This window comes from Xenopus laevis, chromosome 9_10S, assembly GCF_017654675.1.
Source record: "Xenopus laevis strain J_2021 chromosome 9_10S, Xenopus_laevis_v10.1, whole genome shotgun sequence".
NCBI classification, from domain to species: domain Eukaryota; kingdom Metazoa; phylum Chordata; class Amphibia; order Anura; family Pipidae; genus Xenopus; species Xenopus laevis.
Window position 1 is genome coordinate 96,035,380 of NC_054388.1, and position 72,089 is coordinate 96,107,468.

At 40.1% G+C, this 72,089-nt stretch overlaps 1 protein-coding gene across 1 annotated transcript; it reads right to left on the reverse strand.

Annotated features, from left to right (window-relative positions):
* Positions 1–22,984: 22,984 nt before the first annotated feature.
* On the reverse strand, positions 22,985–39,829 carry nptx2.S (neuronal pentraxin 2 S homeolog). Its single transcript, XM_018239169.2, has 5 exons — positions 39,185–39,829; positions 35,863–36,079; positions 31,679–31,923; positions 27,988–28,167; positions 22,985–23,679 (listed from the first exon to the last, which is right to left on the reverse strand). Exons 1-5 carry the CDS (start codon positions 39,620–39,622, stop codon positions 23,452–23,454), a joined length of 1,308 nt encoding a protein of 435 aa, XP_018094658.1. The 5' UTR covers positions 39,623–39,829; the 3' UTR covers positions 22,985–23,451.
* Positions 39,830–72,089: the final 32,260 nt, after the last annotated feature.

Consider the following 72,089-nt stretch of genomic DNA (forward strand, 5'->3'; position numbering starts at 1 on the left):
TTCGCCGGCGAACAGTTCCCGACATCTCTAAAGGGCTGTGGTTGCCTTGGGCTGGTACAGAAGCACAAAACATAATGTACAACATTTCTAGCTACTTCTTTAGTTTAACTTTCCTTGTCCTTTAAGGTGATGTAGCAAAAAAATTGCTAAAGCTCCAGAGATATTAAATACAATTACACGCATTCAACCCCCATTACAGTTCTTTGGGATAATGTCAAAAACGGCAAACATTTAAAATATTGATAATTCAGAGTGGTACTTGCTTCCATGAAAGTTTGTTTGCAACTTACAGCAATAACTAATGTGCCTGACAGTATAATGACTTACAGGCAAGTACACACAATTACTCAAGGGAACCCTGTGCCAGGAGGTAATGCCACAGCTCCTTATCTGGTTGGGTCTGAATCTGTTGGGTTGAAGGCCTCTTGGACTTATGTCTGTCCCTTGTAAAGCCTTACATGAATTTGGACAAAGAAGGCTGCAATTGTTCAGATGGAGGTATGAGACCTATTATTCTTGGGGCGTGCGGAGAAGGGGGAAAACCAGGCTGAGCAGGGCAGTGGGCTCTGGGCTCCTCCTTGAGGGATTCGACTTAAAAAAAATAATTGCATGTGATGTGAATTTGGATGAATTGGTGATGGGGACTCCTGAATGTTAATAAAACTGTGACCTCTGGTCCCTCTTAATCGGTGTGCAGTTTGGTTATTTGTGTGTTTCAGTAGGATCTATTGGTGAGTAGTGATTGGGGAATAAATTAGGCTGACGCGAATTTCGTGGCGAATTTCCACGTTTCAGTGACGGCAAATAAATTCACAAAACCTTGCAAAAATTTTGGACGCACGTCTGAAAAGTCGCTCGGTGCGCATCAACACTATTCGGACTCCCATTAACTTTAACGCCGGCGTCAAAATTGATCCAAGCGCCAAATTTGACACGGGTGTCAATTTTCGAGTTGCCTGAATTATTCGCCACTTCGCAAATTTTTCGGCGAAGCAAAGCGGGAGAAATTTGCCCATCACTATTGCTGAGGTTATGCAAGTTTGTATTGATAGAACTTTTAGGTCTCATGTGTCATTGTTCAGTCCATTGAGCAAACAAGCAAATCAGTGCTATTTGACTTCCAACCCCAATCTTTATGTCCAAGCATGGGCAATATTATTTTTTTCTTCCTATTATGGATCACAAAACCGATTCTTTTCCAGCTAAAGAAGAAACTATCTGTTCAGAACTGGTTTGCAAACGCAGCTCACACCTCCCACTACTTGCCTTTCACACAATCTTTTTTTGTTCCTTTTTCACAGATGCTTCTTTGTATATATATTAGCCCTTCAATGCTCCTGGATTGCATTGCAGCTATCTGTTATCTGGAGGATCTAGATTTCCCTGATATCAGGAATTAGTGATCCTGGAGACTGGTTTGCCAGGTTAAAAGTATCTGCCTTAACTGACCAAAAAACAAAAGTATAAAGCATAATTATCAGACTTTATTTGTTTAATCCACCATTATAGGCCAAATATTTTTTGTTGGTCCCTCCTATAATACATACAATTTTGATTAATAGTCATTTATCTTTAGTTTCTTAAATATCTAGGACAGTAAATACTTTTTTTACCCCTACACTTATGCTAAGTGACCATTCGAATGGGCTTCAAAGTGTATCTAAGCATTCTCCACGATCCCAATACTATCAGACACAATAAGTCAACCAGCCACTACTCTGGTGCCCCCAAACAACCAATAAAAAGTATGAAAGCCTCATGAGAAACAAGGGGTAATGTATTCACATCACCTTGGCAGAGGGGGCTTTTAAGATGTAACAGCTGATTTGCAGGTTTAAAAGAGGAGTTGGAGGAGTTGTAGAAGAATTGTAGGTTGGATTTGGCTAATTAAGGAGTAGCTGGTAGTGGTGGGCGAATTTGCACCGTTTCGCTTTGCGGAAAAAAACGGTTTTGTGGTACTATGAGTTTTTTTGGCGAGACAAATTTTTGTAGCAAACTACATTAGAGTCTATGGGTGTTTTTTTCTGTGCTTGTTGCGTCTTTTTGTTTTGTCACCTGTCAGATGGTTTTGTTGCGAGAAGTGAAATGAGCCACATGGAGAATTTTTGAGGAAGTTTCGGGAATATTTTAGCTAGGGGCGAAACCAAGAAGTTCAATGCGAATCTATACATTGTGAAATTTTTCGCTCATTACTACCCACCATCCAGACGGCCCAGGTAACGTAGCAGTATGGGGCCCAATGTTTACTGATGGTAGCCCTGTAGGCAGAAAATGACTTGTCATTACTCTGGCAACCTTTGTCACCACTGTCGGACTGGGACACCAGGGGCCCACCAAAAACCCTTAGACCAGGGGCCCACGCAAATACCTTTAGACCAGGGGCCCACTCTAAGTATTATTTTCTTCCTCTCCTCACTCAACCTCTATTCTCCTATTCTCTTTTGTTTATATACTATAACCTATTATTCCATCTATTTAGCCTCTTTATTCTCATAGAAATAGGGAATGGCCATGAAATGTTTAGAAGCAGGAGGGCCCACTGACACCTGGGCCCACCAGGAGTTTTCCAGGTATCCAGTGGACCAGTCCGACACTGTTTCTCACAAGGTCTAGTAACTAATAGCAACCAATCATATGTATGTTTTCAAACAGGCCACCCGTACATGCTACTTGTTAACAAGTTGTTATGGGTTACTAGAACTGCTGCAAACTTTCAGATTTTTATTACATTATCCAACAAATGAGCAGTGAGATACATTTTTATTTTTCCTGCTGGTGTATAAAATGGCACACATAATACTAAAAAAGATTACTGCGCAGGGAATAAAATACAAGTCATTATTTGTGTGCCATAGCTGCTAGCTTTGCAGCAGGGCCAACAAGCACCTCGCTACTAGGGATGGGCGAATTTGTCCCGAAAGATTTGCGAATTTTCCAGCTAAAGTTGTGAAACGGCTAAAAATCCGCGAAACTCATAGAAGTCAAAGGGCGACAATTGTTATACAGGTGCCTATTCTGGCCAAATGCATTAAAGTTAATGGACATTCAAATAATTTTGACGCCCGACAATGTTTATGCGAGCGACTATTCTGATGCAATGTGGCGGCAGTTTCGCTAATTTATTCACTAGCGGCGAAACTCGTAAATTTGCTGCAAATTTGCACCTGCCGAATTTATGTACCCATCACTACTCGCTACACCACTGGCATTAGACTAGATTTCTATTCTCACATTTATTTTCACTCATTGTCCCACAATAAAGTCTAAATACGTAAATCCTTCATTCTGTGCTTTGTAACGTAATATACAGCAATAATACTTACTTTTCATACATCACATGACGTGTGGTTATAGTTCCGTGCTCAGACAATGTACTGAGCAAAAAGCTTTACACCATTGAATATTAATTCAATCTCCAGACTGCACCTGGGAATCATTAGGGGGAAGATTGTGTATCTAGTAATTAAAGTTTTTCTGCTCCAGTTGTTATGCGTTGATAACAGATGGAAAACTTATCTGCCATTCGGCTGACCTTCAAGCAAATGGCGCCTTTCAGCTACCTGCCTTGCCTGGCCCAACGAGATCAAAACGTTCATGTCTCATTGATCATGTTGTGAAAGAAATAGACTTCAATAGATATGAGCTGTGTAGCTCCCTGACTGCCAACTAGTGAAAATAACACATTCGGCAGATGGTTGGTTCTTTGTGGACAACTTTTTTTTTAAATATGATAAATCAGATTTTTCTTTTGGTCTTGCAAAAGAAATATTACTGTTTTGTGTTGGTAATTTGAGAAAATAGATATTATTTGGTAATAACAGGAAGCCTTATTTCATTCTATGCTGTATTGGAGAACCACTGACCCTGATATCAAGGGCCCACCAGTTGCAGCCCTAAAACCTTTTCTGCTTTATTATCAAAGCTTATTTATCCTAAATTACTTGTTGAGTATTTTATAAACAGAGCCTCGCAGGGGCAGACTGGACTGATTGGACACCCATGGACCCCACTGACCCAGGCCTGTTCCCTGCTAAATACTGGGTGCTCCCCCACTACCCATTGCAACAAGGAGAAGGTAAAATGTGAATGCAGGAGGGGGGGCAGGTTGGCATTGGGTTTGATTTTTGTTGAAGCAAGCATCTAGGTTGGGTGGCTCATGATTTGGATGAGCTTGCTACTGGAGTGGGGAGCTTGTGACTGGGGTGGGGGGCTCTGAGGTGGCAGCCCCAGTGAGCTCCACACACCCCATTCTGACACTGAGCAATAATATGAAAGTTGACAGCTCTGCATAGTGACATCATCATTCCAGTGCGTGATGACATCACTCCATAATTTGGTGCCTAATTTGAATTAAAATAACACCAAAGACATGGGTACAATGCCGAATATAGGTCCTTTGAATATAGGTCTTTATAGGTAACATTCCTGGGTGCTCCTAATTTGTTATTTTGAACTGACTCTTCCATTCCTAACTTCCTGCCTTGAGTTCCCAGGTCTAGCCTTGCCTAGATGGGGTTACATTGGCTACTCACTTTCACTCACTGAACTTTCTTAACCCTTCAGGTACTGCGAATTGGACTTTCTGTAAACAGCTTCCTCCTTGGTCCTCATGCTCTGATTACACCTGCCCATGGTCTTACCAAACCCACTTTCCCACATCTGCCATGTAACCCCTGCTATGCTTTTTATCTTAGATTAGGTATATGACACCCGAGAAACATTCAGTTCCCAGAATTATACTCCCAAACCAGAGAATAATTGGGCAACAAATGGCATGCAAATGTCAGTTTTAGACAATATATTTGCAACAATGCAAGGGTGAAATCATGGATGGTACTAGGGGTGGACAGACCAGGCATGCGCCTTAGATGAAGTGAGGGGCACAATCCATGGATAAAATAAAGGAGGGGGCTGTGCAGCAAGGGCTGGGGATGAGGATCTAGTGGCATAAGGAAGGCGACGACTAACCAATACTACTCGGTTTTACAATACATTTATTTATATCTATAGGGACCCAAAGGGTTAATTCCCTACAGAGAGCCACATGGCTGAGCTATGGGGTTTCCGAGGGGCTGGGGCCAGAGCAATGCACCACTTTATTATAAAAGGGAGAGCCATGTGCTCAGACAGCTATTACAGATTTCTGCTGTCTTACTGCTGGATGTTACTTCTTGGAGGAGAGAGTGAATTCAGCAGCCAAGCTGTAGAGGCAGGAAACCTCTGAGGCTGGGGTAGGCAAACTGGGAGCTCGATCAGGAGGGTCTGAAGCTCCTGTGTTCCAAAACTGAATGTGGAAATTGCTTGCGCTATAGACAGTGCTGGGAGCTACAATTCAGCTATGGATTCATCAAAGCTGCATTTCTTGGATAAAGATTTTCATCACTGTGGATGCCTGTTTCCACTTTGTGTGAGCCTGCCAGCTCAGTGTGTGAGCCCTTGGGTGAGTCTGCCTGGGGAGAATAGAGGAAAGGGAAAGGATCCAGTTTGGTTTCTATTGTGTCACAGGTTGTTTGTGTGCCTGCCACGTGGGAGCCAGTACCCTGTCCATCGTGAAAGGTACTTGGGAAAATAGCGCTACCTGGACCATCATTTGTGCTCTTGTTGGGAAAAGGGACAGAGACTCTTTGTCACCAAAGGAGTAGTGCGGGACTTTGCCTGGTAGTGAATTACCAGGGTATGCATTTAAAAACATGGGTCATGTTTTAAAATGCATATGTGTACTTCACAGTTTATTTCCCCTTTAATCTGCACTTTTTGTTTAGCAAGTGTGTGTGTTGGATGTTTTCCTAATGGGGCCACCCACACGTGTATTCCTGGATCCGATTAGGTGGAGGCACTGCCAGAGAAGAGTTTCCCAGTACCCTTTCACCTAGCAAAGGGGACTCAGGACCTGTAATTGGTAAGAAATGGTGTGATGTATAACCTTTGGCACAGGGGGTGGCCAAAAAAGGGTTTCATATATGAAAATAGTTAGTGATTTTGCAGCATGTTCCTGTAGAGCAGAGGTCCCCAACCTTTTTTTACCCGTGAGCCACATTCAAATGTAAAAAGAGTTGGAGAGCAACACAAGCATAAAATAGTCCCTTGGGGTGCCAAATAAGGGCTGGGGTGGCTATTTGGTTGCCCCTATGTGGACTAGCAGCCTACAAGAGGCTCTATTTGGTACTATACTTAGTTTTTATGCAATTAAAACTTGCTTCCAAGCTTGGAATTCAAAAATAAGCATCTGCTTTGAGGACACAGAGAGCAACATCCAAGGGGTTGGAGAGCAACATGTTGCTCGCGAGCTACTGGTTGGGGATCACTGCTGTAGAGAGATGGATGCACTGAGCACCTAAATGTTGCTGATTCTCAGAAGCAAATATTTACCCAGATTGCACTGATACCAGGAAACTTTATAAAACATGCTTGTAAATTATACTGCCTGATAATTCATCTAACGCTCTTCATTTCCAGTTAATTCTTTTTAAATGTGACCAAACCCTCCCCAGTTCCAATTATTTTTTTTAAATTACCTTCTCAATGCTTGCAAAGGGATTAATTGAATTTGCTGTATCTAATTGTAGGCCGTTTAGTCTTTGTTGTATTCCAATTGAGTTGTAATAAGGCGGGACGTGTAATCATTTCGCTATCATCAGTTCCGTGCGGATGAGGCTGCTAATTTATATCTGCAGGTGGTGCTCCATTAGCAGAGATTAACGAGATAAAGTTGTACTTTATTAATCTACCTGTGAATTTAATTGAATTTGATTTTTTAGTAAGTGATGATTCAAACAATTAAAGGCTCGCTGTTAACGTTTGCGTGTGTGTTAGTAATAGATGTCTGTGGTTATGATCCTATCTAATTGTGTTTCTGCTTTCAGTAAGACAGATGGATTATCTCACAGCCTAAAGAATTGATGCAATAAACAGGTTAGTGTGCAATAGCTGGGATATCACTCAAGTTGCAGGGGAAACAACAACAAAACCTAAAAGGAAAGCTACCAAGGCCAATAAATATTGCCAATAGATTAGCCACAACAGTGCAAGATACAATGTAATTTTTATTCTTTAGAATGCTTTTCCATACCAGAGTAAACAGCTCTAGAAGTTGTCTCTGTTTGATTAGGATAGCAGCTGCCATATTAGCTTGTTGTGACATCACTTCCTGTCTGAGTCTCTCCCTGCTCGCTCATAGCTCTAAACTCAGATTACAGCAGGGAGGGGAGGAGGGAGGGGAAGAGGAGAAAACTGAGCATGCTCAAGCCCTAGCCCTGGAGGTTTATTCTGAAAACAGGAAGTCTGATACAGAAGCCCATGTATACACAATAGAAGGAAAGAAATGTGGTGTTTCTTTTGACAGTATTTACTAATGTATTCATAAAGACCTTTCTGATAAAGCTTACTTATTTTTAACCTTTCCTTCTCCTTTAAAACAGAGGACAATTCAAGGGAAGCCTTATGTACAGTCGATGCTGCTAGCAATGAACTAGACTATGTCTAGGACAAATGGGAATAGTGATGAGCGTATTTTTTTTTCCACGTTTGATTTTGCTATAAATTTCCAAGTTCACCACCAGCAAAAAGTTTTGCGAGACGACACCAAAAATTCACCACCCGGTCAGTTTTGGGCACAACAAAAAAAGTTGGTTGGTAGACAAAAAAGTGGTGCATCATTCATATTCTCCTCCCCTCTCCTTCCACATTGAGCAATGGGATTTGAGCACCCAGACATTATGTGTTGGTGGTCGGAATTATTAGTTGTGTTTGTAAGATAGTGATATATAAACTATAGGCTTTACTTTTTGGTTAAACAGCAACAGAGTTTCTAAGGGGGTTATTTATCAAAGTCCTAATTTATCTCAATATTTTCTGCTACAAACTCCAATCAAATAAGCTCTGGGTTTTTACTCTTATTTATTATTACATTTTCCCGAAAATTTTCTATCGAGAAAAATTTAGATTTTCCCGTTTTTTTCTGTTTTTTTATCTGATTTTCATGATTTTTTCGGATTTTTCACCCAAAAATTTAGAATTTTGCCCATATACTTCGGGGCATTGCACGAAACCCAGCGCACATCAAAAAATCATGGGAAATTCTCCCATTGACTTATATGCAACCTCGACAGGTCTGAGATGCCGGATTTTCTGATGAATATTTTGTGATTTTTGCATAAGGAATTTAGTAAATAACCCCCTAACTCTAGTAGTAGTTACATTACCAGCTGACCAGAGGTAATACTTGTTTTTAAGAAACTGGAAAAATGCAAGCTTTTTTTTCTATTGAAAAAGCAGTTGCAGCCTAGTGGATAGGAGGTCCTCTAACAATGTAAGGCACGTACTGTATGTAGCAGTATACTGAGCAAAAAATGCATGTGATTTTGCCTTTCCGTTGGCTTCAAAGCAATTTGGCACATTTTAAAAACAGTTTGAGAGTCTTGACACATAGCAAAACATAGCAGATCTTGAAAGTAAGGAATAAAATTGTACTGGCCAAAAAGCAGAAAAAAATGCCACAAAAACTCCCATATACTCTAATATGTTTTGCTACAAAAAAGTTGCTCATAGACTTTAGTGTGTTTTGAGAATTTTCCCATAGTTATGCGATTTTTTTCAGCGAAACGAGACAGAATCGCTCATCAGTAATGTGAAGCAAAGACGATAAGCACTTATAATGAAAGGGGACAAAATTACCACCTTAAGAAGGGAAAGCAAATATGTAACAAAATATCCTATGTGTAAGGAGGTGAAATATGTTTTGTCTTTCATTAATAAACTTCTGTGCTCCCGCTTTGTTATGTTATGTTATTTGTTGCTACCAGTAAATTTAATTTCTAGGAACTGCAGGATTCAGTAGTAAATCAAGACGTGAATGGCTGGCCAAAAGAAACTCCGTGCTTGCTGGAACATGTTGTGCCCGTGATTATAAAAATAATTATTATAGGCTTCCTACACCCACCTAGTTAAATGCACTGCCAGTAATTTGTAGCGATTGCAATATTTCATACCCCCAATAACCTTTTCAGTAAGGACATGCAGAGTTCAGACCCAAAGCTGTAATTAATATCACACACACGTAGCGGGCTTGAATTAAAATGTGCTTAGAGATCCTTCCCATCTCAGTGGCCTTTGATTGAGATCTACAATAATGAGCGTGGCCCTGCTTTGTGCTGAATCAACGGTTCTGTCTCTGGTTGTTTATCAAATGCTATGCTGGCCAAATGAGCAGAAAACTGTGTCCAGAATAAAATCCACAAACATCATTAATTCAATGCAATATCTATATATATATATATATATATATATATATATATATACACACATATACAGTTTATATCATACTCAAATTGAAACGGATTTGCAGATCTGAGAGGAATGCTCTTTATAATTTGGCTAAAGAACAAATACTAATACTGCAGCGTGTTGCAGTGAGCAGTACTGTAATGGGCCATTAAATAAATGGGAAATAAATATACAGAAGCAGTGAGTTCTCAGCACCAAAATACAGTGTAGTAATTATTTTCAGGGGTCACTCATTATCCTGGGGTAAAGCACTAAGGGGCACAAGAGTGTGCACCTTATAACTCACTCAGGTTCCAGGATCGGACTGTGCCAATGGGGCACCAGGAGAAAACACAGTGGGCCCCGGCCCTCATGGGCTTTGAGTGTCTTCTCAGACAAGGTAATTATGTGCTACAGTATAATGTAAGTATATATAGATACAGACAGTGAGAGAGAGGCTCAGTTAGTGGTGGGTTGTGTTTGCTGGCATACTGTGGGTCATCGATACAGGAGATCATGTGTAAGGGTTGACCTTGTTAAAATGGACTATATTGGAAAATGGGTATCCTGATCCTATACCTGTATGTATCAAATAAAACTATCAACTTCAAATTCACAGACCTGTCTGAGTGCAGAAACGTGCACATTAAATACATAAATATTTATAATATGGCTGCGGAATCCACAACTAAAGTGATAACAGTGACATGATATGATGACAGGTTTACTGACATTCCATGACATATATTTTACAGAGACAGATACATTAGATAAATAGACAGACAGACAGATAATAGATAGATGGCAGATAGATACATACATAGTAGATTTAAATTTTCCCAAAACCTAGACAGATGATACAGCTAGAGAGACAGATTGAGATATATAGATATAGATAGATACAGAAATATAATGATAGATGATAGATAGATAGATAGATAGATAGATAGATAGATAGATAGATAGATAGATAATAGATAGATAGATAGATAGATAGATAGATAGATAGATAGATAGATAGATAGATAGATAGATAATAGATAGATAGATAGATAGATAGATAGATAGATAGATAGATAGATAGATAGATAGATAGATAGATAGATAGATAGATAGATAGATAGATGGATAGATAGATAGATAGATAGATAGATAGATAGATAGATAGATAGATGATAGATAGATAGATAGATAGATAGATAGATAGATAATAGATAGATAGATAGATAGATAGATAGATAGATAGATGATAGATAGATAGATGGATAGATGGATAGATAGATAGATAGATAGATAGATAGATAGATAGATAGATAGATAGATAGATAGATAGATAATAGATAGACAATTCATGATGGGCCTTCACATTTATACTGTATGTTAATATTTTGTAGAGACACAACAAGGGCTTTGTACTCGGGCTGATGTCAAGGCGACTTCTGTGTGTCCCATAAACCTGTTCCCTTTACCTGCCAATGTCACGTCTTGTTCAATCGAAATACACTCAATTGAAATTTCTGAGGACATGCACTTCACCTGCTTTATGTAACATCATTAATAAACAAGCCGCTGTCACTGGAGGAGGGGGGACGTGTATCTGTAACCCAAGCAATATGTCTATGGGAGCAAAGCACTGCATTATCACCCTGGTTAGCACGAGATATTCCACGCCGAGAAGATAAATAGCGTGAGGACTCTTGATTGATCAATTTGTTTCCAGAGCACAGCAAACATGATATATTTACATTGATTTTTCTATTGCTATTTCAGTAAATCAGAACAACAGCTTGATTTGCCAAAGCTGCAGTTATTTACTGAATTTTGTCAGCCTTCCGAGGCAAACTCATTAAGCTTCTCGGCTTCTGCAGAGCAGAACACAAGCTGTTAAGTCACCACAAAACTTCCAAGGCCACGCACTTTGGTTTTTAACTTAATATATTTTTTTTCTATTGTAAATCCTCTGGAAGCACAATTTTTAATTGTCTTTTATATGTTAATTAGGGATTCCACTTAGTTGATATATTGGATTTACACCAAAAATCCAAACAGTTGTCTTAGTTTAGATAAGTGATGGGCATGAATTTCCGTGTTTCACCGCCGGCGAATAAATCCGCAAAGCTCCCGTGAAAATTCATCAGTGAAAATTCGCCGGCATCAAGTTACAATTTTATGGTGAAAATGTTTGAATTTCACAATTTATTTGTGAAACCGTTCGAATTTCCTTCATTTCGTTCATTTCAATTTTCGTGAACTTTCCGATTTCACGATTTTTCGGAATTTTCGCAGTTTCACGAATTTTGCAAATTTTTTTTGGCAAAACGAAACGGGAGAAATTCGGCCATTACTATTTGCCACACTGTGGGGCTGCTCCCCTAGTGTTGCCCAAAACAGTGGCTGCCACCTCAGCCCCCCACCTCCCCAGTCGCTAGGTTCTCTGTACTGAAAGCTCAGCTTTACCCCCTTCACTAGGTGTGCACTTGCTCCTCTGCTTGTGCCTTATACCTTATTCCTTCTCTTTTTGGTCCCAATCAGGGGTGGTGAGAAGAGCGTAGTGCAGACGGTTCCTGGCTGGGGGGCAGGCCTGGGTTGGTGGGCCCACAGGTTCCAGAAGCCTACCATAGCCACCCACATTGCACAGCACATTGAGCATTTACATGGAGACACTGGAAATGGGAAGAATCTGTTTAAGAGCTAATAGATCAGACAGATGGGAAATTGGGTAATTCCCAAAAAAAATGGGAGAGTTGACAGCTCTGGATATTCTTAGAATGGGCAACATGGTTGCACAAGGGTTCGTACTATTGCCTTGAAGTGATGGGGTTCTGAGTTTGAGTCAAGTCTGGAAAGAGTTCTTATGTTCTTTCCGTGTTTGCATGGATTTCCTCCCACAATCCAGAAACACAGGGGCAGGTTAACCAGTCCTGATTCCATTGATCACAGTGTGAATGTGACCTTACATTGTAAGCTCCACTGGGGCAGCAAAGTGCTTTGTAAATGTGTCATGAAAAAGCAATGTTTTCCTAACCTTTTCATTAGCTATGGGGGGCCCTGACTAGTGATGGGTGGATCTGTCCCGAAAAATTTGCATGGAAGTCAATGGGCATCAAAATACAATTTTTATACTCGCAAATAATTTTGACACAAGACAATTTTTGTTGCAGCAAATTTTTCAAACATTTGCGGCCGGCGAAACACAGAAATTCACTGTGACTCTAAGCCTGGTGAATAAATTCGCCCATCACTAGCCCTGGCCAAAGGTTGGACCTCAGTGAGGCAAGGACTGAAAAGGTCAGACAACCACTGAGACTAAAAGAATAGCATCATCCCAACATTTTAATTTGTTATTAGTGCTCGGTGGTTCTGTATCCAGTTTTGACAAAACAATTGATTAGATGGCTGATATTGCCTGACCACTCTTGGCCAAGTCAGCTGCTTATCGTCACATACTTGGGGCCAAAAAATTGGCTTCTGTATTGTTTTGGCTGGCTGCAAAATCATTCCAGTTAAAGTCCAGATCTGCTCCGTTAATGAAGTCCTTTTCGCATAAATCTATGCACTCGCCCTAGGTGATCGAATCAATCATTTCAGCCCAATTTGACCAACCAACTAGGTGAGCAAATTGGGTAAGAATATGCTTATCAGTCCATCATCTTGCATTTCTAGGTTTCCTTAACTCATTCTGCTAATTAATCCTCAAAAAGGCTTTAAATAAGGGCCAAATAAGGGCTGTGATTGGCTTTTTGGTAGCCCCTATGTGGACTGGCAGGATACAAGAGGGTCTGTTTGGCTGTACACCTAGTATTTATGAAACCAAAACTTGCCGCCATGCCTGGAATTGAAAAAATTGGCAACAAGTCCAAAAATGAGGTACCGGCAAGAATTAAGCAAAACGTAGTTGAAGATCAGACGAAAGGGTCAAAACAGACGGCAGGAATCGAAGTCAAAAAACAGTATAAACACTTCGGCAGGATCAGTAAACAGAAGCCAGCTTGGGCACTATTACAATGGAGATAGGGCCTTTTAAAGAGGAATTGGCGGCAAAAATTAAAATCTGGCACTGAAAAATGGCGTCATGACGCACTGCATCAATCGTTGGCGAATCGGGCTGGTTGTATAATTTTGATCAGGTGCATTTAAAGGTACCCGAACATCAGCCACTGTTTAGTGCTGAATCAGATACAGGTAGAATTCTATTGTTTCTACCTGTATATGTGACAACTCAGCTCTACACGTGTGTACTGAAACAAAAATTTTTTGTAGCGTGTATGGCCACCTTAACTGCTCATTTGGAATTGCTTTTATTTCACACTCTTTTCATTTATATTCCGCACATTATCTTGTACCTTATCTGGTTGTCCCCTGCATGTCCCCTTGTAGAGGACTTTGTTAACACCTCACACAGAGATGGACATTCATTTTTGTTGGTCATTTGATCTATGAGCTAAATGTTGTATACTGTATATATCAGAGAACACCACAGCCTCATTATATTCAACTGGGAAAAACTAAAATGTTCTGAAAGCTTGCTATGATTAGTTTAGTTAGCCAATAAATTTATAACCTTTATACCCCTTTTTTTTAATTTTTTTGCCCTGTGACTGGCTAACCCCCCTTAAGGTAAGGTCACACCTAGAGATTCGGGGAGATTTAGTCGCCCGTTGACTAATCACCTCTTATTTGGGGCGACTAATCTCCCCAAACTGCTTCCCCCTGTCTTTCGCCTGCTAGAATGCAAAAACGCCTGCAGCACGGCACTCGTGGCGCTTCATTTTCCGAAGTTGCCTCATGAGGAAACTCGGGCGACTTCGGAAAATGAAGCACCAGGAGTGCCATGCCCCAGGCGTTATTTCATTCTAGCAGGCGGAAGACAGGGGGAAGCAGGTCGGGAAGATTAGTCGCTCCAGAGAAGAGGCGATTAATCAATGGACGACTAAATCTCTCCAAAATCTCCAGGTGTGAGACTACCCTTATTGTTTATAATGAAGCAGTCTTTATAAAGCTTCATCATTGGCTTGTGAGAAATCCAGAAAACATTCCCCTGATAATATATCAGCTCCTGGCTTTATAGTGAATTGTTGCCACTCTAGGCTACACTGAAGCTCTTAAATGCTCCAATTCAGGCAGTATAATATTCTTGCCCTGAACATGACATGTTTTCCCAGTTTCTTCAGTCAGCATGAGACAAATAAGAGCAGTTAATGGTTCAGGCTTCCAGGCACTGCCATGTGTAGCGCAAAAAGTCTGACAAAGCCTTTGAATGGTGAAAGGAGAAAAATGCCTTTGATTCTCTTTAACAATTAGTGGAAAAAAGTGTGTGCTTGTGTTTATGTGCGTATAATAGACACCTAAACACACTACATTCTTCTTGTTTGAAATTTGTACATGCCAAAAGGGAAGCTTGCACAGATATGTGTATTAAAGGCATTGAGATGTTACAGTGAAAGGGAAGGAAACTAAAATGCATTAGAGACCTTGTTCCAGGTCTTGATGAGGTCTTTGTCTGTTGTATCAGTACCTTCATAGAAAACAAAACTTACTCTAGAGCGGGGATCCCCAACCTTTTTAACCTGTGAGTCATATTCAAATGTAAAAAGAGATGGGGAGGAACACAAGCATTGAAAACGTTCCAGGGGGTGCCAAATAAGGGCTGTGATTGGCTTTTTGGTAGCCTCTATATGGACAGGCAGCATACAAGAGGCTCTGTTTGGCTGTATATCTGGTATTAATGCAACCAAAACTTGTCGCCTTGCCTGGAATTGAAAAATAAGCACCTGCTTTAAGGCCACTGGGAGCAACATCCAAGGGGTTTGTGAGCCACATGTTCACTGCGCTAGAGTAATGTTTCCCAAACTGCAGGGATGGTCCCCCTAGGGTGGCCCAGAGCAAATTCAAATGGAGCTGAGTCTGAAAGACAGTTGTGGTGGGAGTTGAGAGAGTTGCCTATTTCAGAGTTTGCTCATTACATAGTAACAAGTTTGAATGTAAAAAGACACATGTCCATCAAGTTCAACCACTTTAGTCTATATATAACCTGGCTGACTGCTAGTTAAGGGAGGCAACAAAAGACTGTGAGAGTGCAGGAAGCTTATACAAGGTCAACGAAAGACAAAATGTTGTATCCCAATGGGGGGGAATTAAAGAAAAAGAAAGTCTGAAACTCAAACCCCTGCTCTAGAGGGGGCATTCTTTTTTCAGTTGCGGTACATGGTAGGGTTGAACCTGATGGATTATTGTGTTTTTTCAACCCTTACTAACAATGTATATACAATGCACTGCACGTGCTTAAATATTAGGTTCAAACATGTATTTTTCTATATACAACAACTTTCTTTTTTTTTATTCCAGGAAATAACTTCTGGGAAAACGTACGGCCGGAGGGTTCTCATGCTGGGGGATAAATATTTAAAATGCTGTGTATGTAGGCAAGAGGCAACAAAAGACTGCGAGAGTGCAGGGAGCTTATACAAAAGAAATCAAGCATTCTCCACTTTCCACTGAGATTTTATAGGCCAAAGCATCGTGTAAGACAAGTAACAAACACTTGGGTGTAATTAGCAGCACGATTAAAACACAATCCTCTGATACTGCATTTTAATTAGACATCTGAAAGAGTAATACCAGTTGAACAGTCTGACCTGATTCTACAAACGAGGTATTCTAGTCAACATGATATTCCCGTTGATGATAAAAGAAATACTTTCGGAAAAATGAAATATTTGCTTCCCAGCTGGGCTTGAACGTGGGTTCCATAAAAATCTATAGCTGCGAGCTTAAGAAGCCATAAGACACAAAGTAAGAGTAACGAGTCCATTGCAAAGATCACAGGGCATTACAAAATACATCAGTAAAACACGTCAGAACAACAACTCAACAATTGGTAACAAAAATGTTAAGAAATAAAAGATATCATCGGCCATTCATAACATCTCCCTGTAGAAGGGCCATGGTCTTTAAATTAAATCCAACATGCAACAAAAATAATAAATATTTTTATTAAAAAAAACAAAACAGGAATTTCCTGTGGAAACGGACCTAGGAGTGTTTCTGGGGTTGTATTGTGCAGCTGGGAGGTTACTCTAGAGCAGAGATCTTCAGGTGGTTCATGCCTTGAGTCGCATCATTTATTCTGAGCACCCCTTAGCTCATAGCAAGTCTACAGATATAGAAAAGCATTATTCTACCAGCCATTCTCCCATCTTTCCAAGTATATCTAGGACAGCAAATAAGCCTTATCAAGATGAGAGATGAGTATCTACCTCACTAGTGGCCCAGCCACCATCTCACTAGTGGTCCAACCTTATAGTTTAGAAACCACTGCTCTAGAACATCTGTGGGCTACACATAAATACCCTTAACATTGGTACTGTGTATCCCCAGACCTGAAGTCTTATTTTATTACATGAGATACAGATCAAGGAGCTTGCCACCAAAACATCTCAATGAGCAAGAGTTCCTTTAGGCTCATCATTTATTCTGGGCTCCCCTTAACTCATAGCAAGGCTACAGATATATGAAAGCACTATAAGCCATTCTCCTACCTTTCTGAAAATATCTAGGAGAGCAAATTAGCCTTAACTCCAAATAACACTCTTCTTATCCTTAAAAATAAGGTGAGGAATATCTAAGATATCAAGTACACTATTGGGGGAATGTAATATGTTTCATTAGCAAAAAGAAAATATTCACAAACACCTTTGGGAACGTCACTGACCAAGATTTTCATTGTTTGCGCCGTTTATGACCAATTTGAGAGCTCGATGGCTTCCTCGCAAAGTTTGCAAACAAATGGCTTTAGCGAATATGTGCAGTTTATGTAATACAATTTCGCAATTGCAAAGGCTTTTTGCAAAAAAATATTTAACGAAACTCCACAGTTGTTAACCCTAACCCTGTAATATTCGCCTGCGAATGATTTTACATTGCGTGCAGCTCTTAAGATTCGCAAAAACACCATTTTAAACAATGCTTTCAATTTTAATTACATTCCCCCTAATGTCTCACCCTAACTTTCACCCAGCCACCACTCTAGGCCTCACTAGCTGTCCACCCTTCCAGTTTAGAAACCAATGCTCTAGAGGGGAAACACATATATACCCTTAACATTGGTAATATATATCCCAAAATCCAGGGCCGGAACTAGGGGGAGGCAGAGTAGGCATGTGCCTAGGGAGCAAAAGCTGGGGGGGTAAACCAATCACGTACCTCTTGTGTCGCCTACCCCATGTCCGGTCCCCTTTTTCCCTGTCTGTGCTGTTTCCCCGTCTATTTACGTTTCCGCGCATGCACGTGTTGTTTCATGCATGCACACAAGAGCGGCATTTCACACATGCGCGTGAACAGCCAGCACCACCAGCCAGGTTGCTTAGGCGCCTGGCCGGCCTGGCACTGCTAAAACCTAAAGTCTTCTTTTGTTATATGAGATAAGGTGGCCATACACTATAAGACCCGTTCATTTGGCGAGGTCACTAAAGGAGTAGATCTTTGTCTGATATGCCCACCAAAGGGAGGGCAATATCAGGCTAATCCAATCGCTTGGCCCTAGGGCCAATGGGCGCCGGCAACTATGACCGCATTAACTAGCTCTTCGATCATGGGGAAAATCAAACCTGCCGATTGATATCAGTTGGGGAGGCCCGGTTGAAAGCTCTATGGCAACCCCTATACACTCTAAAGGACCCGAATGGGCAGTTTAATTCTGCCTGTGTATGGTCACCTATAGAGTGCAAGGGGTTGCCACCAAAACACCTCAGCAGAGTTCCTTCAACAGCATCCTTACAAGCTCAAACTTTGTTCTGCTTTAGAAGTATCCAGCAGCTGCACAATACAGTCCCTGGCATATTCTAGGTATGCTTTAACAGGAGATGGTCTGGGCCATTATAAGTTTACTCTAAAAAAAATCTGTAACCATTATATTAAGCAGCACATTCCAAGACAATGCCTGAAGATTTTAAACATGCTTTACATACCTAAGATCTGACTTACAAGCTATAAGGTGAAGTATCTGCAATTATTATTATTTTTTTATGGGTAACACAAAAGATTGCTGTAAAATGTTAATTAACTGAAAAATACCACTTTTATTGTTGACGAACACCATAAATATCATCAATAAAACAAAGTACCATATTTATCTGAATAAAAGCCTACCATTGCCCATAGTCTTTCTGATACAGAAACAAATATTCTTTTTACCTGAATATTAAGATTAAAGTACAGGACACTCCATTAAAAAAAAAAAAAAACATATCACCGAAGCGATCGTCATATATTTATGTAAAGGTAAGCCTTTTCTTTATAATTATATTTGTACCGTGTTATCGAGGGTGAATATCTATAACTAAAATGTGTTCTTTTAATATAAGTGTATATATATATATATATATTAGCTTAATGTCTCTTGTGGTATAAAAATGCTCATAAATAGATCTGTGAATCGTATAAAATAAAAAATATTGCATTGTACCTCATTGTTAGGCATTTCAGACCATCTTCTGCTTTGCTATATTTAGAGTAGTTCCTCTAAACCAATGTAAACATGGTACAAATTAATTGTATATCATTTGCAGGCTATTATCTGTCGCACATGGGGCTTGAAGCTAGACAATGAATTAAAAATAGAAGACATTCTGATATAAACAAAGAGAACAATTGGACTGTTTCATTTATGAAATATCAGAATTTTCTGTTTGTTGGGCTGCAAGTGAATTTCATAATTCTTCATCTACAGGAGTAGTAGTGTTGTATTTAAGGGTCCTAACTAGGGACAACTGTCAAGGGGATCATGGGAGTCCCATAGAGCAGCAGTTGGACTGTAGGTAGTCAGAGTGGGGAATAGTCAGTATTATAGGGCATTATAGGGATATAGTCCTTCAGTTGTTGGTGATGTTAAGCCCTTAGCACCTCCAGCTGACGGACCATAAATTGAATAATCTCATTTTTAGATATTTTTTTATGCAAACAATATTTTCCCCAGACCTTGCCACTAATAAAGGAGCCCTGACAGGGATTGTTAACCATTAAATACATCTGTATAATAACCCACGGTGTGCTCAGTCTCCAGTGAATGTCCTTCATGCAGCCCTCAAAGGAATGCCCCCCCCATCTACTTAACAACCACATAGACTTCTGTGATTGACATAATTTTGACAAATCCATTTGTTTGGACGTATAATATAGGTGGCCATAGACGTAGAGATCCACTCGTTTGACGATGTCGCCAAACGAGCGGATCTCTCCTCGATATGCCCACATTGAAGTGGGCGATATCGGGCTGATCCAATCGTGGGCCCCAGGGACCAATGATCGGATCATAATGCATCCGAAATGGCGGTCGGATCGCGGGACTGCATAAACGCACAGATGCGGCCGCGATCCGACGGGATTTTTTGACCTGCTATCAGATATCGATCGGATGGCCCCACACATGGATTGTCTGCAGCTTTTATCAGCCCGTGTGTGGGGGCCTTATGAATAATCGGCCCCTTACACTAGAAAAGTTAAATAGCACTAAATTACATTTTTAAAATATTTCAGCAGTCAGTCCATTGCCACGTGCATAAGAGAAGGACATTCTTATAGGTTTTCTATCTACATAAAGATGTGTCAGCACTAAGCATCATTTTGCTAAGAAGTGTTAAGCTGGCCATAGACGCACAGATCCTATCGTACGAATCGAGGATTCGTGCGATTTTCGGATCGTGTGTGGAGAATGCCGACATCTTTCGTCCGACGGAGATCGGTCGTTTGGTCGATCAGACAGGTTTGATTTTGACCCGACCGATCCCGCTGGAGCCCATTGTGCATCGTAATTGGATCGTTCGGCCGTACGTTCAGATTACCCCCGATATAGCCATGCTCATTAATGGCATATTGGGGAAAGATCTGCTCGTTTGGCAAAGTCGCCAAACGAGCAGATATTTGCGTCTATGGCCACCTTAAATCAAGACCAGACTATAATGTAAATTAATGTCAGCATGCTCCAAGCACAGAAGTTCTATGACATTATGACATTTCCACCTGAATAAACAATAACCCTATTTCACTGGATGTCCTCCTGGTCAAAGCCAGGTATATTTGTTGCACAGTTCAGCCAGACTATAGTTGTAGCAGATCCTATAGATGGTATGTTATGGTGTTGCTCTAAATATTTTCCATGTATTGGCTCAATTATCCATTATTCCCTATATCTGGAGGCTTATAATAAAATGGGGAGGTAGGATAAAGAAGTTAGTGGAGCCCTTAGGCATGTGGGGGTGTTGGGCATGACAAGTTTCATGCAGAGCCTCAATGGGCTTTTTTTGGAGAGCCCTGTATTAGGACATTCATGTAGCCTTTAAATGGCTGTTGGCAAAATATATAATCCCCAACCAAAGATACAGACTAACTCCAGTTGAGGGTAACAGCATTTTTTTTTTAATGCCTCTTGCTAGCGCTAGGCCATCCGCACCAGAAAGGAGTTCCCTATTTGAGCGGGCATGTTGGGGCACATGCATAATGAGAAAATGGCGCAACTTGCACATTATGTGCGTGACATCAGAAGCGAGTTATGGGCATGTGCTCTGACAACATAACAGCTCAAACTGGGGCCTCCCTCCCGGTGCAAGCGGCCTAGCGCTCGCAGGGGGGAAATTTTTATAAAAAAAACTACTGTTAGGGCAGAGACACACGCTCAGATTCAGAGAGATTAGTTGCCCATCGACAAATCTCCTCTTCTTCGGGGCGACTAATCTCCAAGAACTGCCTAACGCCGGCTACAATGGAAATTGCCGGCGGGATGGCAATCGGTGTGATTCGTTTTCAGAAGTCGCCCGAAGTTGCCCCACGAGGAAACTTCAGCCGACTTTGGAAAACAAATTGCTCCTAGTGCCATCCTGCTGGCGATTTACATTCTAGCCGGCGGGAGGCAGTTCTGGGAGATTAATCGCCCCAAAGAAAAGAAGATTTGTCGCTGGGCAACTAATCTCCCCAAATGTGAGCATGTGTCTCTGCCCTTAACCCCAACTGGAGTGCTAGCTCTATTAGCCCACACCTTTGGTTGGGGATAATATATTTTGGCAACAGATGCCCTTCCTTTAAACTATTTATGCAGGAAGTATAATTGCTTTGAAGAAATACAAATATTTTAATGGGATAATTCATATGTATAATAGCTCTGCTCCGTATGTAATTGGATTTAGAGCTTTCATACTGGATAGCACTGACAATGATCCAGATGCATCAACTTTATGGTATTGAAATCTGTCTTTATCCCCCTCCCCCAACTAACTGCATGCAGAATCACTGGAAACAGCTAGAAAATAGTGTTTGATGTTAACCCCATGAATGAATGTTTTTGCTAGAATTAATTTTAAAGCATTTAGCTAAAAATGAAACCACATTTGTGATCCTATAGCCACTGCAGGAAATGTTACAAAACTCAGTCTACATTAATAAATAGTTATAGCCCACAATTGGGGTGCAATTACAAGTATACATATGAAGCTTGCCCTTAATGTTTAGAATTATGCTGGCAAAGTGTTAATAAAAATTCATATAAAATTCACTTCCTTCTCAGATAAGGTTAGCCTCCTTTTCACATAAAAAAGAATATATATATATATATATATATATATATATATATATATATATATATATATATATTCGTCTTCATGGAAAGTGCAGTTTTAATCGGAAAACTGGATTCATTTTCCATTTTGTATAAAGGCCATTCCTGTGATGGGAGAAACAAATCTACTGTGTGTGTATTTTAGGGGCTCGCTAAGTGACATGCCTAATTATAGATATTAATAGCAGACCTGTGTGTTTTTTTTAATATTGATTTGCAGAGGGATGCGTCAAATTTTTTTGCCTTGTTTCACCATGGAAATGAAGCCCATAGACTCCATGAATAAAGTGCTGCCTAGTGCTGTATTCATGAAGAGCAGGTGGGGTGAGGTATGTAGGTGTCCCCCTACTTGAACCCTTGAGGAGTGGTGGCAGTTGTTGTAATAAGGACAGGGCTGGCCATCGTCCTCAGAGCTGTGCTTTGCAACCTGTTCCGGATTATTTTTTTATCCACCATGAGGTGCAAATCACTGCCAGATCTGGGGAAGAGGTGTTCTTTGCATACCCACTAAGGAGCATGCCCTTGCCAGGGTCTTTGCAAATGACCCCTGTACTGTTTTAGCTATTACTGGTAAGTAGCTCAGACATTTTTCAATCTTTGAAATCTTCTCAAATCATGCCCAATTAACACTTAAGTCCCACATCAGTTTTTTGACCTAGGCCCTCTAATGATATCACAGAGGGGTGGAATCAGTGAGGCGTTGGCCTCATTATATCATCAGCAAAGAGCTCTGCTTAGAGTTTGACCCACCACTAACCCAATTTGACCAATACCCCAGGGTCCCCACAGGTTTCAGGACAACCCATGCATCAGAATTAGCAAAGTACAATGCAGGAAATAGTCTGATGCCTTTGATAATTCTGCGTTCATTCGAGTCAGATAGGTCTCTTCCTCGAGCATAATGTAGGACTAGCTTCGTAGTTTGAAGAACTAGCAAACTCCAAAAATGGCATTACATAAATTCAAATCAGCTAGGTGACAGACATCAGAATAGGCTGGTTTATAAAGTATAACCATTTGGAAGCTGCTGTTGCCTTTTAGAACTTTCAGTTAGTTCCTTGAGCTGCCAGTGGGATGCTGGTACTTGTACTTAACAACATACTGAGGGCCATGGCTTGCTTTACGATATACCAACAGAAAAGGCCTGACTTTATTCAATTTTAACCAATGAACACACATTTTCATCATTGTGGGCAAAAGGCTATGATTAATACATAACCCCAGAAATAAATTTTCTACAACAAATAGCAGTTGTGCCGCTGAATATTTGCCAGGCAATGATAAATCTGTGTATAGCCGTAATGCTTATTTTCCTCATTGAAGATCTGATTGCCAGAATGCAACCTGCAGATCATTTTATGTTATTATATGGCAAACGGGAACTTGTTCGCCCAGCCCCTAAAGACTTTTAGTAGTATAATTCACTATGGCAATACACTTAGAAAACAACGCACACACCAACCATGCCTGTTTCTTAGAGGGTTTTTTTTGTTTGAGCAAATAAGTGCATTGTAGGACCAAAAACCTCAACAGAGATTGTCTCAGTAAAGTAGGGCACTTTGGGGGAGGGGGGTCTCTAGTTTTAGCTATGATTCAGACAGGCGCTCTTCGCATGGCTCCAAGGGTAATTTAGTGGCTCCTCCAAAGACATCAATATTTTTATCAACCCATGGTATGATGTTGCCAGGCATATTGTAAGTGCAGTTTGAAATATTCCCAATTTCTTCAGCTTTCAGAACACGGTCCCAGATATTAAATTGACTCATTTCTCCAACAAAAGCTTGGGTTGCATCAAATCGACCCCCAACTGTGTCCTGTAGAAGCAACAACAAATAGAACAAAATGAATATCAGAACATAAGGTCAGAAAGACAAAACTGTACACAACAGCTTTTTACTTTGTGCCAAAGAACAACACCTGAATCCCTCTTATGCATTATGCCATGTAGACTGTACTTTCCTGAATAACATGTTTTTATTAGCATAAACAACCTTGGCCAGGGCATTCTGTAAATGTTCATTTTACTTGAAATAGGACCATATAAAGGCATATTATTTGATACTATAAGATAAGAAATGGTCAAGGTTGTTAAAACCTTTAAAACAATATTGTTTGCGATGCATTATTGAGATGATTCCGATTTAGTGACCAAGGCTTCATGGGGAAAGCACTTACTGTATTCAGCATGGATTTAAACAAGGCATCTAATATATTTTTAAGCTGCATATGAATTAGTGACGCACCAGAGCCATTATTTGTTTCATTTTGGTAAATGCCAAATCCTGCAGAAAATATTTGGCTGAATAAAGGACCAACCCCAACCCCTAATCTACATATTCAGATTTAAGCTATAGCAAACAATTGTATTATCTGTGAACAAAAAACTGTCACACTGGGCTTTCAAGTAGCAAGGTTTTCTGCCAAATCCAAATGCTAAAAAGATTCCTTATTCAATAATGGACTTGGTTCATACCTAATAGAATACAGTCCAGTGTGGCCATTAGTGATGGGCAAATTTCTCCAGTTTCACTGGAAAATTTGCGGATTTCCTGCAAAATTCACCAAATGACGAAAGATTTGCAAAACTCGAATTTTGACGCCAGCGTCACGCGAGTGACTTTTTCGACATGTGTCCACATTTTTTTGACGCCACTGAATTTCTGCGGGAGTTTCGCAAATGTATTTGCCGGCGGCGAAACTCAAACATTTGCCACAAATTCTCATCTGGCGAATGTATTTGCCCATCACTAGCGCCCATGTATTCTGGCTAGAATCACCTAACTCCAAATTTGTGACTATAGGAAATTCCCTTGCATTGTCTTAAAGAGATACAACAGTATGAAGGAACACACGCCAAATGATACCTTGGTTATTAATACACCAGGAATGCTAACAAGCTATGGGAGCTAGGGGTATATGAGGACACTTAGCATGGTTTTAAAAGAAAATAGAAAAAGAAGATCCATGGGTTGCCTGCAGATACCCCCTAAACAAATCACTGAATGAAATTTTTAAATGTTTCTATATAATGTCTAGTCTTAGGGTTCTAAAAAAGAAGTAAAAATGTACACTTTGCACTTGTCTATTAACTCTTAGCATCCGAACAAACAGGCTATTATAATGAAAGGTGCAAAGGTTGCTACAGGTTTTGAGACTACAAGCGCAGAAGAAAGAGTATGCCCACCACAGAGCACCATGAAGTACAAATGATATCAGCAGAAAACATAAAACAAATAGGGCATTATAATAAAAGAAGTAAAGCTTGCTACAGGTCTGTAACCCATAATAACCAATCAGCTTGAAGCAGTATGAAGTCAATTTAAAGGAGAAGCAAAAGGTCCAATCAATGGAGGTGCCAAATGTTAGGGCACCCCTAGGGATTGTTATCACTTAGCCGATACCCTGGGTCAGTGCTCCTGTTAGCAGAAAACAGCCCCAGCCCAGGGTAATTGCAAGCGAGAGATCCTCTTCCTTCTTTCTCCTTTCTTTAGAATGCTAGGGCTATTGCATGTGCAGTAGAGTGAAAAAGCCACCTTTTTTGTTAAAGTGCTTTTCACACCCATGTGCACCCATGCAAAGGAAGAAGAGGATTGCTCACTCACAAGTACCCCAGGGTGCGGGCAGTGTTCTGCTAACAGGAGTACAGACCTAGGATATAAGGTAAGTGAAAGTGATTAAACTAACATTAATTGGACCTTTACCTTTTAATTGACCTCATAATGCTACAAGCTGATTAAGCTGGTTTATTATGGGTTACAGACCTGTAGCAAGTGTTGCACCTTTTATTATAATACATTATTCGTTTCATGTTTGCTACTGATATCATTTGTACTTCATGGTGCTCACTGGGAAGTAAGGTATTGGTCTTTCTTCTATGCTTGTAGTGTGATAAAGCTAACAAGTCAAGCCAAATCCTCTCTGATTAAATGTAAAATTATGCATTTAAAAAGAGATAATCCTGTAGCATTTTCTCTCTCTCTCTCTGTATCTCAACAAATGTTACAAGGGATTTTTTTTTCATGTCACATGTTGTCAACGAGACAACCCATATGGCACAGTTTAAAATGCCCAGTAGATTTAAGGAGATCCGAGCCTTCTATAAGCCTTTAACTATTAAAGGGGAATTGCACTGGAAAATTATTTTTGCACACTTAAATGAATTATCATAGTCACCAACTGTACAGTGCACATTTTTAGTGCTGTTCTCTGTAAATGGATTTGCTATTGAAAGCAACCTTTGTACTGTTCTGCACTGTTGGCTCTCACTCCTGAAATATTGTAGGAAGTCAGTTCTCCTCCGTGTCTACTTAGGCTTTTGCTATATTGTTACAGGAGTCAGAGGAGAAAAAGGGGAATTGTGGGGCTAGGGTTGGACTGGTGCATCCGGGGCCCACCCAAAGCGTGACTGCCAGGGCCCTCCATGAAAACTAAACGGTCCTTCCTACTGGCGCCAAACCCCCCATCACTCTCAGATCCTGGCACCGGGTTTTTTCCTGTTGTCCCTTCGGCCCAGTCTGACACAATGTGGGATACACGTATGAAGAAGTAGGATGTTACCAGCCCTGTCTTTCTGCATGCAACCATAACCAATGGATGAGGAGTCCCCTTAAAGTTACATCATTGACATTGTCCTAGCAGAGAGGGTGGTTATATACCTGTAGTTCTTGGTGTGTTTAGTCCTTAGAGAAATGGTAAGATGGCTTCAACTTATAAGATGGGTAATTAGATTTAACTGAAAGTCAATCCATATGGTTTAGATAGGAAAGTTATATATTACTCATTAAGAGGTTGGTTCTATGGTTCTAGGAATGAATCTAAAATTATTTAAAGGAAAACTCTAAGCTGAACAATTTAGGTCTCTATGAAAAAATATTGCAGAAAACAGCTTTTACCTGTACGTAAAACCCTGTTTCATGTAACTATTTTCATAATAATATCCTTTTTTTTAGTAATATGTGCCATTAGAAAATTGCCATTTTAAGAACTAAGGGCCGCCACTGGGATCATACGATATACGGTTAATGGACAAAGTTTGTTGCTTCTATACTTTTTTCTGTTACAGTTAGAGCTGCAATATTTCTGACCAGGTGATCTCTGAGGCAGCACACAGACCATCATGGGGGCTCAAGGGAAAAGATGTAAAAATGCAATATTTACTGATATATATTCCAGTTTGGTAAAATTCTTTAATAGGCCACTTAATATAATATAAACTATCAATTGCTTAAGTATTCATCTTGGGGGTATAGTTTTCCTTTAAGGAAGGTTCCTCTTTATGCAACTTTACAACATCAGCAGCGTTTAAAGCCTTCTAACAATGACAATGTTGCTATTATGCATGGGGTTTCTCTAGGATGGCACAACATTATCATGACATTGAGTGAATGATGAGCCATTGCAGGTAAAGACTATAGCATCACATTGTGCCCTCTTATAAAGATATAAGAACATTAGAACATTACGTTTCCTATTTAGACTCCATATCATTTAAGTTAAAATGTGCCTTTAAAGTACAGGAAGGAATAACAGAGATAAATATGTACAAAAACATGTTTGTTCTTTGGGGAGAAATACTTTTTTTTTTTAATTTACGGGAATCCTTTGTAAACAAAGTTAATTATAGTTAGAGAATTAATTACACAGGGAGCAAATGATATAAATGCTTTGAACATAGATACCCAAACACAAGCTCTATTGAGTGCATTTTGTTGTGCAATTTTGCTGAGTTTTAATACAAAAAAAACCCCTAAAGCTGTCTGAAAAGGAGATTAAGAAGAATTAGATGAGAAATAAACAGTACACTTTGTCCTACAGCTAGAGGGTATTCCCTATAGGTCAAAATATGATTTTCACTGGTAGGTTCATTCATCTCAAAGCAGTAGTTGGTCCAGATCAATAGTTTACTTGAAACAAAAGGCACATTGCTCCCCAGGGTGTCTAATGGAGGGATAGCAAAGTCATATACTGTATATATATATATATATATATATATATATATATATATATATATATATATATATATATATATATATATATATATATATATATATATATATAGAAGGGATGATGATGTGCCTTTACTGGCAGCAGAAATGTAATGGGCAATTATATGGCTCACTCACCTGCTCCTGGCCCAGAATGAGAATTCCACCTGGTTTAATTGGGTGCCAAGGGGCAAGATTCTCCCCGGAGCCAAGTTTTTCACCATCAAGAAATGCTTCCCAGATTCCATCCCTTGTTGTCCATGTGATACCAATATGATGCCACTTTCCATCGCCAATTGTAAATGGAAGCTGAGCCACCTGTATCCGAGTTAATCACAATCATGCACTTAATGGTGGTGGTGCTTTGGTTTTTGCATTTCTCTATCTACTCACCCAACATATGCATTCAAGGGACATTGTCCTGCCTAATAAAAACAATATAATGGCTTATCTGCTTGTGTATGGTGCTCTCGGGACTGACATATGCCCAAAAACCATGGGTTGCAAAACAGTGTTACAGGTATGGGATCTGTTATACAGAATGCTCAGGACCCGGAGGTTTCTGGATAAGGGATCTTTCCATAATTTGGATCTCCACACCTTAAGTCTACATAAAAATCATTAAAACATTAATTAAACCCAACAGGATTGTTTTGCCTCCAATAAGGATTAATTATATCTTAGTTGGGATCAAGTACAAGGTACTGTTTTATTATTAGAGAGAAAAAAGGAAATCATTGTTTTAAATTTGAATTATTTAAGTAAAGTAAAATAATTCGGAGCTTTCTGGGTAAATGATTTCCAAATAACAGATTCTATAACTATACAGGTATGGGACCTGTTATCCAGAATGCTCGGGACCTGGGGTTTTCCGGCTTTCTGGATATCGGGTTTCCGGATAAGGGATCCTATACCTGTACTAGATAATGATAACGTTATTGAAACCAATCAAGGTGATCTTGTTGATATTCCATTAACTGATCTGTCTAGGTTGCAAATATTACCCTACCAGCCCTGATCTAGGCAGCTTAGATGATATGAATGCGTCTGTGCGAGAGCAGCTGGGCCCATTGTTATGGCAGCAGCCCTTATTGCGCTGTAGATTTCTGTTGTGTTCTAAGTGGCATGAAATGCTCCTGACGCTGGGAATTTACAGCAGTCTGTGAAATCTTTATGTATGTGCTCTGGCAAGCATTGAATTTCAATATTTCTATTTCTGAATAGTATCTCTCCTAGCAACATTATTATTACTACACACCCTGGGACTATATGTTTACAGGTCTAGTAAGCAGTGGTGCAAACACTACATAGCAATCAAATAATACAGTTCACTCTATTTATCCTATAAACAAAGCTGGGGGAGTATTCATTTACAGTTATATACACAAAGAGCGATGCTTGTCCTGTTCTGTACCTCATGGGCTTGGTGCAAACAACTCGGATTATAGCTTGTCTGAGGGCAATATACCACAATGTTATTTAACAGTCATTTTTGGGGCATTCCTAATCTACAGAATGATGTATGTGTTAATAAGTGACAACTGCCAAACTGCCTGTCTGGCCAAAACCTTACAGGGAATACTAGTTAGCTGTGTCTTATTACAATATGCCTGATCTAAAGAAGTCACTGAGGTTTCATTATTAAAATAGATGTAAAAAAGGCAAAGCAGCTAATCTCAGGCACCAGTTTAAATTGCACTTAACTGATTGTTGCACGTATGAGAGCAATCCGTTTCTTGCTGGGTCATACAGGGTTGGTCTGGGCCAGCGGGACACTGGGTAAACCAGATGGACTCACAGATCCGCACCCTCTATGGCCCACGCTGATCCTAATCTCCTGATGCACGGGGGCCAGGAGGGAGCTTGCAACTAAGGCGGAGAGACTGCAGCAGAGGCGTGGGGCCTCTATATATATATATATTCATATAAATAAACTGCACTTATATCTGTATTTAAATTAACCCCATCTAATAGCCAAAGACCACAGTTATTTTTATCAGTGCTGCCTAGGCCACAGACTCTTTCCAAAAGGATTCCCTTAGGGCTATTCCACACGGGGAGATCGGCAGGCGTTTGCGGTCGCGGCGACAAAGCGCAGCGCCAGTCGCCGCGACCGGCGCAGGCGACAGTTTTGTATGGGCGCCTATGTAAAAACGCCTGTGCTAACCACACGAGGCGATGCGCTTTTCAACAGTCGCCTGAAAATGCCTCGCCAGGCTTTTTCAGGCGACTTTTGAAAAGCGCATCGCCTGGTGTGGTTAGCACAGGCGTTTTTACATAGGCGCCCATACAAAACTGTCGCCTGCGCCGGTCGCGGCGACTGGCGCGGCGCTTTGTCGCCGCGACCGCAAACGCCTGCCGATCTCCCCGTGTGGACTAGCCCTTAAAGAAGACATTTTGTGTAAAAAAAACTGTACTTTAGGACAGGAACCAATCAGCAGCTGACAGGACCTGATAGGGAACTGAAGCCTGTCTGTGTTTGTGTGACTGCAGGGCTGTGATTGGCTGTCCCACTCCTACTGTGCTTCTGGCAGGGACCGTTAGGACACGCCCATCCCTCATTTTAAACACAGACAGGGACCAGAGAACATCTATAGGGAGCTCCAATAAAGGGGCTATTTTTAAAGATTAATATACATTTTTAGCACACCATATCCTATATAATAAAGTTCAAGTGTCTCTGCGTCCAGTCCCTGTGTCCGTGGGATTGCGCTACTGCGCATGTGCATGTTCTAGCGCCCGTTAATTTAACGGGCTTAATGTCTAGTATTACTTATAATTGCCTACAAAATTAGGGTTTTTTTCATTTATCCTATATGTCTCTTTTAAAACAAGGGTGCCCAAAAGGTAGGATCAGGATCTGCCAGTAGACCTTTAGTTGGGGATCAGTAGATCTCAAGACACTGTCAACAAACAGCTTGTCTATATCACACGCTCCTGTTTCATTCTTTTCATTCAGATATTTATTACGTTAATAATAATTTCTTACGTTTATTGTTAAGGTTACATAAGAAATAGATGTTAAATATAGCAATATACAATCTCTCATAAATCAATATAATATTTTAAGTATTATTTTCCTAGGAACAGATTGCTAACGTTTTTATGGATGTAGATCATTTTGGGAAAATATTAGTAAAGTGTGGGCACTCCTGCCTAAAGAGAACACCAGGGAGCCGAGGTTGCACCCTTTAATGAGAAACTGGAGACCCCCAACTTGATGGAACAGCCTTTTATCAACACAGACTGCTGTCATTTCCATTATCTGTCAGATGTCCAGCAAGTTTTATGTGACAAGTGCATTTGAAGTCTAGGGGGCTGCTCACACCTTTGACTCTTGATTTTTTTTTTCATAACAAAACAGCCCCCCCCCTCCAATTCTCTGTGGGGTCCAGGGAAAAGGCCAGGAGCAAGGTACAGTATATACTGTACACACCTACACAGAGAACAGACCTTTCTGATTTTTAACTAAAGCCTGCCTTTTAAGGGGATGTTCAACTTCAAATTACATTTTAAAATGGTGCAGAAAGTAATATACTAAGACATTTTGCAGTAGGTCTTCTTTTTTTATTATTTGTAATGTTTGATTTTTTTTTAACTTTATAATCAGCAGCTCTCCAGTTTGCAATTTCAGCAGTTATCTGGTTGCTAGGGTATTATTTGTGCAATTTCAGCAATCTGGTTGCTAGGGTCTTATTTGTCCTAGCAACCAGGCAGTGGATTGAATGAGAGACTGAATTATGAATGAAATGTGAACTAACCCTTTAAGAATAAACGCCCATGCAGTATTTAGGAGGAAAAAAGCTTTTTTTAAAAAGCACACAAGTACCTTGTCGTTAATTAGCAGCTCAATAGGATGGTTACCCCATTCAATTAATACAATTTCATTGGCTTGGCCCGACACAGCGTAGGAGAATGGCGTTCCAATTCCGGGCGATGCGCTGGACTTCAGCCACATGCAGATAGTGAAAGAATAGAGCTCAGGCAGAGTCTTCTTGATCCTGCCATACAAGTAATTGGTGCGGAGTGGGAGGGAGACTTTGAAATCATCTGGTGACTTGAATGTGCTGCTTCCTAAATGCAGGGGTGGAGATAAAATGAGATATATTAACATTTCAGCCTTCTGAGGCCTATCTAAAGATTGACTAATATAAACACTTATAATATATATATATATATATATATATATATATATATATATATATATATATATATATATATATATATATATATATATATATATATATATATATATACCTACATACATACAGATATGGGATCTGTTATCCAGTATCAAGAAAGCTCAGAATTACTGAAAGGCCATCTCCCATACACTTCTTTTGACCCAAATAATATCCAGATTTTAAAAAATTATTTCCTTTTTCTCTGTAATAATAAAACAGTAGCTTGTACTTGATCCCAACTAAGATATAATTAATCCTTATTAAAAACAAAAACAGCCTCTTGAGTTTAATTAATGTTTAACTGATTTTCTAGTAGACTCTAGGTACAGTATAAAGATCCAAATTAAGGAAATATCCGTTATCCATAAAATCCCGTGTCCCAAGCATTCTGCATAACAGGTCCCATGCCTTTACTATATTTAGCAACCAAGGTACATTGTAGTAGCAGGGAATCACAAAATACACCTTGATTACACCATAAGATTACTTACCCTTTTACATATTTTCCACTTAAGCACACAATAGAGTAATGCTACCAGCTTACATGTCTAATAAATGCATGTTGCTGGGCTGCACTGATCTGGAACCAATGAAATTAAAGGCAATCAGTGCAACCATGTCATGCTGGATTTTCATTAAGTGTTCACATCAGTAGCAGCAATCTTAAAGCACCAAACATCCTCTCTCAACACTTGGCTTGACTATCACATAGGCATCTGTGTCTCATTATAAACACTAGGGGTGCTCTTGCTACAGAGTAAGCCTATGTCAGCTACCATTTATATGTAAGTAGATAGATACATATACTGTAGAGTTTGAATCTGCTATGTGCAAAACAGACTATCACCTTATAGTTTATTTTTTTGAAAGGGTAATGCATAGACAACAATACATGCTTATTTAATCAAGGGGGTATATATGATATTTAAAATGCTTCAGTTGTTTGCCATTGATGAGACAGTTAGAAATGGCAACTAGATTATCACAAACCATCTGAAAAGAAGCCCACCCCCCCCCCAATATTCTGCATCTTCAATATTATTTAATCAAGTTCAAGTCCTCTCTATCCATTACTTTGTTTTAAGGTGGATTGCATTTACAATTTTAAAAATTATGAACAGATTGGACACAGGTTAAATAAGAAAATGACAACACATTAATTGCTTCTGATGGCATGAAACAAGATTCCTGAGAGGCACGAAGGGACCCTTAAAATGAAACAAGCTTATATTATATATTGGAGGGTTGACAAAAGAAGCAGGTCTCTTTCTCCATGTGGCCTCCTCCATGAAATGAATTAATCACCCCATTTCCAATTAATTGAACAGCTGAATGTTTTTAACGCTTTACAGTTCTGCTCAGTTCTGCCAGATAAGCATAATTTATATAACATAGATAGATAGATAGATAGATAGATAGATAGATAGATACATTGATGATAGATAGATAGATAGATAGATAGATAGATAGATAGATAGATAGATAGATAGATAGATAGATAGATGATAGATAGATAGATAGATAGATACATTGATGATAGATAGATAGATAGATAGATAGATAGATAGATAGATAGATAGATAGATGATAGATAGATAGATAGATAGATAGATAGATAGATAGATAGATAGATAGATAGATAGATAGATAGATGATAGATAGATAGATAGATGATAGATAGATGATAGATAGATAGATAGATAGATAGATAGATAGATAGATAGATAGATAGATAGATAGATAGATAGATAGATAGATAGATAGATACATTGATGATTGATAGATAGATAGATAGATAGATAGATAGATAGATAGATAGATATTACTATCTATTTACTGTTTAGCTGTATCGATACATTCAAGTCAAGTCAAGAGTGAGTTTATTGTCATTTCATCCATATACGTTTGTACAGTACACAGTGAAACGAAACAACATTCCTCTAGGACACACACTTATACCTATACTGAATAGAAATAAGTGTGTGTAGATTCTAGAAACAGAGAAATGATATAAGTTTAGCCAGAAAATTGCATGGAAAGATTATAGAAACATTTGGATGTGTTATAGCTGAGGAAAGAAGTGTTGTTTATCAAACACCTTAGAAGTAGAGTGAGAAGCCCTTCTCTTTAATTACAGCAGGGGAAGGGAATGCATGTCCTTCTCAGGGTTGTTGGTCTGTACTTATCACCTTCATCCTGCAAGTTTAGCTATCAGGGCTATGCTGGGAAGTGCAGTTCTACTTGTCCATTACCGGAAGGAAACCTTTACAGAAAGCTTATTAGCTGCAGGCATGGTAGTATTACTGTAGGATACATCTGGGTAACACAAGGTTTTAGAGTAACAGATCCCCAAAATATTTAAATAGCACATCTGATACTAATGTGCAGGAAAATAAGCTCTATTCAGCCCTCAGCTGCCATTGCAATAGATGTTTTTACTAAGCTCCTTTGCCAATGAATTGCTGAGGTTTTATTTAGCAATCACATGCATGTCAGATATGGATTTTAAATGAGTTTCTTGGTTATATTTTTCCATTCATGTGTTGTGCCATTGCTACTGGCAATCATACAGCCCCTTGAGGATTGAACCTGCAAAACAGAACCTTCTATGTCAACATCTCCTCATTTATTCTAACCTCCCATTGTTACAGAAAGCTCTGGAACTCGGTGACACAAATTTACGCTTATTCCCAATTCCACCTTAGCCTGCCAAATCATTTCTGTGCTGCTGATCTCTACAGTCAACCCACAGCAGCTATAAAATATCTCAAATATATTGATTTTCAAAAAGCAGTAACTTAAGTCTTCCCCAGCAGTCCTTCTGGTTATTAAAGAGCTGAAACAATGCACTTTGCATAGAGGTTATCACTGATAGTGTAACGGTATTGGGTCACTGCAAAAAGTGGGCATGTCTCTTCCAAAAATGTATGTACGCCTTAGTTAGTTTTATATTAAGGATCAGCTAGAAAATATTGTCCTATATAAAGGGAACTGGATGAATTGGATCGTTCCAATACCTTGGCTCTATGCTTTGCCATGGAGGGACAACCGCTAATGTTTTCACTAGTGATGGGTAGGCTTGAGGTAACTTGACCCGTTTCGTTTCGCCAAAAATTCGCCACCGGCGAAATGTCACGGACGCAACATTTTTTTTGACGCACGACGCCATACAAGTCTATAGGTCATTTCCGAGGCAAAACAAGGTGGAAAGATTCGCTCATCCCTAGTGATGGGCGCTTAGCCACAAAATTCGCAAAGTTCCCGGGAAATTCGTGAAGTGGGCAAAAAATTAGCGAAAGCGGATTTTGACACCGGTCACAATTCGCTGGCGTCAAAATGGGCATCCGTTAATCGTCGACTGCGTCTAAATTCGCTGCGAACTCACACCTGGTGAATAAATTCGCCCATCACTAGTTTTCACTCATATTTATTTATATATATATATATATATATATATATATATATATATATATATATATTCCCTCATATGTACAGGTAGGGTATCTATTATCTGGAACCTGTTATATTTAATCAAATATTTCAAAAATGTTAAACATATTTCCTTTTTCTCTGTAATAATAAAACAGTACCTTGTACTCGATTCCAGCTAAGATATCTTTAATCCTTATTGAAGGCAAAAACAATTCTAGTTTGTTTATTTTTTTTTTTTAGAAGGCTTAAAGTATGGAGATCAAAATTACAGAAAGATCCCTTATCCGGTAAAACCCCAGGTCCCAAGCATTCTGGATAACAGGTCCCATACCTGTATATACATATCTGCTATCACTTTTTTCCCTGACTTTCAGCAGACATTTGATTGTTTCATTACCTTTCTCCAGTTCATTAACTCTTTCTAAGAGAGCAGAGAGGGTTGACTCCGTCCTGTGTCTGTGAGTTGTGCTCTCGTTATGCAGCAATGACTTCTCGTCTTCCAGTTCAGTCACTTTATTTAAAAGCTGATGCTCCAAGTCCCCCAGCCTCCTTTGAAGGGTCTCTCGAAGGTCGTTAGGCATAGCTGAATGGGACACGTTGGATCTCAGCTGATGCTTTAACAAAGAAGACACATCAATGTGTTAGAAAGGTTAGGACTCTACAATGTGCTCTCCAATTAGTTCTTGTCCTTGGAAATAAGTTAGCCCCTGCCAGGGTAGGGGATATTAAAATACCCTATCATATTTGCCTGCCTTTCTAAAAGTCTAGGGTGGGGTAGAAAATGTTATAGGGCCATACAAGTAGGCAACACTACTACTCTATACTTAAAGGGGAACTATCACAAAAATGACTGAAATTTAATATGCACTTCAGCATACTGAAATAAGAAACTTTCTTAATACAATCAATTCAAAATTCTGTACCATTTTTGAAATAATCAAGTTTATCTTCACTATCTCTCTCTCTCAGCATCTGTTTCTCTTTATTCTGTCTTCATGCAGCAATCGGGTGTGAGATGAATGATCCAATATATCTTATAGGGGGGCTCCTTTTGCCTAGAAGATGTATCAGAGCTCACTCTATTAAAATCACCAGACATTATGTCTCTCTACATGCAGAATTTGTGCAAAAGGCCGTTATTTTGTTTGTACTGGAATCAGTTATTCGAGTGAACTCTAATACATCTGCTTGGAAAGGAAGCCCCCCTGTAAGATATATTGGATCTGTCAATGACACCTGCATGAAGACAGAATGAAGAAAAACAGATGCTGAGATAGCGAAGATAAACGTGATTATTTCAGAAACAATGCTGACATTTTAATTGATTGTATTTAGAAAGTTTCTTACTTTTGTATGAGGAAGCTTATATTAAATTTTCATTTTCACAATAGTTCCCCTTTAAAAAAAAAGTAGAGCGCTCTGGGGCTGGATGTGGATGTTATTTCCAAACCTACCACAGGTGGCGTCATTACAGAATTATTTGTAACTACCTTTATAAATGGCATGGCCTATATTAGAATTAATATTGTCTCTATGATTACAGAGAAAAACTCATGCGTGCCCTAGAGGTACTATGCCCATATGCTAACTAAATCTGCTTTGTCTGCTTAATTTTAAACACACTGCAAAGATATTACGTGCAATAAAGCAAGTGGGCACAAAGAATGATACTGTACAGTGAAACTGGAGCAGGGCACAGCGAGTCATTTTCTAGAGTTGGCCCATTTACGGAACATAAACACACATAATTATTGATGAGCTCAGCGTGGGGTATATAATTGATCCAGCTCAGAATTAGCAGGGAACGCAAATGGCATTTTATACCCTTTGCCTTATTATTTTCTACAGGCACCATGCCAAGCAACATTGTTCATGATTGACATTTGAATGAGTGTTTTTCACTGTTGCCACTAATTAACCAATGCTTAACTCTAACAACAACACAATTTAAATGCATACACATGTATTAACAAGAATATTTTATAATGGGTACAGGCTTTTGTAATCCTGATACTATGAGGGGGGTCCCAATGTGTATGTGTCCAAGATCTGTCACCCCTGCTTTACCATAAATCTGTGCTTTTTTTAAAAATTTGTTCTGGTATGTTTGTGGCTGCCTCTAAATACATTGTTCCCATTCAGCTATAAGCCCTATCTATAACAGTTATTGGGGTGGGGTTAATGCATTGGAAGGTGGTTAAGGTCAGGCGAGGTGAAATCTGGGGATGAACTCCTTTGATCTGCATCAAGGTGACTGTTTCAAAAATGTATTAATATCCATAACCTTGTAATGCTGGTGGGGGGGAGGGGGTTACCAAATAGCCCAAATTAACAGGGACTGAGCACAAAAAGTTGGAAACTCCTGACCTATAATATCATAGGGCAAGGATTATAATATAGTTTAATAGCCAAAACCACAGCAGCTCTGGATTCAGCACCACGGACAGCTCCTCACATAGCTTTGCTCATAGCCAGTGTGCTAGCATTAACCCCTGCAGTGAATAAGAGGGTGCTAGCATTAACCCCTGCAGTGAATAAGAGGGTGCTAGCATTAACCCCTGCAGTGAATAAGAGGGTGCTAGCATTAACCCCTGCAGTGAATAAGAGGGTGCTAGCATTAACCCCTACTGTGAATAAGAGGGTGCTAGCATTAACCCCTGCAGTTATTAGGAAGGGGCTAGCATTAACCCCTGCAATGAATAGGAGGGTGCTAGCATTAACCCCTACAATGAAAAGGAGGGTGTGAGCATGAAACCCTGCCATAAATATAAGGGTGCTACCATTAACCTGTGCAGTGAATAAGAGTTGCTAGCATTAACTCCTGCAATGAATAGGAGGGTGCCTCTGCAGGAGATAGTTGGTAGCTAGCATTAACCCCTGCAGTGGATAGGAGGGTGCTAGCATTTAACCCTGCAGTTATTAGGAAGGGGCTAGTATTAACCCCTGCAATGAATAGGAGGGTGCTAGCATTAACCCATGCAGTGGATAGGGGGATGCTAGCATTAACCCATGCAGTGGATAGGGGGATGCTAGCATTTAACCCCTGCAGTTATTAGGAAGGGGTTAGCATTTAACCCCTGTAATTATTAGGAAGGGGCTAGCATTAACCCCTACAATGAATAGGAGGGTGTGAGCATTAAACCCTACGATGAATAAGAGGGTGCTAGCATTAACCTCTGCAGAGGATAGGAGGGTGCTAGCATTAACCCCTGCAGTGGATAGGAGGGTGCTAGCATTTAACCCCTGCAGTGGATAGGAGGGTGATGTTGGAGCTACAGGTATGAATGGAATGTAAGATTAGTACCTTGGGGGGGGATACACTTCTGAAACTGATAAAGTGAGGACGCATAGGGAATATCTCTGCGTATAACAGAACTCAATTCGGAATGGAAGGGAGAGCATAGAGAAACTTCTGGATGTGATATAGTGAGGACACATAGGGGACTGCAGCCGGGTTACTATTTCATCTGTACAACCAAATACCTAGAGCTGTGAATGAAAGGTCAGCACCTCGGAGAGCGCATAGACGTCTTTCTATTCTCCTGCAGCCCCCAAGTCCCCGGGAGGTGGGCTCTGATACATGACATCTATACACACTGTTACTGTACCCATCAGTCCTGCTATGTCTGTTGCTACCACTAATCTAGAACTGAATTCGGGATTAAAGCACTAGAGGTAAGTACATAAAGGCATATGTGAGTATAAGGAGCAAACAATACCTCCAGATTCTCCAGTCGGTCCTTCAGAGACTGCATGGTGCGACTGAGTTGCTCAATGACCTGACTCGGGTCCCTGGGTAAGTCTCCCATTGTGTCTTTGCCCTCGGGTTTGCCCGACACTTTCCTCCAAGAGCCGTGTTTGCCGTCCCCCTCGGAGAGGCTTTCGCAGCGGGTGAGCTTGGCAGTCAACTCCCGGATCGTCTCCTTCTGGTTCCCGATAGTCTCTTTCTGCTCAAGGCTGGTCTCCCGCAGATGGAACACGTTAGAGCGCAGAGCATCTTCCTGGGACAGCGCTTCCTGCGCCATGGGGCAGCCCGGGTCGGCGTCGGCAGGGACCGCGGTGCAAACAAAGCGCTCGGCTGCGCTCTCCTGCGTTTTGACGCTGTTGCCACTGACAAGGGTCAGTAAACAAGCGATGCCACCGAGCAGGGTTATCATTGTTTTGTCTTATTCCAACTAAGAAGAGCGAACGCCAAAAAGCGCAATGTTAGAACAATCCTGAAGAGTTGGACTGAGTTTATCCTGAGCTGGAGCTTCCCAGACAAACTTACTGCCGCCTTCTACCCTCTGCTTCCAGCCTGTCACACGTGGAACGCTCCCCCGGCTGTTCTCTGCGATCTGACAGCGTTAGTCGCACTGCTGGAGCTGATCTCCCCGGCTCCTTTTAAAGCTACAGCGCGAGTAGGCGTGTCATGTTTGGCAGCTCATCTCCCATTCAGACGTCATCTCATCCCAATGTGAATGCCAGACACGGGTTGTGGAAGGGAAGAATCATTTTTTTTTTCAGTGGGTGTGAAAAGAGGAGTGGAGCCCATTGGCTGGAGCATGAAAGACCTTGAGGAGTATTAAAGACGTTTGTTGTAGAGTACAATGTGCAATGAGAGTCTGGGGACCCTTCCTGTTGACTCACAAAAATAAACACTCACACCTACAAACATCACAAGAAAATTGCATCTTCTTTTACTGCACTTGTGCTCATCCCAGGGACAGAGAGCTTAAAGGAGTGCTCCACTTTTATTATGTTATGGAACGACCAATTCTAAGCAACTTTTCAATTGGTTTTCAATATTTTTTTTTTTATATAGTTTTATAGTTATTTGTGTTTCTCTTCTGATTCTTTGCAGCTTTCAAAAGGGTGTCGCTGACCCCCTTCTAAGAAACAAATGCTCTGTAAAGGTGGCCATAGACGTGGAGATTCTCTCGTTTGGCGATGTCGCCAAATGAGCAGATCTTTCCCCGATATGCCACATTGAAGTGGGCGATATCAGGCTGATATGATTGTGGGCTCTAATGCCCAACGATCGGATCATAATGCATCTGATACCAGCAGTCGGATTGCGGAACCACATAAGCGCACAGATGAGGCCACCAATTTTAACCAGCCGATCGACTTTCAACCAGATATCGATCAGAAAATCCCATTGGATGGCCCCACATACGGGTCAATAAGCTGCTGACTTGGTCTGTTGGCAGATTTTATTGGCCCGTGTGTGGGGGCCTTAAAGGGCATGTAAAGTCTAAAATAGAATAAGGCTAGAAATGCTGTATTTTGATCACTATACTGGATTACTTCAGCGCACTGCCCAGTTTTTTAATGCAATGGTGCTTCTTTCCTCTAAGACTTCACCGCAAGTCTTCAGTATACATGTAACTAGTAGAATGAGGAGAGCAATCCAAGGCAGAAGACCTGCAACAATGTAGTTTATTAGCAGCTACAAAACACTACATGTGTCGGGCCTCAAACGCCCATTATCAACTTGATAAAGGGCGTTTGAGGCCCGAAACATGTAGTGTAGTGTATGGACTGGAATCTGCTTCATGTAAAACATTTCACTGTATTTTCTGGGCAGTAAAACTGATGTACAGTACAGTTACTGTCTGGGAACCACAATCACCAAGATCTCAGCTCAAAAGTCCTTCAAGGAACATGAATGGATTTCAAAAGAAAGTGCCACATTATCTGGCTCCATAGCAAAACAGCTGTCTAGACGTCTGAAAACTTTCACAAGGATGTTCTGTATAGTGTTGCTGCTTTGAAACTGGGTCCCCTCCCGGCCTTTTATTCTTCTGGGCAATAGACATTGGTGGGACATACTGTAGACACATCACCCCTTCCCTGTACATCATTTAGGAGGCACCATGAAGTCAATGTAATGCATAACAAACAACAACATTACCCTGTACATACATTTGCTCCTACTCAAGGCTCCTGGGCACCATTCTGCCCCTTGCAAGGGATACAGTAAGTGCAGGAGAAACAAAAGACCAGGAGAAGCCTCCTGCTTACTAAACTTGAAGTGAATAGTATAAAAGATCGTTTCTTCCAGATATCATCAGTCGTAATAAGGTACGGATATGAGCATAAATATAGCAGATTGGAAAAAAAAAAATTGGCATCTGTTAATTGCATTGTGAATCTTCCCACACGGTTTCAAGGAAGTTTTGGCATGTGCAAATAGGAATCCGAATTCCATTTATGGTATCCTACTGAAATCTGTCCAGGCCATCACTTCCCTTTGCGAAATAAATGTCTTTTTATTGTACACACATGACAGTGCTCTATCCGTTATCCAGAAACCCTTTATCTAGAAAGTTCCGAATAAGGGAATGAATGTCTCCCATAGACTCCGTTATAATAAAATAATCCAAATTTTTAAAAATGATTTCCTTTTATCTCTGTAGTAATAAAACAGTACATTGTACTTGATCCAAAGAAAGATATAATTAATCCTTTTTGGAAGCAAAACCAGCCTATTGGGTTTACTTTAATGTTTATATAATTTTCTAGTAGACTTAAAGAGATACTGTCATGGGGAAAAAAAATTTTTTTCAAAATGAATCGGTTAATAGTGCTGCTCCAGCAGAATTCTGCACTGAAATCCATTTCTCAAAAGAGCAAACAGATTTTTTTATATTCAATTTTGAAATCTGACATGGGGCTAGACATATTGTCAATTTCCCAGCAGCCCCAAGTCATGTGACTTGTGCTCTGATAAACTTCAATCACTCTTTACTGCTGTACTGCAAGTTGGAGTGATATCACCCCCTCCCCCCCAGCAGCCAAACAAAAGAACAATGGGAAGGTAACCAGATAGCAGCTCCCTAACACAAGATAACAGCTGCCTGGTAGATCTAAGAACAACACTCAATAGTAAAAACCCATGTCCCACACATTCAGTTACATTGAGAAGAAAAAACAGCAGCCTGCCAGAAAGCATTTCTCTCCTAAAGTGCAGGCACAAGTCACATGACCTGGGGCAGCTGGGAAATTGACAATATGTCTAGCCCCATGTCAGATTTTAAAATTGAATATAAAAAAATCTGTTTGCTCTTTTGAGAAATGGGTTTCAGTGCAGAATTCTGCTGGAGTAGCACTATTAACTGATGTGTTTTGAAAAAACATGTTTTCCGATGACATGATCCCTTTAAGGTATGAAGATCCAAATTACAGAAAGATCTTTTACACGGAAAACCCCAGGTTCCGAGCATTCTGGATAACAGGTCCCATATCTGTATCTACTGTACTGTATAGAAACAATCAGTTTATTTATAAATTGCCATCTGCCCTGTCTTTCCAGGCAAAGGGTAACTAAAACCTGCCAATAAATTTAAAAAACAGCATTTATTTACCATGTCAATCAATCCCCGCCCCCCAAAAAAAATTCTCAATTCTGAGAATTTCCTCTACAAGTCCATCTTTTATTGTTTCTCGTTCTTAGCTTTTAAAAGCAACCACAATTACTTAGAATGAGACCAATCTGACTACAAAAGAAGAGAACACAAAGTTAATCAAACCCTCATTCAGGAATCAGCAAAATAGAGATGTATTTATGTTTAAGAGCTCTGGAAAAAAATGCATTTTTAATTGGTGGTGGGGGGATGTATTCCAGCGCATCTAGTAATGGAAAGGAAAATCTGTGAGACACAAGCACAGTATAAAGGAGTTGTCATTTTCTATACGCAGGCAAGCCGGGTAGAGAACAAATATTTATTTTTGCAAGAGGTTTGCATTGAGTTTATTTCCTAGTGCTATATCCCTTTGATGCAAAGCTTACTCTTTATATTGGGGTCACCAATCTTCATCATAGCAGGAATTAATAGTTTACTGAAAAGTAAAGAGACACAAGAATATTGTTACGGATGATGAAGCTTTATAGGTCTCCGCATTATGCATATATATTATATTCATAAGAGGGTTTCATCTGTCCAATGGTCCTTTAGGCAGGAAATGTTACATGATGGACAGTAGTTCCAAGAATATCTTAAAAAAAACACTGAAATGCATAGATTTTTTATTGTCTATAATGCACCTTCTGTACAAGAATAAAATGTCAGTTTTATATCCTCCCACCGTATGGGTAGCGTTCAGTAATGAGCCATTCGCTTTGCATACAAATCACACGCACATGCATGCCTTTTGCAATGACTTGGGAATGTGCATTCGATCCGTCTATATATTGCTCATTTCCAGCCCATGTTCAGTGCAGACAAAGCAGTTACATGAAAGGAAAGCATTTGTTCCATTGTTAGGGATTATATGTTTCAATATTTAATCTTCTAGTAGTCCCAAGCAAAACATAATATCAGGAAAAGTTATTGGGTCCCAGAGGACCCTTTTTTGGGTGTTAGTTATTGGAGAATTTGACCTTGTGTTGCAAGTAAAGGAAACTTTTATGTTTGGCACATGGTCCCAGCATTGGGTTTGAATCAACTGTTGGTTGTTCTGTTGTTCTGTTCCTTCTGAACTCATTTGTATTTGCTGGAGAGGCCATTGCTACTGTCCTGTATAGCTGCATAGTTAAAGTGACACTATTACAACTGCAGGACTTTTCATATTTTCCCTCGTGATGGAAAGTTCTGCAATGCAATGACTGTAACAAAAATATATGATGAGGCTAAAAAATGGGCTAATAATCAATTCATTCCAATATACCCGAGTCCAGCAACGTTCCTCTATCACCATAAATTAAAGTCCAATCCATTATTCGGTGAATAGTTTAGAGGTCCCAATAAAAAGCAATCTTGCCTCAGCCAATCCGTTTCTGGGTGAAGCCACTCCAAAGATCGGATAAATCTATAAAACAAATTACAAGAAGGGCACACTCCCGTAGTATAATATCAATTTAAAAGAGAGTGGGGGTCATTTATAAACACTGGGCAAATTTGTACCTAGGCAGTAACCCATGGCAACCAATCAGATGATTGCTTTCAGTGTTCAACCTGCAGCTGGCTGAAAAAAGCTCATCCCTGATTGGTTGCTGTGGGTTACTGCCCAGGTGCAAATTTGCCCAGTGTTTATAAATAAGTCCCAGTTTATTTATTGGAATAAAAATGCACTCGCAATGTTGTAGGCCTCACCAGCGTATCAATGAACAATGAGTATTCATCACCCTACGTGTTTCGTCACTCTTCGGTGACTTCTTCAGCGATAATTCATTCATGAGCAAATTCTCCATGAGCAAATAGTAACTACTTTCAGGTGGAGCTAGCCTATCTCTAATGATACTGAGAAGGACTCCACACGAATATATAAAGCAGAATGGGTGTTTTGCTCATGGAGAAGTTTGTACTTCCCTGAAGAAGTCACCAAATAGTTTCGAAACTAACAGGGTGATGAACCCTCTTATTGTTCATTGATATGCTGGTGATGTCTGCAACATTATGAGTGCATTTTTGCCCAGCCCAGACCTGTTATCCAGAATGCTCGGGACCTGGGGATTTCTGGATAACTTTAAGTAATAATTACTTACAAAAGCAGAACTATCAGCACAAAACAGTCAACATGACCCATAGGCACTTTTGATGTGCATTCGTATAATGAAAAGTAGTTTTTTTTGTGTCAGTACCACTTTAAGGCATTTCCTTTGTTTTGAGCACCACCAATATGGATTGCTATAGAGCCAAAGAGGAAGGGCGGCTTCCTGTTCAGTCTTTTATATTCTGCATAGCTGTCACTCAGGAAAATGATTACTGAAGTTCCAAACCTGAACTAGATATAAATGAGTAACTGGCACTGAGAAAATTGTCAATGTGACTTATTGGATTAGTGCGCAGTTCAGTTAATGATCCCATAACCTTCATCAGTGAAACCTCCAAGGATCAGTTGTGCTTGTACCTCTGAAAAGTTAATGTGTTTTATGTCCTTTCAAATAGAATGCATGATGGATACAGTTGGTTATGGAGTAAATTACATGAAACGTTTGCTGCGCCAAATTAATGCAACAGTCTGATTTATTGATGCTTTTATGCTTTTAGTGAGTCTAGCCTGTACATGACTATCTTCAACAGACATCACTTATTCATTAGCGGAAAAATTGATACTCTGGTGATTTGTTAAAGGTAGCGCCAAAAGCTTTCTGTCTGACTGGCAAGGAAATGAAGGTCCTGGTGACAGTCAGTGCTGACACTTCTTTTGGTTTCTAGTGGATTTGTCCCAAACAGTGGGATCTGAATGTATCTGAGCTGGTTATGCCACTGCTGTATATTTCGTCTTTCTTCTTTAAGACACTGGGGCTTAGTTACAAAAACTGAGCAAACTTGCACTTGGCAGTAACCCACAGCAACAGTGATTTTTTTTTCCAGCCAGCCTCAGTTTTCTGGTGCAGATTCTTTGTAGGGTTATGTTACAATGTTTGAACCCCAGCCACCATCTACCTCCTATATTACCTGTTATCATACAGTGACTGTGATGTCTGTGTCAGGAACTCCCTGGTTTTGAACCAGGGGCTTGTTGTGTTTCTGCCACTGCTTTTTCTGCTTGAGCCACAGAAGGCAGGGTGGCAGCAGCCTGATCCTGATATTATATCTACTGTGATGCTGCCTCCAAGTCCATCTTCCCTCAGTCATGCCTCTTATCGAGCTGTTGGCAATTGCTTGTTAGTGGGCTATTTAATCTGCTTCTCAGACTCCCCCCATCGCTTAATCATTGGCCAACCTGCCTTATCCTAGCCTTGTGTCCTGTTGATTATGTTCTTGATCTTAATTTGTTCCTGTTCCTGCCCCTCATCATGTTCCTGATCATGTAACCTTGTTCCTGTCCTGTTTCTATCCTGTCCCTCTGTATGTGATCTCCTGGTATTGACTTCGGCCTATTAACTGACTCTGCAAGTCTTCTTGCTCTGAGTCCCTGGCCTGTTTTAAGGACTTGTTTTCTGCCTGCCCTCATTTGTGCTCATTGCAGAGGTGTGTTCTATTTTTTTCTTTATTAAGACTGTTGTTACACATCACATTGGCTCCTATTTGTTTAATTATATTCCACCTCAGGTGGCAGCACCCCACTTGTTTCCAGTATGAAATGTCACTTCTCTGTAATTTTGTTGTGGACCCCCCCCAGGGCCTCCATTAGAAATCATGGGGCCCCGTACAACAAAATTTTTGGGGCCCCCTGGGCCCTGCCCACACTGGCGTCCAAGCGCCACCCCATATCCCGCACATCATAGTTAAAAGACCACACAGACATCAGCACTAAAAAAGTAACCACCCCCTCACACACAAAAAAACATTGGTGCCAGGGCCCCCCATAAAAGTTTTTTAAAAAATCATTGTTGCCAGGGCCCTCCTTACAAGTTAAAAAAAATTTGGGCCCCAAAGAATTTTTTTTAAAAAACATTGGTGGCAGGGGCCCCCTTACAAGTTAAAAAAAATTGGGGCCCTAATAATTCTATTATTTAATAGAATATTAAAATAATACATTGGTGGCCAGGGGATAAAAAAAAAACACAAACTGGTGTTCAGTAGAATTGAATTCAAGGCTTCAGGACTTCATCTTCACCTCCTTTCATGACTTCGGGTCTTTTCGCTGCTTCAGGACTTCAATTTCGGCTGTTTTCATGACTTTGGATCTTTTTCGCCACTTCAGGACTTCAATTTTGGCTGTTTTCGTTACTTCGGGTCTTTTCGCCGCTTCGGGACTTCGGCTTTAGCTGTTTTTGTGGCTTCGGGTCCTTCGGCTGTTCGGCTTTTCGGCACTTCTGCATTCGGGACTTGTGAAATGGCCGCACGGCTCGGGCGCTCGTAAGGGGGGCCCGGCTCTTTCAAAATTGCAGCACTGTCGGCCCCCCCTTCATGCCCAGCCCGGGCCTGGGACATTTGTCCCCCCCTGATGGCAGCCCTGCCCCTTCCATTACCAAAAAGGTGAGCGCAGAGAGGTAGCAGCAGTAAGCCAAATCAGGGAGGCAGAGGGGCCAGGATCATCCTACTCCCCCGGGTACTACTGGGGTCTCTTCTACTTCTAAATTAGCAGGGCTATTTAAAGTCTAAATGATTTTTAGCAGATTTTTACACAATTTTAAGAAACTACAAAACATATATACACATACATACATACCTATATATTAAGGTGACAGCACTTGTTGTAACATGATAAAGTCATTATGTCAACACCACGTGTTTAGGCTAAGAAATAATAAACCAATACAGAAAAATAGGAAATATCTCCCAACATTGGAAGAAATAAGCCCAGCCATGGTGTTAATAATTACTGAAATATAATTTCTGTCATTTCAGTGGGTATGTTCGATACTGTTAATCATAGCGTGCAGACGTATAGCCCTTTAAAAAGGCGTGCCAATGAAAGAGGTTTATTTATCATGTGGCACATGGAAGGCCTATAGCTCACATCTTATGTGCGGTAATGTGCCCACGTGGCGCTTGAAGTCATTTCGACACAAGGAATGTGCTGTCAGTCCAGTTGGCAGAATCGTTACTGAGAATATTTCTAATGGGGTGTGCAGTAAAGGTTTGACATGTTTTAGCTGGTGCCTGAGAACTGGAATCTGCCCTTATATCTCAGAATGAAAACTACACATATCATTTAATATATGATGAGAAACCCTTTCCCTGCCCATGACATAGATTCTGCATCAGTGCCAAAGAACTTAGAGACAGCCAGACACATATGGGGCAAATTCACTAAGATTCGTAGTTGCGCCAGCGTCCACTTCACCGCACTTCGCCAGGCGTATTTTCGCCAGCGCTACGCAAATTCACTAAAATCCGAAGATGCGCTCAGGGGAAGCGTAAGGTTGTGAAGTTTCACTAGCATTAATTCGCCAAGCAAAGCGAAGTTACGCTAGCGATGCACCAAATTGAAGTTACAATGGAGGTATATGTAGAATCACTACAAATACCTGGGAAACCTTCAAAACAGCAAATTAGATTTTTATTTTGCCCTACACATGTGCCCACTGTATAGTTAAGGTGCCATGAGTTAGGAAATGTAGGGGGGAAGGAGGGGAGCCCCAAAAAAATTTTTTGGGACTTAGAAATTTTTTTAACTTTTTTTGAAGCAATCCCTATCCAGTCTATTGCACTTCGCCTGGTCTGAGGTGGCGAAGGAAGTCTGGCGTAAAAGGTAGCGTTCAGAAAAATGCGCGCATCAGTGAATTTGCGTAGTCACGTCCGTTGCGCAAATTTGCCAGTGGTAAGGGTGCGAAGTAACACTAGCGGATTTACGCCAGTGTCCGTTAGTGAATCGGCGAATTAACGAAAATGCGCTACGCTAGCGTTAGGTGCTTCGTCCTTTAGTGAATTTGCCCCATAGAATCTGATAAGAGCACTTTATTTTTGAAAACTGCATGTTCTCTACATACATCGGTGCTCTCAGGATTTCCTTCGACAATCCAAAAAAATACATTGTTAACTTGGTTGGTTCCTAGTAAATGTAACCCTATACTGCACTAGTGTCATCTCAAGGCTCTATATCAGAAAGCCAACTTCATATTAATCTCCTTGGTTTGGGAATGAGATATTAAAGGTGGTGGCAGGTGTCTGGATATTTTTATGTGTATTGACACATAAAGGTACATTTTACTAGGAGCCCATAAGCCCAGAGCAGTAAACCCCAAACAGATATAAGTTGTGTTCAGTCTACGTTAGGTCAGATGATGTTGTAGAACTGGGGCATCGTGACCCAGAATTGGAAAATGATTCCCAATATGTTTTGGGCAACACCTGTGTCTGATGACCCTCCTGCCAAGTACAGAATGCTGTGTTCCAAAAGTTATCTAAGCAGGGGAGTGAGGAAAGCGTGGTAGAAGTGTAAGGATGAAGAATATGAATTGCTTGTACGTTTACTACATTGACTAAAAAAGGTGTTGTGCCCCTGATATGTTACAGCTGATATTAAAAAAAAATGCAATTATCTCTACAATTATATATTTATCTGAGATTTTCCAGCATAATGGGCATCTGCAGCTACAGTCTTCTATTAATTTCTTTATTGCCATTTGATCTTTCTGCTGGAGTAGAGTCCTGTGCAGGTTCAGTTAGACAGATCTTTGCCCAACCCAGAGCAGCTGGCCTGATATTGATTGCCCTATCCCTGCTACCGAACCTACTCACACTCCCTGAACCTTTACCCTGACCCAAGACTCTCACAAACCGGAAGAGACCTCACTCCGGATGCAATTCCATCAGGTGAGGGGTAAAAAGTTACTTTTAACTTCAGGAGGCAGGGGGAAAGCAAGCCTGCAATCAGCTTGGGTATCTGTAGACTACCCATATGGCCAGGGAATGGGGGCCTTTCTGACCCAACAAGAAACCCACGGCTCTATCCAAACAGTAAACTCAAAGCTGCTGGTAAAAAAGACTGGAGCTCAACCGATGCAAGACTTGACCTGGGTGCGTGTGCCCCAGGTCCTTCGCTTATGGGCTCAGCATTCTCTGCAAATTGAATCAAGCAATGTAGACATAATTCACACTCACCAATGAAGTCAGGTGGCCCGGATGCAGCGCCCCAAACCCGTAGCTTAGGGTGAAAATACAGGAAAATCATAGAATGAGCACACACTCCTGTGACACACCGAGTTAGATAAAATCTGGATCGTTATGGAATTATGGAATAAAGATCGGAATAAAGATCGAGATTTTATCCAACTTGGTGTGTCACAGGAGTGCGTGCTCATTCTACAATCTTTCCTGAGAACTTTGTGGGGAGTCCTTGGGTTCCCATCACGATGCAGGACTCTAGTTTGAGGCACTGTTTGAACTTGTCCTCAGGCTACTGTAACTTTGTCCTTTCTCAAGTCTGAAATCCCAAGACAGTGAGAGCAGAGTCTGTGTCAATAAGTGATGGGCAATGCAGGAAGCCAAAGAGGCACAACAGAAATGTGAGATTATCTTATTAAAGACACACTAAATGTGTCACTATTGATGTGGCTAGACTACAAGGATCAGCAAGTTGTCAACCCTTATAAAAATTTAATGTATGTTGAAAGTTGTAAACAACAACACAACACTGCGATATAGGTATGGAACCTGTTATCCAGAATGCTCAGAACCTGGGGTTTTTCAGATACCGGATCTTTCTGTACTTTGGATCGTCATACTTTATTTACTAGTAAATCATCCTTCTAATAAGGATTAATTCTATTTTAGTTTAGATCAAATACAAGGTAATGTTTTATTATTACAGAGAAAAATAAAAAAAATTATAATTTAAAAATTTTGATTATTTGGAGAAAATGGAGTCTATGGGAGAAAATCTTTCCATAATTTAAAGCTCTTTGGATAAGGTTTCTGGATAACTGATCCCATACCCGTAGAAGGTTTACCTCCCCTTTTAATGTCCCTACAGCTGCCTTATTCAATACAATGGAAAGAGGGAAGGGGCCCTGTGTGAAAGCAGCACAATAACAATTTATTATTTCTCAGGCTCAGTCATTCTGGGCACTTTTTTTCTCCATTCATTGTGAGTGCCAGTTTGTTGTGCCAATTAAATGGTAAATGGATCAAGAAGCCGGAAAATATTCCCATGCTCACCTTGTGCTCAGTAATAGATGTAGGGTAAATGATCCGTTTGTGACACATCCATAACATAGGCCTGTCATTTCTGAGCTGTGCCTGTGCCTGTCATTTCTTCCCCTGGTGCATTAATGCAGCACTGCCTCATACATAATCCATATTATTGCTGTAATTCTTTATCTCGGAACTGCAATAGTGACGACTCACTGATTGGGAGATAAAGTGAAATAAATAAGGCATAGGAGGGCATTGCTTAATGCCAGTTATTAACACACATATAGAAATCCCAGAGGGGAACAGAATAAACTGCTCATCAGTTGTCAGCCATGCAGAATCCTCTCTTCTCTCCTCTGTCTCTTGCTGGGCAGCAGTTCAGTCGATCAAGCCAGGAGAAAATGCTTCCTTCATCCATATGTCGCTACTAAGGCATGTGCTTCTCATTAACCGCAATGTCATTCATTTGCATAATTGAAGCTGTCAGACAGTGAATACGTGTGTCTACTACTGCCTCAACTTGTTTCAGGTTGTTCCCCAGGAAAGGTGCTGAGTATACAGAGAAGTGTACTCGGAACAGAGTCTGCCGAGGAACACCTTGCAAACGTCTCTAGGCTTCAAACTTCAGATTTTCAAATACCCCACACCCAAGTGCTACAGCACTAAGGACTCAGAGAGGTAGACAGATAGATAGATAGATAGATAGATAGATAGATAGATAGATAGATAGATAGATAGATGATAGATAGATAGATAGATAGATAGATAGATAGATAGATAGATAGATAGATAGATAATTAGATCCCCTTTAATTACACTGCGATGGTGGAAAGTGAAATTACACAATAATCTCCATATGTTGGATAAGGGCAGGATCAAGAACACATAAGGGGAGAAGTCTCACAGCAGAATCTGCTAGCGTTTACAATTAAGTCAGAGTTGCCTGCTTTGGAGATCTTTAGCCTCCTTTAATATTTCACTGCATTCCTCTATGTCATGAGACCCGGCGCCATCATTATTAAACTACCCACATCATCCAAGAACTGACAGCGTTTTATGAAATATTAGTTGCCTCATTCAGAGATATGTTAATAGACACCGGCAGCTTCCATAGCATTATAAGTATGTGGAGCTACTTCACTTCAGCTATCTGACACCCTGTGGGTCTTGGAAGGGGGGCTATGTTGAAGGCAACATTTTGCAGCTAAAGAGGCACTGAAGTGCCCAATATTGATGTGTGGGTAGAGAAAAATCTGCCCACTCCCAGTCTACACCTGACCCAAACCCAGAAGCCGCTATAGGAAGTTTTGCAGGAGGGGAGAGCAGAAGGAAGATCTCAACCAGCAAACTATAACGATCTCATTATCGGGAAACTTGCTTAGGAATAGGTACACTCCGAATGCACAGGGGATCACTGCGAATTCCGGTGTTCACCGATGCCCTTTTGGGGCTGCGGAAAACAGAAGGGAAAGTGCATAATAAAACAACAAGTCCGTAAACGAGGTACCGACAAGGATTTAGAAGAGACGTGGTCGAGAAACCAGGAAAAAAATCTCAGAATAAATGCTTCGGCTGGAACAGTGAACTGGAACCTAGCTTGGGCACTTTCAAAATGGAGACTTGACCCTTTAAAGAAGATTTGGCGCCAAAGTTTGAATCAGGCGCCTCTTCATCAGCGTCAACCCTGAAGTGCGCGCCTGCACATATAGAGCCTACGAGAGATACACCGGGATGTAAACGATCTCCCTGTGCGTCTTACACAAACTGTGTGCGGAAGTTGTCCTGAACCTGCCCGAACCACCTGTCCCACTGCCCACACATCACTAGTGCCCAGCTTGGGAAGAAGTGCAGAATCCCCAGATCCAAAATCTATTAAACTAAAACAACGCTCAACTTGCCCTTTATTTTTAGTTTGATGTTGCTGTAGCATATGCTATATAGAAGACTTTCTTAACTATATTAGTATGGGTGCCATGTTTAGTCTGAAAGTTACCTTCAAGATCCAAGAGCGAGTGACAAATTAATTAGATACCTGATACATTTACCCACCCTAAATGACACGGGGGCCTTCGTTTTTTTTTTTTATGTCTAGTTCAGTGTACTATTTGCATGCACAGAGGACATTCCAACATCTGCAACTTTTTGATGCCACCCTTCGTTTCTAATTTTGCCCTTAATGGGGTAATTGGTTCATTATGTGACTGCTAATGCTTTGGTTTTGCGCGTAGTGAAGTGCTATAGAAACATTTTTGCTTTAGGCCTATCATTGGCCAATTAGATTTGCTGTTATTATCTATTATTAAATATCCTCATGGTTTATTTATATGATGGTGATAAGGTCAACCCACGTATAGCATTTTTACGCATTTAATTGACCTAACGTTCCTGATTGTCTCCAGTTTAACCTGCAAACCTTTCCCAACAGACCTCCCAATGGTGCCGATTTGTGCTCTTGACCATGATGGTATAGGAGACACTGGTTACAAATAAATGCATTCTGCTGTGTTTCTTATTGTGACAGCCTTATGTTAACAATAGGAATTCGTTTTTTTAACGTATATATACCTTCCTCCATACAAATGTTGCTGAACTCTGCACTGTGCCCAAGGTTTTGTAAACAAAGCCTACCAAATGCAGAATTATCTCTCCGATTGGGCCCATTTTATATGTAGTTACTGAATGTTGTAGTTGAGGATCATTGTCCTAAAAGGCTTCCATTCATCCTGCTTATGGTATTTAGTATCTGATACAGGTACGGGACCTGTTACTCAGGGCCTTATGTGGCATCAGGGGCGATTCTGGGGCAGCCCAAATGCCGCCCCCTCCCAATCCGCATTTAAAATTCAGAGTTGGAGTGGCTTAAAGGGAGGCAGCATCGCTAGTGCAATGAGCACAATATCGCTCTCTGCACTAAAGAAGTAGGCTAGAAATTTTGTACATTATGTTTTGGGCTTCTGTACCAGCCCAAGGCAACCACAGCCCCTTTAGCAGTAAAGATCTGTGTCTTCAAAGATGCCCCAGTAGCTCCCCATCTTCTTTTCTGCTGATTCACTGCACATGCTCTGTGCTGCTGTCACTTACTGAGCTCAGGGACCAACTCACAATATACAGTACACAGAGAATAGAAATGTCACAATGAGTCTGATTAGTAATTAATACAGATAATTATTACATGGCAGCACAGAAACCAGTGCAATTAGCATCAGAATTTAATAATCAGCCCTGTAGCATCAGCTTATATGACAGGCCAACCTCATTTTCTGCTTGATAATTTGCCACGACCCTTAAGCTCAGCTTCTCAACAGCTGCTCAGAGCCCACTTATCATGTGAGTGTCACAGATACTTTCCAAGATGGTGACCCCCTGTGACAAGTTTGAAGTCCTGGACCATTGCTGTATATATAATTTGGCAGTTTTAGCCATATTCATTTTTAGGGTTTAGTTCTCCTTTAAGGGGTGATTTAAGCTCTCTTGCCCAATGGCTCTATTGCCTTCAAGCATTTCCACAGCAGTGCTAAAGTGGCTATTGCCAACAGGAATGAGCTCAATGAGCAGAGGTGTTGATATCACAATGGATGGTGTGCAGAAGATCCCTGCTCATACACAATGTAAGCAGTTAATAATGGATGGAGGGCACACCAAAAACGTTCAAAAATTAGCAGGAGGTGCAAAAACAAATGTTACCCCTACCAAAGGTAACCAATGTTAATACTAAGTCAAAATGTTTGCACACTCAAAACAAAAAAACAATTGGACATAAGGGTGGTTTGAAAAAATAATTTTTACTATTATTCAAGAAAACATTTTACATAGATAATGCCATACAATACATGGCGCAATTTATACAATGTTAAAAAGTAGCATAGAAAATCAATCACCCATTAGTCTCATGTAGCAAGCAAGAAATGAGCAAGGGAGCGGATACACCTACCAGAAAAATGAGAATGGCCCCAACGTTTCGGCACCAAGGCCTTTGTCAAGGGGATTCTGATGCTTACTGAGTTTAGTGGAGGTATAAATACCCTATTCAATCACTATCTAAGCGCTTCGTTCGCCTGCTTCCTATACTTCCGGGTTAGTGATTGAATAGGGTATTTATCCCTTGCTGATTTCTTGCTTGCTACATGAGACTAATGGGTGATTGATTTTCTATGCTACTTTTAACATTGTATAAATTGCGCCATGTATTGTATGGCATTATCTATGTAAAATGTTTTCTTGAATAATAGTAAAAATTATTTTTTCAAACCACCCTTATGTCCAATTGTTTTTTTGTTTTGAGTGTGCAAACATTTTGACTTAGTATCATACACAATGTAACACATTCTAGACCTTAAATATTATTAACATTCATTTTTTTTGAATATATAATATGGTGAGCCTGAGGCCACTTTTTTGTATTAATTTTGGCCATTTGGAATGCATTTTACAAGCAGGTGCTGCCACTTATTAAGTCCGAAGCTTGTCCGTATATGGAATGAACAGGCAACAGAAGAATGCAGTTTGACGAAAATGATCTTTGAAAGCGTAACACCCACCCTCTCATTTAAATATGTCCCCTATTTTTTCATGAGACGTGTTTTTTTTATAAACGTCACACAGTGACTGTGCTTTAGAGATGTTTATTTGCCAGGCATAATGGATGCAAGCGCAGATAGGCTTGTGTTTGTTCTCAGCTTCTTTCTAAGGCTCGGAATAGAGTGTGACAGCTTGTGATATCAATTAAGCTGCTTTTCATACTGCCTTGACCCCAAAGATTGCTTCACTATTCAGCATCGCATTCCCGTCCCACGTAATGGATATGTTTAATATTTTATCACAAATTGGCTTCTTCTCTTGTATTTTTTCTAATGAAATGTTAGTTTGGGGCTTGATACATTCCCGCTTGCTAGTATGGAGGAAAAGAGCTTGCAAAGCTTTCCAATGGCCAATACGAGTGAAAGTCTTTATGTAGAGATTATAAACCCTGCAGATTTGCAGTATTTGTCATGTGACTGCGGCAAAGCTGCAAATCATAAAACGGTATATAGTTAAAGGGGAAAAGTATATTTTTTAGTTTGTCATTCATAAGCTGGCCAAACATGATTGTTGTTATCTGGTTTATCTGGTGATGGCTTTAAAATCCCTTTGGGTGAGCCAATGGTGCTGCAGGGTGCCAAGCCTCTTTAAATTGAAAGAGCCATGTTTTATGCACCATAAAATCTATACTTTGGGAACAATCACTTCTAATATGGTAAGGCGGAAATTAGTAGTATGCTTGTCTGATTGGTTGCTATGGGCTAATAGACCCAAGGCACACTTTGCACCTGTTATTTAGCCCATTTCCCAGGAAGAATGTTTCTTCGCAATGGTGAATAGTAAATAGTGTATCATTATCCAAAAAGTCTACTTAAAGGACAAGGAAAGGCAAGAAAATAAAATCCCATTTTTACTTTCTTTAATGAAAAATAAACCTATCTCCAATATACTTGTGTACCGTTTTTATAAGAAACCTGACTGTATGCAGTGAAATTCTCCTGTCATTTACTGCTGTGGATAGGAATTGTCAGACGGTCCCTAACTGCTGAGCAGGGAAACAATCATACTTATGAACAGCAGGGGGAGCCCCCGCCTTACTTCCCAGCCATGCAGAATTCAAGCAGCTTTGTTTATGATGATTCCTAAGCAGCCCAGACCACACTGAGCATGTGCACAGTCTTAGTCTTGCAAAGATGTTTAACAAAGTTACAAGATGACAGCCCCTTGTGGCCAACTTTGAAAGCATAAATTATTTGTTTGATTAGGCTTGTGGTGCAGTAAGTTCATGCTTATGTTTAGTATACAAAATACAGCATTTCTAGCCTTATTCTATTTTAGACTTTCCTTGTCTTTTAAAAAAATCATTTAAACATGAATTAAACCCAATAGCATTGTTTTGCCTCCAATAAAGATTAATTATATCTTAGCTGGGACCAAGTACAAGGTACTATTTTATTATTTCAGAGAAAAAGGAAATCTTGAATTTTTAAAAAAAATGTGCATTATTACATTAAAATTGAGTCTATGGGAGATGGCCTTCCTGTAATCCAGAATTTCTGTATCTATAGTACAATTAAAGAAGAGCTGATGCTTCTCTTTTGCTTCCTTTTGGCTATCCTAATTTTCTACATTTTCTATCAGGAAGATTCATTCTCAAAATCATTAAAAAAAAGATGAAAAACAAAACTACCAACACTTGCCGAGGAGGGCAGTGCTAATTGGAATTCATCTCTGCAATTTCATATGAGCATGGTTGGATAATGGGGTGGTCTGTCCCCCTCCCTTGCATAAACACAGAAATGTGTATCAGTTGGCAGATACAAGGTTTTAATCACATTCTAAAATGTATAATGGGGAATAAACATACAAATGATCTGAAAGGTACAGACTAGGTTTCCAAGCAATTATTATTGCCTGTTAACACAATAATTTGCAGCTCACAGTCAATTCAGAGAAGCTCATTATGTTGCTCAATGAAACCAGTAATGCACTAATGCCTGTTCTTTAATAAATTAAAATGGGTATGAGCCCAAATCTAATTGTTGTGGGCTTGAATCCACTGCAGCTGCTGACTAGGAAATCGAGGTTCCTCTTCCTCATTAGTACTGTTGTACCAGCATGAGAACTAATAAAGTGAAGATGCACTTGCCAATTCAAATTTTCCACTTATTTAATGAAAAATAGTGTCCGTGTTTTAGGCTTCCTGAATATCATAATATCATAGCATGTGAAATCAGATCATGTGAACTGTTCGGATGGGGTAAAGTTATTGGATGGATCTATTACACATGATGCACACAATTCACCATTCAGTTAACCAACCTCTGTTGATTAACTGAGAAACTGAACATCCAGTCCAAAAGCAGGAATCTTTTCAGAACCTAAGCACGGACACAAGTGTAACAGGTTTTAGAATCCGGCTTAAGGACTCTAGCAGGGCCGGAACTAGGGGTAGGCAGAAGAGGCACGTGCCTAGGGCGCAAAGGTGGAGTACCTCTTCCGACGCCTACCCCTAGTTACAGAAGCTGTGGCAGAAGTTTTTCTCCGCTTGCGAGTGTGCGCGTCCTCTGCGCATGCGCATGAGCACTTCCTCTGGGCACATTCGCGTGTCATCGGCGCAGTAGCGTCATTGGCACGTGCGCATTCACGCGTCATCGGCGCATGCGCATTTGCGCATGCGCTCTTCAATAAAGCAGGGGTGCGACGTAGTCAGCCAGGTTGCCTGGGGCGCCTGGCCGACTTGGCCCGGCACTGGACTCTAGCAACTCTTAGGGCTCTTACTGACGAGCGTTTTTACCTGCGCTCCCTTGCGTTCTGTTTTTCTGCGTTCAGCCGCAGGGCAGCGCAGGAATAGACGCATTACATTTTTTCCAATGGGGCTGTACTCACACAGGCGCGTGTAGGCGCTGAACGCAGGTTGAGACGCAACATGCTGCATTTTACCTGCGTTCGGCGCCTACACGTGCCTGTATGAGTACAGCCCCATTGGGAAAATGTAATGCGTCTATTCCTGCGCTCCACTGCGGCTGAACGCAGAAAAACGGAGCGCAGGTAAAAACGCTTGTCAGTAAGAGCCCTTATTTATCAAAGTCTGAATTTATCTCAATATTTTCTGAAAAAAACTCTGACCAAATCCGCACGGGTTTTTTGGGCTTATTTATTAATACACTTTCCCCAAAAATTTTGTTTGTGGGGAAAAAATCCAAAAAAATATGATTTTCACGATTTTTTCGGATCTTTTACCTGAAGAATTTTGCCTGAAAACTCGGGGTATTGCAAAAAACCCAGCGCACATCAAAAAATCATTGGGACGTCTCCCATTGACTTATATGCAACCTCAACAGGTCTGAGATGCCGGATTTTCAGATTTGGACTTTTTCATCCTCTGGGTTTAATAAATTCGTGATTTTTTTAAGTTCGGTTTTATAAAAAAAAATCACACATTTTTCGTGATTTTTGCATCCAGAGTTTGGTAAATAACCCCCTTAGGGCAAGATCACACTGGGAGATTCGGGGAGATTTAGTCGCCTGGTGACTAATCGCCTCTTCTTTGGGGCGACTAATCTACCCGAACTGCTTCCCTGTCTTCTGCCTACTAGAATGAAAAGTCACCTGCGGCATGGCACTCGCGGCGCTTCGTTTTCCGAAGTCGCCCGAAGTTTCCTCTTGAGGCAAAGATGGCCATACATAGGGAGATCTGCTCATTTGGCGATGATGCCAAACAAGCGGATCTCTCCCCAATTTGCCCACATTGAGGTCCCTAGATCCCTAGAGCCCAACGATCAGATCAAAATGGAGTCAATACGGGCGGACCTCATCAATAAACAGATGCGGCCAAGATCCGACAGGAATTTTTACCCTGCCCGATCGGCAGCTGGACAACTTTCGGCCAGATATCGATCAGGGACGCCCGTCGGATGGCCCCACACATGGGCCAATAAACTGCCGACTCGGTCTATCTGCAGATTTTATCTGCCTGTGTATATCTTAATCCATAGAAACCAGTAAGATATCTGAGATCATTATTCAAAGGGCTTGGGATGTTGAGGGTTATTAAGTGGACGCAAATATACCTTGTACAATATCAACAATTGACTGGTCTGATGTATGAAAGCAAATAGCTAATATGTTATGGGTTATCTGCTTCCAGACAATTTTACATGTGCAGCTTTATCCCCGCATCCCTCTGCCTGGATTCTGTTTTCTCCTATGATATTTAGTGCCATTACGCATATTTACATTAGAAAATACATCAATTATCCTTTAACCCTTGTCAGTTCAGCATGTTAAATTCTCCCCCCATTTACACCATTTTCAAACTAGCAGCTTATTGAATTCCTCCTGTAATACCATAACAATAAACTAAGCAGTTATTAATCCAATTTTTATTTTTATCATAATCTACTGAAACTGTAGAGCTCTGAATCAAACAAGGACTAGCTTTAGGGCAAGAGTATCCTTGAGATCAACCACCAAATCAGTTAAATTCGTGCCTACCTAGCTGATAATTGAAAGGAAAGACGAAGCCTTGAAACCCCAGCTCTCTGGCAATAGATTTGCACAGGCTCAGCCTCGAGAATGTGCAAGTACAGAAAGAGCCCTAGCAAACATTATTCCATTACTCTGCCCAAAGCAATTGTATGAGATGGCTAAAGCTTTTAAAAAAAAATCCACTGGGAGAATAAAGCAAAATGAGCATGTCTGCCTAAATTAGATCCCCCGTCCTTATTTCAGCTTGATGATATGGTTCTAAAATGTAACATCACCAGCTCTGTCTTCAGTGTTTACAAAACCACAACAACGTCTTTTATTCTAGTCTTACAGGAAAGCAAAGCCACAGAATGTTGGAATAATATAAAAAGTAGTGGAGCCAAGTCATACGCTGCAGAACTGATCCATTACCAGCAATTAGAACATACTGTACTCTGTAGTAAGCTGCCAGCTGCTCTTCAATCCTTTTAGAATGGAACAGTTTCTCAGTCGCATACGAATAAGTGGATTTCGTGCAGCACAGAGATAACAAAAAGCCCCTATCAAGATAACAACATAGACAAGAAATCACAAAAGCGTTGGGAAGGGTGTGAGTTATTCATCTTACTTTCCTTTAATACGGGTATGGGATCGGTTATCTGGAAACCCGTTATCCATAAAGTTCAGAATTACAGAAAGGCTGTCTCCAATAGACATTATTATAAATTAATCCAAATTTTTAAAAAATGATTTCCTTTTTCTCTGTAAGAATAAAACAGTACCTTGTACTTGATCCAAACTAAGATATAATTAATCCTTATTGGAAGCAAAACCAGCCTATTGGGTTTATTTAATGTTTACATGATTTTCTAGTAGATTTACGGTATGAAGATCCAAGTTATGGAAAGATCCATTATCCGGAAAACCCCAAGTCCTGAGCATTCTGGATAACAGGTCCCATACCTGTATTACAGAGTTCATTTGGGCTGAAAAAAAAAAAACCAATATTCCATCAAGTCCAACCTCTCCAAATATTTCCCATATATAAAAATACCAAAAATTTCTGGACAGCGCACTCTTCGGTTCACGTCAAGGAATCGCTTGGTCATCAAATCGTTGGTAAAAAACTTGAATTTTATTAAATATTAAACATCTTTAACAAACTGTTAAGCCCTGCGCCATGAGGTCTGACGCGTTTCGTGTCACTGCACTTCATCATCAGGTCTCTGATGAGATGTTTAATATTTAATAAAATTCAAGTTTTTTACCAACGATTTGATGACCAAGCGATTCCTTGACGTGAACCGAAGAGTGCGCTGTCCAGAAATTTTTGGTGTGTGCAGAATCTCGTTCCCCTCAGGGCGGCTGCACCTGGGTCACAACGAAGTCCGGGTAAGATAATATGTCTTTGAATACTTTTCAGGTGATTTTATGAGGGGTCCGGGGCTTGGTGCACCCGGACCAACAGAAGTGAAGGGTGAGCCCAAAACCGGCATTAGCCGTAACTTAAATAATGAAATAAACTAACTAATTAATTGTAATAAGAGTATCCCGTAGGACTTACAGGCTAACCTTTGGAATCCCAGAAGTACTGCTGAATATTCTTTTTTGTGATATACCATATATAAAAATACCCACATACTGTACACATACAGACCTATCAATACACTCACATATGCCATACATGTAAAAAACTAACTGTAGATCTTGAGATTATTATAATTCTTTATATTATGCTTATCCAAGAAATAATCCAAATCAATCTAAGACATTAATAGAATCTGCCATCACAATATCCTCAGAAAATGAGGTTTACCTGTCATATAAGCTGATGCTACTGGGCTGATTATATCCATAGTGTAATCTTGTTATCGTATAATTATGACTTGAGGTCAACACAGACTTTTTCTGATTCTGATCCTGTCATGGAAAACATGGTTTTTTTTACAAAATACATCAGTTAATAGCATTCCAGCTGAATCCTGTATTGAAATACATTTTTCAAAAGATCAAAAAAATGTATATTTAAAGCGGACCTGTCACCCAAACATAAAAAGCTGTATAATGAAAGTCCTTTGCAAGTTAAACATAAAACCCAGATTCTTTTTTTCATTAATACTGCTATACCTGTTATAAATGTGTTTAAATATCTGAGCTGTCAATCACGTATTGCCTGCCCCGCCTCTATGCCTGAGGCATAGAGGAGGGGCAGTCAGTAACTTTCACTTTCCATTCAACTTCCTAGATGTCATCGCATTATTATCATTCCTTCCTCATGCTCTATAAGTGTGTAGGGCACTGCATATGGGCATCAGGTCTCCCATTTTGGTGCATACACAAGATGGCACCTACCTGCTTGCTGTGATTGTATACTCCCAAGACTGAAGGAGACAACATTTAAATAATATATATAGCATAAGTAAAGTTTATTTTCCTCAACTAACATGATAGAAAATGATTTGGAATTATTTCTTAGGTTGAAAGGTCCCCTTTAATTTTGAAATCTGACATGGGCTAAGCATGTTGTTAGCTTCCAGGTGCCCCCAGTCACGTGACTTGTGCTCTGATAAACTTCAGTCACTCTTTACTGCTGCACTGCTAGTTATCTGAAAACAGTTTTATTGTAAAGTGCTGGCTTATTCTGAAAGCACATGACCAGGCACAATGCCCTGAAATGGCTGCCTACACCCCAATCTTACAAATAAAAAATACAATTATTGGTTCAAAAATAACATTTTAAAATGTAGAATGAACTACTTGCAATGTACACAGTGTCATGTAGTAATAAAACCTTAACCACAAAAATCATGATAGAATCCTTTTAATAAAACAGATTTTTACTCCAAAGTAAGCACCTCAAACTGAATTCCATACAGATATGTGAGAGAATTTTTTCAGTTAAAGCCCTGTTTGCTATGTTTGCACTTCAGTCGGCTGGACAGTTATAATATTGTATAGGAGGTTATAGCTAGAAAATATTGTGTAATGCTTTCTGCAATGAGTATCAAAGCAGGTAGGATTTTCATTGGAGGATATGCTTTAATCATCTGAGCTACTGGCATTGATGGGCTGCATTCTATTGCACCTAAAGCTTTACATTATTATCTTTCTAGCTCTTGCATATGTAATCGGAGTTAGCTGCCAGCTTTGAAGACCTGGAAGAATTTTATGAGGCATCCCTGGAGAGCAAAATATAAAAATACTAATTACCTGACAATATTTTGTGTTCATATTTTCAGGATTTCACTCAACTCTAATACTCTTCCCAATGCTAAATTATACTCAGTGGAGCAGCAGCCCCCAGAAGCATCCTTGCTCTGAGTTGCGTGCATTGATCAGCACTGCATTCAGAATGGGTAGGTGTTATGCAGCACATGGGTATATCCTACAATGCCCCCTAGCTTCCTTGGCATTCAGAAGTGCATGCTAGGGAGCACTAAGGACACAAGAGAGGCCTACAGTTATAGAAAATTGAAAAAATTCACATTTCAGGCTATTTTTGTGTACTTCGACTTGGGAATAGTCCAAATTCGAATATCGAAATTTATCATGTACTGTCTCTTTAAAAAGTCAACTTCGACCATTCTTCATGTAAAACCTGCCAAATTACTGTTTTAGCCTATGGGGGACCTCCTAGAACTCCTATTTGGAGTCAATTGGTGGATTTTGAAAAATCTAAGTTTTTCTAATTCGATCAAATGCGATATTCGTTCAATTTGTGCGATACAAATTCGGCCGAATATGGACCTATTCAATCGAAAACGGACCTATTCGACCCAAAAAAAACTTTGACTTAATTTCAGTTGGTCTTTGTGAATTAGTGAATTTTTTCAATTCGAAATTCGACCCTTGATAAATATGCCCCTAAATGCCTGGCGAGGATTTTTGACCTGGCACAAGGTGTAGAGGACACGTAAAGTTCCACGTGTGCAAGTACTGCATGGGCACTAAGGGGCACAATTTTGATATATACATCAAATATACACATAACTTGTAGATACTGTCCAAAACAAAAGGTAAAGAGGGGCCTGTTCATTAGAGCTTACAATCTAAAGGATTCTCATTAGTGAATCCTCATGTATTTGTAATTAGTTTTGGACCACCTATTTTAGAGAGTTAGGGGGGCAGTGGGACAATGGTATGTTGAGGGGTTACCTTTAACTTCTAAGTCAGTTTCTCCTCACTATCCCCAATACAGGTATGAGACCTATTATGCAGAATGCTCAGCACCTCGGGTTTTCCGAATAACGGATCTTTCATGTAAACATTAAAGGGGAACTATCGTGAAAATAAAAATGTAATATACGCTTCCTCATACTGAAGTAAGAAACTTTCTAAATACAATCACTTAAAAATTCTGCATTGTTTCTGAAATAATCAAGTTTATATTCACTATCCCTATCTCAGCATCTGTTTCTCTTCATTCTGTCTGCATGTAGGAGTTGGGTGTCAGATATTCATTGACAGTTAGATCCAATATATCTTACAGGGGGGCTTCCTTTTCTAGCAGATGTATCAGAGCTCACTCAAATAACTAATTCCAGTACAAACAAAATCTAACAAATTCTGCATGTAGAGAGACATGGGGGTAAATTTATCAAAGAGTGAAGTTCCGCCACTAGAGTGAAATTCCGCAGCTCTCCATTCATTTCTATGGGATTTTGAAAGGCGTATGTATCAATGGGTGAAAGTGAAAGAGAGTGAGCTCTAATACACCTTCTAGGCAAAAGGAGCCCCCCCTATAAGATATATTGGATCATTCATCTGACACCCAACTCCTGAATGAAGACAGAATGAGGAGATACAGATGCTGAGAGAGGAAAGTTTCTTATTTCAGTATTATATTAAACTTTCATTTTCGCTAGTTAGTTACCTTGTAAACCCAATAAACTGATTTTGTTTCCAATAAGGATTCATTATATTTAAGTTTGGTTCAAGTGGAAGGTATTGTTTTATTATTACAGAGAAAAAAGGAAATTGTTGTTAAAAATTTGTTTTATTTTGATTAAATGGAGCCCTGGAATACCTGTACTGTGAGTAACACAATAATGTAACATCGTTAAACTTATAAACTGTATTCAAAGGAATGTTCAATATAAAAAGGTCCTGATATACTAAAAAGGAAAAGGTTCTGCTTAACTGAAGAGTTTCTAAGCTGCAAGGCAATCTCACAGCATGTTTTATGTGCATTTTCAATTTGGGACTGTCCCACTAAAACTGGAACCGATAATATGCATGTTTGTATGCAACTACAGTCAGTTAAAGTATTCCCGTGTACAAGGTTAACAAGGCCAACTGTCATCTGAAGTCAAAACAGCAGCATAATATATATCAGAAATACACTCTCCAAATGAGCATCATATAATGATGCAAAATGTATAAAATATTGCAAGGTCCTCTGGGTACTCTGGTTCCCTGGAAAAATAAACTGAAAGACTTCTTGGTTTAATACACAATTACTCTATGTATTATTTTCATGGATTAATTATTTCCATCTATCCATTATTTCATTTTCTCCTTTTTATTAGTAGACTCCATGACTCCGGTTTCCTCCTGAACTCCAAAAACCTACAAGCAGATCAATTGGCTCCTGACAGATTGCAGATAGTGTGTATGGGAATGTGATAGGGACCTTAGATTGTTAGCTCCACTGGGGCAGGGACTGATGTGAATGGTGTACATACTTTATAAAGCCGTGCAGAATATGTTGAAAGGATAGAACAATTCTATCTATACAATACAAGGTACATTATCTTCATATACTGATACATTGCTTCCCCTTCTTAGAAGCTATGTTTTTTTATATCCAAGGAGCTTCGATAAATGCCCCTAACAAATGCACTCACCAGAAATGTCATTTTGTGCACCTCATTTCAATTCATAATCGTAATGATGAAAGATTCATGGTCAAATCTAGTTAAAAGCTATTCCAAGCCAGACAAACTGGCCCAGTACTTACACATCCGGATATACATCTCATGTTAGAGCTCCCCAAAGGCTTACGGACCTTTCCTCTTTCTCCACTCATCATCCCCATCAGACTGAGCGCAGGAATGTTTTCTGTATGACATTATCCATTACCAGTATTAAGGCCTAGCTGGCAGCTGAAGAAAAGATCCAGTATATCATTTCAACCACGTGCAAATCTCTCTCAGTTGTGAAAGAGCTCACAATATTAATCTATTTACTTTTCTCTAAACCTTATGAGAAGTGTTTCATGGATTATCAATCTAATCATTCTAATCAATCAATGAATCTAAAAAATCTGTCTTTTTATTAAAAAGGGTCTCCATTCTCAATAAGACACTTACATTCTCTCCAGGTCTTGAGAGTCAGCAGGCAATTTTTAATTACAGATCCAAGAGGAACTTCAATAAATATCCTGCAAACCAACACTCCAGTGGGAATCCTACCTCTCCTCTTTGATCACTTGCATGCCCCTCAGATTCTATTAAATTGATTCTGCTACATTCTTTTAACTAGGGCCTCTTAACCTCTTTAACTCCCATGTGCAGGCTTTTTCTCCCCATTGGCAACATCCCAGCTTTTTCCAAGGGTTCCTATTAAACCATCGTCCAAGAATCATGGGCTTTGATTTTGCCCCATATACACACAAGAATAAGGGTATTTTAGAGAGTTGCTGCTGGAGCCTGACCTTCCTAGATTTGCCTTTTGGGATTTGTATCTTACTATATAATTTCCACTACATAGCATATTCATGGTCATCCAAGCTCTCTATTTGGGAATCTGTACTAAGATCAGAGGCTTAACTATAGACCTATATGACACCCCCACACACACACTAATACCCACCATCATGAAGAGGCCCTACCACTCTGAATATTAGGAACTGTGCCATAAACTGTAGAAAGAAGATGTTTTATAAAAGACAAGACTTCACATGCTTTACTCCTTGCGTAACCCATTACAGTTAGTTTACTCCCAAATTGAGTGTTTCAATTGGACCTGTGGGGTCTGTTTGGGCCTCTTGTACTTGGAATGCCTGAGCCTATTTTTAAACCCAGTTTGAACCTGTTCTTCTTACTCCTGATTTGCCCCTTTGCCAACATTTCTAAAAACAGCAGGCACAATCCATTACAAAGTTAAAAGAATTGATACAGGTATGGGACCTGTTATCCAGAAAACATAGGACCTTGGGTTTTCCAGATAAGGGATTGTTCTGTAATTTGTATCTCCATACATGTATCTACTAAAAAATAATTTGAACGTTAATTAAACCCAATAGAATTGTTTTTCCTCCATTAAGGATTTGTCATGTCTTAGTTGGGATCAAGTACAAGGTACTCTACACCCACAACATATCACTGAGACAGATAAAATAACTTTGTCTAATGAACAACTTTCTGCCACTTCTAAAGGTCAGCCCCTCTCCTGACATAATAGACTTACACAATTACTCATTCTTCCTACTCGCAAGTGTTTTATTTCCAATTTGTTGGGATTAGTCCTACAGACCGCAACAATTCTCTCTCTACTTCAATCTTCATATTGTGGAAATAAACACATTCCTTATCATTTGCACTTGCTTTTCTATGCCAATAAATCGCAGCCCTTGGGGATCTATATATCAACATTCGGAGTCATGAGAAACAAATGGGAATATGTAATGTATGTGGCCTTTCCCTCCCATGTGACTCAATGTGCATTAAAGCAATGGCTATCTTTAGGCACACTCAGAGTTCTATTTATAGCTCATTATTATTATTATTATTATTATGAGTCAAGGTGTTGAGCTATAGCATAGAAGTTCCATACATACAGATCTACATTAGAAACTATACTTTTCTCTTCTACGAGAACAGAAAAAACATGATCGAAATAGTGAGAAAATGGAAATTCAAGCTACAAAAATAAATATGAATTCTGACAGTACAAACTCAAGGTTTGACGTTATCACCCTTTCAGATGGAGAGCAGGTACTTTAGAAGGTAATTGCTCATTAATGAGTATTTACTGGTATAGGTATAATTATGCACTCATGAGTATGAACCAGGGAAAGAGATATTAAAAATTCCATTTTACAGCAAGCAAAATATAGGAAGTAGGCTCGCTAATTACTTCCTTGGTATTTTATAAACCCCTACAATTAGTGACTCCAAGATTATATTTTCGCTCACAGGAAAATTCAGGTAATCAGTAAACAATAAGCCTAAAGATGAGGGGAGATTATATAGTGGATAATGTACCCGCTACTGTAAATTATAAAGATATTATAAGTCACCGAGGAGTTATGCGAGTGCTTTTATACAGGTCACATAACTCCGAGGTGACTTCTGATATCTTTATAAATTTCTAGTAGGGGGTACATTATGCATTATAATCTACATTTTGTGGGGGGGGGTCGGAGTCGAAATTCTGGTCGCCGGCGTCAAATTTTGGTCTGACGTCCCTTTCGGGCGCGCAGCGTCAAATTCGGACACACATCTTCAAATTCGAATGCGCTGCGTCAAATTCGGCCTGGGGTCCCTGTTATAAAGGGCGCCATTTATAAGGATATAATTTATAGTCTGGTCCCATAGGGAAATGACCAGACTGTAGTATATATATATATATATATATATATATATATATATATATATATATATATATATATATATATATAGTGAATAAAGTACCCCCTCTTGTAAAATATAAGGATATTATAAGTATGACACACACAGGGAGCATAGGGCAGGCAGAATATGGCAAACACAGGGAGCATAGGGCAGACAGAGCAAAATGTACAAAATGTAAACATTTGGCCTATTTTATGATCATTCATTTATTCTTTATTGTTTATGCTTTATTGAGGCTAAAGACTATAGTGTGTACAAAAGGGACTAGGTCTATATATATTTAGTTGAGTGAGGAAAGGAAAAATAGTTGTGGAACTATGGTCAAAGGTATTTTGGTGGGCCCCTGGCTTCCCTATCCAACAATGGCTTCACAATACATTCTTTGCGGTGATAGCCCACCAAGTATTCCATATGTGCTTCATATTGTCTTACAGCGGCCAGGGACTGAGCATGTCCTGTTGTAAAATATGAGGATATTAGAAGTTACCTTGGAGTTCAATGGCCTGTATAAAATAACTTGGCCTTCAGCCCTTATATTTTTATATGGCCATGGAAATCTTTGGTAACTTTCTCTCTCTCTCTCTCTCTCTCTCTCTCTCTCTCTCTCTCTCTCTCTCTCTCTCTCTCTGTCTCTCTATATATATACCTATAAACAAGCAGTTTTGTAAAATGAGTCTTCTTTGTGCTCAATATACTGCCTACAGACAGAAAAATGTGTAAAAATCTTGATGATGAATAACCATGTTCTCTGCACTGAAATCTTTAAGTGCCTCTGCCTTCCAGTACTGTATATAATTACATACATTAAATGTTTGTGTTCTGCTGAAGCTCATCCCTTTAATTCTGTGTCAGCAAGCATAGAGAAACTCTGACTGCATCATCCTTCCACTGTCGCTAATACAATGCAAGCTCCCCGCAGAGAGCTAAAATTACAGTGGAATTATATGTTTACCAGGAAGGAATAACTAATAGCTTGTACAGGACACTGTAGAGATCTCATTAATATTTTGTTTCTGTGTTATTTATGGCTGTAAAATGCATCCATGATAAGGATTCCACTGTCACCATTGTTCTTTTGGATTTTTATTATAGCTTCACCTAAACATTTTGCAGTGTGTCTTAAAGAGAGAAACATACTTACAGCAGTAATTTTTTTTATGTTCAAATCTTTCAAAGATACAGAGTAATACAGTACCAGATATTCAGCCATAGTTCCAACAATATTAAGAACAGTCAGTCCATCTCTATTTGGCTTTCATGCTTAACTTGCCAGAGTATCAACAAGAGCAAATAGCCATTCTCCCCAATCTCATCCTTACTTGACTTCAGCCTGGCCATAAGCTTTTCCTTCAAACCATCCCCGGGGGGAACAAGCCCCACATTTTGGAAACCTCTTCAGTGAGTTTATCAATTTAATGTTCCTAGTTTGCATCTAAACACACATAAATTGGAAGTTGATCCAATTCAATCTTTCTCCCGTTGAATTTGTTGCCATCATCTGTTTCTAAGTGGCTAATATTGAGTCTTCCCATTTATAGTAATAAATGAAGATAAGTTATGAAACTAAGCTCTCACATTTCAATGTCTGTTTGGCTCTAAGAAAAGCCAAAGGTTAGAAACCATTATATTTGTGTATGTTTATGGCAAATAGCAATAGTCATCCAAATCTGTCATTAAAACCAGTCATCCATGTTTCCTCCTGAACACTCTAATTTTCTGAAAAAAAAAGAAAATGGACGATTTGTCATACTTGTAGAGTAGACACCAACTTGGCAACAAGGCACAAGAAGAAGATTGTGATATTGTTTGTGAATGTAATAGAAGAAAACCCGGCACTCAGAGCTCAATGCATGCAGGCAAAGCCCTGCGTGTTTATTACAATGTAATGTTTCGGGTGCGGGCCCCCGCCCCGAAACGTTACATTGTAATAAACACGCAGGGCTTTGCCTGCATGCATTGAGCTCTGAGTGCCGGGTTTTCTTCTATTACGCTTACTACAATTAGGGTTGCCGATCCCTTGTAACTGTGCACCGGGCCAGCTTGTGCTTGAGAGGCCAGGGTGTGCTGGTGGGTTCTGGAATTTGGACTGTTTGTGAATGGCCTTTGACAAACCATTACAGTTGGCTGCCCAGATCAGAGTCAGAAATGTGCTGCTGTCACGGCCGGCACTCAATACCAGAACAAGTGCCAAGTACCCTGGTCTCAGCTCGGCTTCACCAGTAGTGTGACCACCTTTGGGCTTCGGGAGGAGCCCTCAGCTTAATTGGGTGCCACCTGGACTTAACGAAGGGTACAAGGCGAGATGTTCTGGCTGGCAAAGGGGCACGACCGGATAGCAAGAGTCTTTGGGCAGAAGGTCAAGGAACAAGGCGTCTGGTAGAAACGGAAACAGGACAGACCAGATCAGGGCAGGCAGATAACAGAATCTTCAGGCAGGCAAGGGGTCAAAATCAGGTAATCAGACAGACTGGAACAGGCAGAAGGAGTTGTCGTTAGGCAGGCAAAGGGTCAATACCGGGTAATCAGACAAACAGGATCAGGCAGGCTCGGTAGTCAATAAACAGGCAGGATCAGGATACAGAGGTCAAAATAGTCAGGAATAGGCTGGGTCAAACACGGAAAGAAGGATTGCAAATTCAGGAACAGGTAGCACAAGGCACAGGAAAACCACAGGATATGATCCTATAACGGGCACTGGCTACAAATCTGAATGGGCCTTAAATTGGGTCCCAATTCACGCCAAAACGTGCGCAAATTTGCGCCATTGCGCGCCGGCGTGATTACACCTTTAAGAGATGCGCAGGCGCGCCGCGCGCACCCTAGGAAGCACACAATGGTGACGGCAAGGAGAGGACAGGAGCGGTGCATCGGGCGTCCACGCCAAGGACGCGGCGTGGGCCCCGCTGCCCACTAGACCACCAGGGTAGGTTCTTACAGCTGCTTTGTTTTATTAAAACCTTTAAAAATAACTACTGAAAGCAAACAGTTATGATCCATGTGCCCCCCGCCCTCAAGTCACTGATTGGTTACTGCCTGGTAACCAATCAGTGGAAACCAATAGAGCTGAAAAGCAGCAAGTAGTGTTCTGGCTATTATGTTATACACCCAGTCACTCCAGCCTTTATACATTACATTTTTGGCTAACTAACTATAATGAAAACATTTTTTATTTAGCACAGCCTATCTACTATTTACCCAGTTTTTATTTTTACGCTGAACAATTCCTTTAATGTGTGAGAAGTAATGATGCTTTTGACAATTGTTGTAGCATCAAATCATTCCAATACCCCATTCCTGCATCTGTAACCTCATCTGCATTGTTTGTCTTTATCTACCTCTCCACATTATAATAAAAGTGCTCTGGGACAGTTGTTCTCAAACCAAGCATTGGAGCAGTGGTGGGTTGACTCAAGTGTCAAAAACACTTGAAAGCCCAGCTTGAAGGCCAGTTAGGGTGAATAGTATTCAATGTCTTAAATATTCTGGGACTTTGGTTGAGTGGCTGACACTAATACTTTCCTATATTTGTAACATTGTTATGAGCTAAGGGGAACCATGGCCAAATCTTGGACCTTCAGGTGGGACTTGAACTGCCCAGCAAACAC

What these genes read in the sequence shown, in the direction of transcription:
- nptx2.S (XM_018239169.2), bottom strand. Translation starts at nt 39,622, where the DNA reads ATGATAACCCTGCTCGGTGGCATCGCTTGTTTACTGACCCTTGTCAGT. An exon ending in ACCGACTGGAGAATCTGGAG is followed by an intron (nt 36,080 to 39,184) that starts GTATTGTTTGCT and finishes TCTTTGTTAAAG; the next exon opens with CATCAGCTGAGATCCAACGT. An exon ending in AGTTAATGAACTGGAGAAAG is followed by an intron (nt 31,924 to 35,862) that starts GTAATGAAACAA and finishes CCCTGCATTTAG; the next exon opens with GAAGCAGCACATTCAAGTCA.